The sequence below is a fragment of the Dermacentor variabilis genome, chromosome 6 (genome assembly GCF_050947875.1).
Source record: "Dermacentor variabilis isolate Ectoservices chromosome 6, ASM5094787v1, whole genome shotgun sequence".
In the NCBI taxonomy this organism is placed as follows: domain Eukaryota; kingdom Metazoa; phylum Arthropoda; class Arachnida; order Ixodida; family Ixodidae; genus Dermacentor; species Dermacentor variabilis.
Genome location: NC_134573.1, coordinates 179,656,480 through 179,728,568, shown reverse-complemented (window position 1 = coordinate 179,728,568; position 72,089 = coordinate 179,656,480). Strand labels below are relative to the sequence as shown.

The 72,089-nt window shown below is 45.1% G+C and overlaps 1 protein-coding gene and 1 long non-coding RNA gene across 3 annotated transcripts in view; one reads left to right on the top strand and one right to left on the bottom strand.

The window, feature by feature from the left end:
• LOC142584457 (uncharacterized) overlaps window positions 1-7,784 on the top strand; it is a 178,128-nt gene extending 170,344 nt beyond the window's left edge. For both annotated transcript variants that reach the window (XR_012828794.1, XR_012828795.1), the window contains one exon: window positions 7,506-7,784. This is a non-coding gene — a long non-coding RNA (uncharacterized LOC142584457). The remainder of the gene's footprint in view (window positions 1-7,505) is intronic.
• Window positions 7,785-43,057: 35,273 nt separating this feature from the next.
• LOC142586378 (uncharacterized) lies at window positions 43,058-64,728 on the bottom strand. Its single transcript, XM_075697626.1, has 7 exons — window positions 64,714-64,728; window positions 62,856-63,054; window positions 60,398-60,621; window positions 51,659-51,970; window positions 50,207-50,605; window positions 49,306-49,565; window positions 43,058-43,118 (listed from the first exon to the last, which is right to left on the bottom strand). The coding sequence occupies exons 1-7, from the start codon at window positions 64,726-64,728 to the stop codon at window positions 43,058-43,060; spliced, it is 1,470 nt and encodes a 489-aa protein (XP_075553741.1).
• Between the last annotated feature and the right edge of the window lie 7,361 nt (window positions 64,729-72,089).

Below are 72,089 nucleotides of genomic sequence, written 5' to 3'. Positions count from 1 at the left end.
ACCCGGCATTCTTCAATGTGCATCTAAGTATAAGCATGCAGCACATTGTATTAAATCCCTATCGGAATGCGGCCGCCGCCGTCGGAATCGCCTCCGCCACCTCGAACTGAACAGAACAACGTCGTTGCCACTATAAGCTACCGTGGCGAGTATCGAGAAATTTGTGTTAGTCTTTTCCTCCCCTTTCCTCCTCCTCCAGAGCAGGGTGGCCAACAGGGCTCAGTCCTGGTTAAATGCCTGCCTTCCATTTATCCGTTTTCCTTTCTTCCTTCCTTGCGTTGCACACAATTTCGTAATGGTAATGACAAGCCGCCAGCAACCACGGGTGTCCTCTCTTTCTCTCTTTTTTTAACGACTGTAAAGAGACAGTTATCAGCTTGTTTCAGAATAAGCCGCGATTCTTCGTTCGTTCGATTGTCAGGTTTTGCTGTCGCACTTCGGTATCACACACGCCGACGTAACGTAAGGAAGACCTTTGACATAGTGAAGCCAGTTTCTGCGCTAACTAGCTGATGGCCCGACAGTGATAAAACCATGATAAGAACGTCAACGGCGGTATGATGATGATGAATCGACCACGATGACGATGAATATTGCGGCATTACGGCGACAATGACGCGATAATGACGCCGACGGCACATAACTGTTATCTTGCACATGTCATCAAAGAGTCACTGGAGTCTGGGGATCTTTTTTTGCGAATCAATATCGAGAGTGATCCCTGAGTTTCTTCGTGCGTCAGGCCGGCTGGCATGGTTTAATTTTGACCGAGAAAGTAGTGCCACCGGAAGCAACAACAATAAATGAATACATAAAATTTGTCGATGCGTATAATGTCGGATTATTGCTAAAGCACAAGGAATTCCTAATGAAATAGCGCATGATGTAAAACGCCTTCCTTATTCTTTTTTTATGTTTCAGTTACTCCGTTCTTGAGCCACTGCGTATGTGCCAACGAGTATGTGCCACCGGCATGTGCACATTTTGGGCTGATCCGCTCTAGCTGTTCGTTAGCGCGTGTCATTTTGCTTGCTACTTGTGCACGTTGCTTGTTACTTGTGCAAAGAGAGGCTGATGCCATGCATCACCTTTGTCAGATTTGGCGCATAGCTAGGCACGCACCTCCAGCATCTATCAATGTCCCTCTCTCAGCAGGATCAATTATCGCTCTCTCTCGCTCTCTCTCACCGAATCCCCTAAAATGAGTATGTGCCAATGTTACCCAAGAGAGAGAGAGAAGCTTTAAAATTATTGATATATCTGTTTTCCTGTTTAAGTTCACTCAAAGCACCATTTCCGTCCTCATCATCAACCCTTCTTTTTTCTCTTGTTACTCACATTCACTCTGTTCCAAGGCTGAGTATAAGGTCCAAACTTTGATTCAGGCCAACTTCTCCGCTTTTCTATTACAATAAATGCCTCTCTCTCACTTCTCTGTGCGCACACCTCTAATGACCATTCTTCTCTCGGCGAGCATCACACGCCGCCTTCATCCTCGTTGCATCGCTGCGTCGAAGCCTCAAAGCGTGCATCCGCCTGATTTACCATTTACGTTTCGGCATACAGCTTGTGAACGGCGCAGTACATAAACACAAGTGATGCACGAGATTATAGCTGTGACCAATGTGGTGCACAAACAAAACATTGTATGAACTTGCACTTTGAATAGGATGAAAATACACACAATTATACGCATCGAAATTAGTGGTTGACTCTAAAGCTTCTAATCACATTCCTACGTGTGCGTTGGACCTGTCCTTCTTTTCGTTCTTATATTTATTTCCTCTGGAAGGTAGTAGGAGAGCGAGCTGGATGCACAGTCATATCATTGGGAAAGAATACAGCCGACATGTTATAAACTTCATGTGAGAAACACAAGGGCCGTGTTTCCGCCGTTTTTTTCCAGTGAGTGGTTCGCGCCTTTATTCACGCCTGCGATGTGTATGCTGCAAACGTGTCTATTGAATGGGACAGGCAAATTTGAGCCTATGTCGTATTTTGTTCCCGGTGAAGTTATTTAACGAAATGTGGCAAGTTGGGCTCAGCTACACTCCTATTGCCCTCCGCTCTGTATATGAAATGGGCCTCGCCTGAAGCAATAGTCACGCAATAAATACGTACTCAATCACCTAGAGTAGGAAGAAGAGAACGCATGCTTTTGTAATTGTGGTATTTGTCTAACGCTAGTGGACAACCGAAAATTGTGCTTTCGTATTGCGCGCGACGCAGGGGCATCCGCCAGTCTTCCGCGAAGCTCGTGGCGATCGTGAAAGGCCTTTCGTGAAAAGAATAGAAAACAGGAGCCGAATTCGGAAGTGCCGGAAGTGCTTTGTGTCATTGGCCAGTTGCCTTTGATGATATTATATGCAGTGTCATCACTGGCTGGAATTGTCTTTTACGGACTATTCTAGTGTAAAAGCTCTTTGTAATACTATCCCAAAAGGTTTTCATGTGACGAGCGCCGCAATCTCTACGTTCTTTTTTTTATGTAACAAAATGCACCGCCTGCAAGGATCAATTGCGTGGTAGTGAATTTTCTCACGCATTGTCTAGAACATTCAACGCGCGCATATATATAAAGAAATTAAAAGAAAAACAGCGCGAAAGGAAAGAAGGGAAACCAGATGAAAAAATATAAAAACTATTAAACATCGAACCCTCATGTTGGAAACCATGCGACAAGAAGCATTTGTAAAGTGGCTAATTAAAGAGGCTATACAACTAAGTACGAGGCGTCCAGTTGTGTTTTATTTTATGCTATATATCGTTTAATCCAGCTCATGCCATGTTCATATTTGTGCATCGCGCACGTTACAGCTTTGATGTCAAGCAATGTTTATGTTTATGCACCACATCGTTCAGAAGCTATGGCGAAACGCAAACACCAGTTCACGCGGATGCACGCTATGCATTGTAGTGCTCGAGTAATGCGCGAGTTTGCCGCTGGTTGGAATATTTGCTTAAATGCATTTCCTTAAATCCCGATTCATACGAAAGAAATACCTGTAGTAAATCTGTCTAAGTACGTAGAAAAAACTATGAGCATGAACACAGAAAGCCACTCTCTGGGCATCATGTTTAAAGGAAACAGCGTAAACGTGGTAAACGTAGGCCGTAGCTGCAAGTGAAGAAAACGAGAAGGAGAGAGTCGCATATGGAGTTCAGGCACACTTCTTAACTAGCAGTTCGTCTTCACTGCGGACTTGCGACGCAACCTTTATTCCGATTAACAAGCCGTCTGCAAGATAGTTATGCTCTTCGGGCGTATACACCTGAACCGAAATATGTTTTTGTACATAAAAAATTAGCGAAACGTGGCCTGGCATCACTCTTGAGACTCGCCTGCGTTCGACACAACAGTACAGCATTCGGTCTGTCGTAGCAGAGTGAACCATCTTGTTCGAGGTGTCTTTAAAACAAAATGAGTTTGGAATCAGCATCAGAAGGCCGAGTACAGCACATTCCGAGGCCACAAGCAAGCATAGAGAGAGAAAGGAAATAAAAGAACAACAAATAAAAGAAAGGACAGAAAGGAAACAATGGAATTTTGACCACGTTGATCATATATAGTTTGCCACCCTACACTGAGGTACGGGAACCTGGAAGGAAAGAAGAAGAGAAAGGAATGATGATTCCTGCTAGCAGGTACACAAACAGCGTTCACAGTGAATTGAAAGGCGGTTGCATACAGAAAAACATACTTTGAATGCTGCTTTAAGTGGACTGTACGGCAAAGCTTTTACAGAAGCAAACATATTGGGACCATGCACTCGGACGTCATCCACGCAGGAAGTCGTCAAGGGCCTGGTACGCGTCATAAAGATCATCGAAGGAAAAGTAAAGTACACAAAGGAGTTCAGCTGAAGCCTGAAATATGGCGTTCGTCGAAGCGCGAAAGAGTTTACACCTTCTATCGCTAACACTCGCCAGACAGCAATCGCTTTGTTTGTTTCTGAATCACGGCCCATTTGCAACACATGCTGGCGATGTTCACTCTTACACGCGCGGTTTAGTTTGCGCTGCACGGAATGCAGAGGGCGAGCCACCGTTACAGCGTACGCGAGGCCTCGTACAAAGCGATGCACACGAGCGTGGCGACGTGCCACAGACGCGCCAGCGCTCTTCGGCTGGGCGGGGATAGGAATCAATCTTTCGGACGGTGCGGGAAGAGGCGGCCGCGGGGGGAGGCAGGACGAGGGGGGAGGGGGGGGGGGGGTGCGCGGTGTACCTGTCTCTGCGGCTTCGAAGAAAGCGAACAGCCAAGCGCGCCATTTCCTCTCATTGTGTGCCGCGGTGCGTTCTGTTTTTAGCCGCAGTACCGCTCGCTGAGACGCGAAGCTCTTTCTTCTTCTACGGGCTGGAAGGCGGGGTGCTCGCAGACGCCACATCAGCATGGCCACGATGACGGGCATGCGCCGTGCTCTGCCTTTGCATACGTCGTCTACACTTAAAACCGCGCAGTGTTTGGGAAACCTGGCAAGCTCATTCGAGTTGGCGAAGGTCCGAAAAAGGGAACTTTTGTTTTCGTGAGCAAGCAATATCGCTAATAGACCAGTGGATTTCGTATTTTGAACTATTATGACTGGTCGTCGGTGAGTGAGTCATATACTATCTTTATGTGTAGTAACAACTTTGTGCATTTCGTTTATAGTCAGCGTACGTCAGCGTCGCAGGTACCCGACACTGCACGATTTTCTACAGCTGATTGCTATTATATATACAGCAGAAAAAAAATTGACGCCATTGTTTCAATTAGGGAGCTAACATGCACCGAGGTAAAAAGACTCACGAGCGTTAAAATTGAAGCTATAGCGCTGGTAAATGTTAGGTGTTGTAACGTGCCGCAAGTCTCACAACTTTTGCATTGATCGGTTGTTTCTCTCTCTCTCTCTCTCTTTTTCTTTTTTGGTCATCTTCTGAGGACTCCATTGTTCCCGATTAGCCATTGTGAACGGTATGCCTTTGTTGGGCATGTTCGCGAAGCAGACGGTGAATAAGTGTCGCCAAAACTTGATCGCTTGTAAACGGCGCGAGTGGTCACCGACACCTCTGTTTCCTGCATACCACGAACTCATTCTTTCGAAACTACAACACTATAATTGTAGTGCTTAAAAGTTCCTTTCAATGAGGCAATAAATATAATGTTTAGATACGATCAAAAAAGTTGAGGGCTGCAAGAGCAAAACCAGCCTAACGCAACCGATCATGTTGTTAATTCACTTTGCATAGTGCTGAATAACGCAAAAATATGACGATCTTTAACAGCTTAGACTTCTAAAACACCGGCTTGGTTTCAGGCCCAAATAAAGCTGTCGAAGGTGTCCTGACATCAGCAAAATGAGGGATTTTTATTTATTTATTTATTTATTTATTTATTTATTTATTTATTTATTTATTTATTTATTTATTTGCTATTCCGTGGCTTATGTGTTTATGGACACAGTGGTGTCTATGAACCGCAAGCCCAGACTTCAGACATTATTTGCAGAGATGGTTTTGTTTACACTGCAAGGAGAACAAGTCAAATGTCGTGCTGCGCTGACAGGATTCTGGCACAGTAAAGGTAAATTTGAACAAATTACCCCTAAATACACACCTGTCGAGGCTTCTAGAGAGTAAATACTTTCGTCAAAGTCACAATCAGCATGTTAGCTTTGTGTAACTTTCGCGATGGCATTTCTTAGTGTCGCCATAATTTCCTTGACTCAAGTTTCGTATTCCTCATTCTCTAGTGGGCATCGCTTCTTTCGTACTTTTCGACCCTCCTCCAGTAGTCTCAGCTTTCTTCGTTCGAAAGGGATGAGCCACGCCAGCCGTCTAAATGTGCCGTGCATAAACGTGGGCGCGGCACTTTAGGAGCTCCAGCCGCAGCATTTCTGCATATAATTAACGAGGCGCGTGCCGCACCACATCCTGCTCGCCACCCACCCGATAGGATTGCCCGTTCGTTTTTCTTTCATCCGGCGAACGCACTCGGGACGTGGCGCGCACGCTGACCCCTTAAGACTTGACGAGCGCCGAGGGTCATTAGCATGTTGTCCAACGGGGGCCGAAGAGGCAGGCACCACTGAAAGGAAAAGCGGCGCCGACCTTCGTTCACAACTGTACGCTTGCCGTGGCTATGTGCCGCGGCGGGGCACTTGTTATACCGCGAGTGTAAGCAACGCTGTGTGGTCTGGCGCTCTGCTTCAGCAAACGACAGAGTTCGTCGAAGTGGAAACTGAATAACGCACGGCCGGTGGGCAGCACCATGGCTGAGGACGGCGTAGCAGCATAGGCCACCTACGATGAATGCATTCGCTCGCCCCCGCTCTGCGTGCACTTTTTGTTTGAAAAGTACGCTTGCGTCGCGACGGTGTTCCAAACTGGGTCGGACTGGTTCCTGGTAGCCGTGCCTCAAGCAAGGACGGAGAGACCCGTGTACTCAAGAGCAGATATTTTTGCCACGGTGTGTCGTACAAGTGCCACTTCGCGTACTTGCTCAGCAGATGTGACTCCTTCACGTTAGACGCTTGTTTTTCTTCTCAGTGTACAAATGGAAGCCAACTGCCAGAAAAATACTCCTGTCAGTGCGAGTCGTCATTGCGTGTGGTCTTTTAAAAACAGCCGATGATATCTTGTGTATGAAAAGTACATAAGTACCGTGAAAAACTCCGCGCTCACTTCAACTTTCTGTAGAGTACTGAATTCGGTACATAGATAAGGCAACAAACCTGCCTTAGAATAAATATTCCGAGACTTCGAGTGCATTCTATTCTCCGGTGTCTGAAGAAAGCAAATGGCATTCATTTATACCGATGGACCACCAACGCATTAAATACGCGCTGTTTTCTTTGCATAGTATTTGCATAGCAATGCATGCCTTAGCTGCCACACTGTCACATGATAGTAGGAGAACTAGTTGCAGTTGATCAAATTGAAGTATATCGATATATGTACAATAGCATGTGCGTTTAGAAAAACAAAGCACCTACAGAATGAGGAACTCCCGCTTAATGTGACTTGGAGATGCCTCTGTGGCCATATCAAACTGCTCCGTCCTGGAAGCATAAGTGGCTGCGATAGCACTCGCCATACAACACGGGAATGCTATCAACCAATCCCTTCATATTATCACCGACTCGCAGCGGCTTGTCGGTTCCTCCTAGCAGGAAGAATCCATAAAATACTGCTCCACCTTGTTCAAAGCAGCCCAGGATCAAACACTCACGTTAAACACCAGATCACTTGGACCCCCGCACACTCTGGGTTGGAAGGGAACGAGATAGCTGACGGTCTAGCTCGAGGTAACACTAGCCGAGCGGATAAAAACACAATCTCCCCCGACCACTCACTACTTCAACCAATGTCAACAGTACATAATATTATGCTCCATCATCAACGCCTCATGCGCCAGTTCCTACCACCACCACATAGACAACTTACTGCGCAGGAAGCCCGCGACTGGAGACAACTCCAGACGGACACTTTCCCCAACCTGCATAAATATCACATTCTGTTTCCAGAACGCTTCAGACCTACCTGCCCATGGTGCGACGGTCACCCCACCGCCTTCCATGTTACGTGGGGGTGCACAGGGACAAACTCATACACTTACGAACACTTCAAACGAAGGAGCAGTGGGAGGCCTCTCTGCCCAGCTCGGACCTGACAACCCAGCGCAGCCTGGTACAGCAGGCAAGGGCAGCAGCACAGGCCACAGTGGCTCTGAAATGAGTTCTCCATCCGCCGTCCAAGTCTTCGACAACTACTTCTTTCCCTTCGAAATAAATGTTTCTACTATACTACTACTCTCTGACCAGTCGCAATAAAGCTAAGCTCAGCATGGGCAAATTACAGTGTTCTCAATAAACTTAAACAAAATAGATAGTAACATGTAATTATATAGCTTACATATAGTTAAGTAAAATACAGGAAAACAAGGGCAACATTCAGCCAGGGAGCTGAAACTCTGGTCCAGGGGGCTGTACATAAAGCTTAGCAGCGCTGTGTTGTGGGAACCACTAGTCACATTTTCTCTTTCTTATTGATGAGCGCTTGATGGCCATTTGGCCACCCAAGGAAACCATAACCCTTACTCTTGCTGTGGGAAACCGCTCGATCAGTAGCAAAGAAACTATTATAATAATAGGCTTGTTATTGATCGAATAAGCAACTAATTATTCTATGAAGTGATAACAACGAATTGGCTCAGAAATCGCAGGCTAAACACGGCGTTGTATTCGCCCGATTTCCTTATCACCTTCGAGTGGCTACATTAAGTACCAGGTGTCCCTCAGGGCACAAACTCCAAGCATGCCTCATCTTTCGATATTTTATGTTACCGCTCTCGCATCTCAGTGTACGAGTAACCGCTAATTATCTGCGTATTCTCACGCCGTATCAGTGAGGATCTTGCTATCAGTAACTCTCGCACAGTGAATGAAGTAGGAACGAACTGCTTGTTTTGGTATTACTATCTCCTTCCTCGTCTATAACCCGCAACAATTAGTCACCATGGTCTTTCATTGTTGTTATAAGCTGGTTACAGCAAAGCTATCTCAAGACCGGCCACTTATTTCTGTAACAGTGGAAGTGAGGACGCCAGCCGCATCTAATGGTACAGTATTCACAACGCTTTTTGTTTGTAAGGGATGTTTGCTATTAGTCGGCCTCCTTCGCTAACAATATGTCACCTGCGCCTCATATTCTCTGTTCGTGAGAGTAGATACCAGCCATTCGCGATGTTGGACAAATTGTTATCGAAAGTGTACGGCCAATGGAGAGGAGCACTGAAGAACGAAAAGCTACGTGAATTCCTTCACTTTTTCCTAATTCTTTCGGCACATAGACGTAAAAGAAGCGCAAGCATATGATCGATTTGAAACTGCGAACTTATATCATCATTTCACACGACTGAGTGGCTACTGCCAACCAGTATTAGCAGAGTCGTCGGTTCGATCCAAGTTATCTCTTGAAGGGCGTCGATTGCCGAGGCTTCTTTTCCACGCCATTATATCGTACATACGTGTAGTAAAATAGGGTTATCAGACACAGTCAGACAGCACGAACCAGTTCACAACGCACAGCGCCGGGTTACATCGCCGCCAAAACTAATGAACGTCGCAGATAACAACTGACCGGGCCATTACAGATTTATCGCTCAACTTTGAGACCCACATGGTGATCGGAACCTGCGGAGCGCGTGTTATACTGCCACCCACAGCAGAGCTTACTCGGCGTGTGGAGCGCCTTATCTCAAAGCCACGCTGTGTGGAGTAGAAATGTGGTGTCGAGGTGCGGAGTCGCAGAAACAAAGCGGCGCTCGCGACACTTCCATGCACGTTTACCTGCTGTGCTGTGGGAAAAGAATGGCGCTTCTATTCCTTTGAAACTACGCAACTGCGCTGGAAATTAGAGCAACTGTGGACCAATCATGGCAGCGCTCATCCTGGTGCACGGTGATGGCACAGAATAGGTTCAGGAAATTGCAGGCAGTAAAGAATACAGCTGTAGAAAAGCCATACCCGACGCTGAGCTTAACTTTGTCTTGGAACTTTTTAACCACTGCGCAGAACCGCAGTTACACGGGATGTACCCCCTCTATCGGGTTCACATGAGATAAACGCGGGAGCTCGATGGGATGTACCCGCAAGGTACCAAGGTGGAACTAAGCCTTTGCAGTGTCTGTTCTTCTCTTGTACGTGTATTTCTTGCGTCCTACCCTAACCGTGAACCCGCAATGAAGAATCATGTCTTTTTGCATTCATAAGAGAGACCGGTTTGCTGGACGTGCGGTAACATACACCATCGGCAACGCAAAAGGCGCTCAGCCGAAGCCATTGCCTGCTTCGACCACCAGGCTAAACCCACCTGTTACTATAATCGACCATCAGCACTACCACCCCATCTAGCAATACAAGAGAGAACACCTAAATTAACAGGCCGTAGACCATAGCGACTAGACACATATGCTCCGCATGAAGGTGCTCGTTAAGGTAAAGTATCAACGAGAAAGCTGCTTGTCTAACATGTCAGCTTCGAGATCACACGCCACAAATAATTGTAGGTCGAAAACAGCCCCTGTGTTCCCTCTCAAATTGATCCCACCTTACACTCAGTCTATCTTACGAAGCCAGCCGGCCGTTGTCGGCAACAGACAACTAGTGTTTACTTTTATTTTTTAGCGACAGGTTGTACTTCCGACGAATCTTTTTGTGTCGTCGTGTCGTCGACCAGTGCAGGTGCGTACGTAGCACTGCACAACGACCACGTTGTAGTCTCGGTTGAATTAGGTCACCGTGGGTTATCCTTCAAACGCTCGCATTTCAGCCATGACCACACAGTTGGTACATTGCCCCGGAAAAATAGACGCGCTCATACAGGTCAACATTTGCACCTAAAACACGTCTCAAATGATTTTCATAAATAGGCCACTGCAGTCTTCCCTCGCCGAGTCAGCTCTTTTACGATAGGTGCCTCTTATTCACTGAATATCGCTACTTGAAGATTAAATTGCTTACGTGGCAATGTCGCGACTATTGCCTGCTTCGTTATATGCAAGTTTATCTGTTCGTTATGACTAATCTGCTATTACCAGCAGCCAACCTGTTATCACCAGTAGTAAACGAAACTGCTTCAAATCAGCGTCAGTTAGGTAGCGCGCTGCGAAGTTTATTATCCTGTCGAGATGCCAAAGCGCGCCTAAATTATTTTATAACTGAATCAGTGCCTTCGTAACAATACATTTGTCAGAGTTCGTCACATACTGACGATCTCCCTAAAGTTCACATGTTTTGGCATGCTCACGTGTCCAAACTTCTCAGAAAATGATGTACTGCAGTACCACAGCCGTCGTGTTTGTCGGCAAGTGCGCACCTCTTGATGACGTCACTAGGCCAAACGTAGTCGGGCTGCATCTGGTGGCTTCTAAAAGATTTCGAGGCGGGTAGGATCACAAAAGCTATAATTGAAAAACTACGCATGCTTGACTACATCGTCCTCTGTGAATCGCAGATGACAGCCGACAAAGGAAAATTTGGGACGCGAAATTGAGCTATATTTTGTTGCTGGGTGCTACTTACAGTAACTATCATGCAGCGCAAGTTTAGTATGAGGTTCCACACAAAGGATTTGTTTTTTCCTTACTGAGCACCTGAATGTTTATCGCAGCTTCCACAACGCTTAATGGCTTTAGTGCGAATGCACATAGGAGAAGGGGAAGGGGAAGGAAGGGATGGTGGGTTGGAACTAGAACGTACATAATAGAGAAGGGTCTTCCGCGACGGCCACCATACTTCCAACGACCGACGACTACTTTCCTGTCCATGCACTTTGCCTTCCGCTATCGCGACGTCAATCTACGGCCAGTGCACATCGCCGCGGCGGAGCTTAATAATGAGCACACGTCGTTGCCGTAGCGGCAGTGTGGATTTCGGACCAAGTTCACCCAACCGAAGTGGTAGCGAGCAAGGCAGGCGCATGAAGCGGCCTTGTGGAAATCGCCGCAGTTCCGTAATGGCGTGGGTTTTCGATGAGGATCGCGAAGCGGCCATTATAGCGATCTCCGACTCTCTCCTCGCGCGCCCGATCACTCGAGCGACAGTGTTGTGCTCAGAGGAAGCGCGGTTTCGGGGCCCTAATGCGTTCTCGTAGTATGTACGAGTTCGCGCCGTTAATGATCGGATTATTCCTGTCCCGTTGCTGCGCTGAACTTGCCGAATGTCAGCCTTGTACGATGCACTAACTGCCGCCCTCACTCTCCCTTTCCATCCCTCATGTTTTCTTTCCGTCTTCTTGCATGCGTCACAAATGCATGAGTCATAATGAGAGCCGGTTTATGAATAATGCTGGAACATCTTATTTAAAGAATTGTTAGCGTACCAAGTGTACGTAATTGCGTTACACTTAGGTAATTGCACTCATGTTGGAAGAAGAAGACGACGAACCTGCTGCTAGCCTGTCTGAGTAGCTCTGCCTACATTTATCGTTATTTTCGTTATTTTCTGGTAATATTACTGGTCAGAACGGTTCAAGACGTCTGTCGACTCGAAAAGGTACCTTCCGTATCGGAGACCGACGAGTGCTGCGCCACCCGCCGCCTCACAAGGTGCTAGAAGGAACCAAGCTGGCACTGACGAGCACCCCGCCATGACCTCCCAAGGGCTGACACCGGGTCAGAAACGCCAGCTGGTTTGTACAAGCCAGCCTGACTGCAAGCGACAATACATTGGTGAATCTGAAGATGAGTAAACTATCATCGAGGACGACAACGTGGCGAACCCTTCAGATCTAAACATGGACGAGGGTGGTTTCCGGATTGTGCGCCATCGTAAAGACAGGGCGGTGGGCACTCCAGTGTTAATCACTGCAGCATCCGAAAGAGATGATTTAAGGCAAGTAAACCCTATTGTCCTGTATTCTGAGCTTGAAACGATTCTCGGTGGAGCACCAGTGAAGAGCCACTTCACAGCACAGGGAGCGTTGCTCTTAGATGTAGAGACAGAAGGACAAGCCAACGTCCTTCTAGATACCAAGAATGTCGGCAGCATAGTCATATCTGCCCGTGTCCCACACAGTTATATGACAAACACGTGCATTGTTAGAGGAGTCCCTAAATGCTACTCGGATGAAGAGCTGCTCAACTACCTGAGACCTCAGGGAGTATTCCATGCATGAAGAATCATCCGTCGGGTCCAAACCTCATCATCTGAATGGGAATCAAGGCGCACTAACTCGGTGGTTCTCACATTTGCTCCAAATTCTGAACGCCCGGAGAAGATCAACCTTGATTTCACCAGACACGAGCTTGTCGACTACGTGGAGACACCACCACGCTGTTTTAAGTGTCAGCGCTTCGGACATATCGCTAAGTACTGTCGTGGGGAACAGAGGTGCAAGCGCTGTGGGGGACCTCATGACTTTAAGACGTGTGCAAGTAAAGACAACTTTTTGTGTGCTAATTACGACGGTGACCATCCTGCTAGCTACGGTCGATGTCCTGCGCGGGCAGCTGCTCAGCGAAGAAATAAGTTGTTTGTTGTGGGTCCAAAGAGTGCAAGCGCACCATCGAACACGAAGAAGACGTCCAGAGCGCCACAACTAACTGGTTTGGAAAAAGAGTACGCATCTCATTTCCCGCGTCTCACACCGATAAACGAAGTTATTGAGCCCACGCAAACGGTCACAGCCGCTGAGAAACCTGTTCGAAAAGAGTCCGAAAAAAGCACTTATGCGGCCGCAGTAAACCGACCTCAAGTATCACTTGGAAACAGTCAGCAGGAAAACTGCCAGCATGTGATACGCGCTTTGTTCACGGCACTACGTTCCCACGTCGCGAAGATGCCTGCTAATTCAACGAAGGATATGCTGGAAGCAGTACTGGCTCTTGAGCCAGTAATACTCTGTTCTACTTCCACATACCTTCAGTAGCATAATGGCAATTTCTCGCCCAGTTGGTCCATTCCGTCGTCCAAAAGGGCCCTTAATAATGCAATGGAACTGCGCCGGCATTCTAGAGCGTCTTTCTGAACTCAGCCTTTTCCTTCAAGACATACCTATACCAATTCTAGCCCTCTCGGAGGCCGGTCTCCCAAATGGAAGGACGATCCCAGGGTACATCAGACATGGAAATCCGAGTATACCGTCATTTGCAAATGGAAGTGCGATGATATACATCAGGCGAGAAATACCTCACGTCACCTTACCAGTGCAAGACCTTTGTTCTACCTTCTTGGAAGTCGCCGCTGTGCAAGTGTGCCTAGGAAAACGAAAACTCAGTATGGTATCGGTGTATATAAGTCCGCGCAGGAAGGTCTCCATGGAGGCGCTTATAAAGGACCTTTGCATTCGTTGCCCCTCTCCTACAATAATCTGTGGCGACTTTAACGCACATGATTCGCTTTGGGGAGATAAGACTGCAGATTCCCGAGGCAAGGAACTTGTCGCAGCCGCGGATGCTGCTGACTTATGTATCGCGAACGATGCAAACCGACTTTCTTCAGACCACCAGATTCATGGAGTGCCATAGACCTCGTGATCCATTCTACAGACCTTGTTGTATCGTCAACAACGGTCCCAGACAGGATGGGAAGTGACCACTTTCCGAACTTCACCAACATCACCGGATTTCACACTGCTGGGCGAAAATTCTGTGCTTTGACACGCTGGGACACATACAGAGAAGCGTTGGATGAATCCCCTGGTGAGCTGTTCGCAGATATGCTGGGGAGCAAAAGAGTGGCTACCTCAATGTTGAAGCTGCCAGATCATTTCCCTACTCCTGATTTGAAACTAAAGAACCTCTGCGCAGCGCGTAGGAGAGCGGAGCGAAAACTAATGAAAAAAAACGGGAAATGCATCTGCGAAAACTGAATACAACAGGATAAACGCTGTCATCCATCGTCACACAAAAAGGTTAAGACGAGTTCAATGGGCTGCTTTTTGTGAGAATTTACCGGCGTTTACTCCCATGACAAGGATATGGGGAGTAATGAATAGCCTATCCGGAAAGATTCACCTACATAGACCATTCGAAGCACTTGCTTTAAAGCAAAAAAACGATCCCTTGCAGAAGATTTTGCAGCCATATACACATCTGGCAGATCAGCAGGAGTATCGAACCCTCTGTTGTCTGAAGCATTTCATACCATGGATACGCCGTTCACCTTTCGTGAGTTGGATTTGACGCTTAGCAAATTAAGAAGACGCTGTGCTGTGGGTCCTGATTCGATCAGCAATCAGATGCTGACAAATCTGCCATATGAACGAAAACGAGCCCTTCTGGACATATTTAATCACGTCTGGAGCACAGGAGAGATCCCAGAAGCGTGGAAGACAGCATGGGTGGTGCCAGTGCTCAAGTCCGGAAAGGATCCTGCAAACCTCACCTCATATCGGCCAGTATCGCTAACATCATGCGTATGAAAGTTGATGGAAAGACTAATATGTACGAGGTTAACATGGTATCTTGAGCAAAGAAATAGACTGTCATCATGTATGACCGGATTTCGTCCACCGTCGAGTGCCCAGGACAGTGTCTTGGATCTACTAAGCCATATCGAGCACCATCGCGTAGACGGCCTTTCCACACTCGCCATCTTTATGGACGTTGCCAAGGCATGTGACTGTGTGCTTCATACAGGCATAATCAACAGACTCCGAGCCATGGGCGTCTCGGGAAATGCTCTTCGATTGGTCCATGAATTTCTCAGTGATCGATGCGTCCAAGTTAAGCTCGGAAGTATAATGAGTGACAAGCGACGAATTTCCCTCGGCGTCCCACAAGGAAGTGTCCTATCTCCCTTGCTTTTTAACGTTGCCATGGCCAGCCTTCCAGATGCCCTGAAAGTAGGTCGGATGGCAGTTAAAATCTCCATCTACGCGAATGACATCTGCATTTGGATCTCAGGGTACCAACACAAACGTTTGGCCCGGATAGCCCAGGCGGCAATCTCCACTATCGATCACCACTTATCGACGCTTGGCCTATCTTTATCAGCAGAAAAATCTTCCTTCATGTTTTTGCCGGGAGTGAGATGCAAGTCAACATGTCTGACGCTGAATATCAGAGGGCATTCAATTCTTCGTGCAACTCATGTTCGATTCCTGGGCGTCACCATCGACAACAAGCTACTATGGCGTGGCGCGGTCGAAAGCGTTGTGGCTGCATCAGTGCAAAGAGTCAACGCACTTCGTCGATTGGCAGGTGTACGTTGGGGAAACAATCCTATATTCATGCTTAAACTGAACGCTGCACTGATAAAAAGCCGCATTTTCTATCAGCTCCCTCTGATATCACCGTCAGCGAGTCAATTCGAGTGCTTGGAGGCAGTGCACAGAAAGGGACTTCGCTTGGCGATGGGAGTTCCAACGGCGGCTTCAAACAAGAAAGTCACTAATGAGGCAGAGTCTCTTCCACTCCGCCTCTTGGCATCCCAGGCCTTGCTGACGCAGCTATTAAGGCTGGGCGAGTCACGCGCAGGCACGGCGCTTCTCCGGCGGCTGAGAGCAAGAACTCGCTCACATGTCCATGCGGCGCTGAACACCTTCCGATTTTTAGGATTGGAATGGCCTAAACGAAGTCGCCTTGACCCGCCATGGTCTTTTTCGGACGTTACCTGCAGCCTCAATGTACCCCACCTACCGACGAAAAAACCCGCCGGGGTTGCTCAGTGGCTATGGTGTTGGGCTGCCGAGCACGAGGTCGCGGGATCGAATCCCGGCCACGGCGGCCGCATTTAGATGGGGGCGAAATGCAAAAACACCAGTGTACTTAGATTTAGGTGCACGTTAAAAAACCCCAGGTGGTCGAAATTTCCGGAGTCCTCCGCTACGGCGTGCCTCATAATCAGGAAGTGGTTTTGGCACGTAAAACCCCATAATTTTTTTTTTACCGACGAAACGCGCCATTTCAGCTGCCGAAGCAAAGTTTATTGTGCTAGACCACTTGAGCACTGTGCGATAGATAATGTTTGTCTTTCCGACTGAAATCAATTACAGTCGTGCAAGAAATCTTTGATGCTCTCTTCGCCCCCACAGACGTCGCATGCAGCACTGTCGGTCATTCCAATCAAAGTAGTGTACGCGCTTTCGTGAAAGCCACTCCCAATCACAGCCGGTATAGAAGCGATGCGTCACGTCGGTGTCGTCCGGGTGGAGGTCGGAGTTGGAGTGAAGGTTTCTGTTCTTGCAACCTGGTGCGCCTTATATTTGGAGTGTTCCACTCTGTTAAAGCGAGCTTGCATGCCAGGCGACCAAGCTGCGTTGCAGTGTGTGTCGTGGATAGAGGAATGGGTATGCTCTGTTGTTCTTGATGTGCCTCTCGGATACCTTCGTCTGCTTGATCCTTTCCGCCGATCCCGCAATGGTCAGGTAGCCACTGTAAAATAATTTCGTGGCCTTTCTGTTTGACGTCGTGGTGAAGTTTGACAATTTCGCATGCTAGCTGTTCGTGAGCTCCACGTCGGAGGACTGATTGCATGCTGTGTAAAGCCAGTCTCGAGTCGGAAAACACGGCCCATGTACAAGGACTCTCTGTGTCAATAAATTGAAACGCACTGCACAGAGCCGTGAATTCTGCAGGCGCGGATGTCGTGACATGTGACGTCTTGAATTGCAGTGTTGTTCCTCTTGTCGGTATAACCACAACACCCCCAGAACTGGTCGACGTGGTCGATGCGTAAGTATACATGAGTCCGTGGCTACTGTATTTCTCGTACAACAGTAGTAAGCTCAATTGTTTTAGTGCAAGCGGTGGTAGATCTGACTTTTTCGGAAGTCCTGGAATTTTAAGGTGTCCTTCAAAATGACACAAACACCATGGAGGGGACACCGGCCTGGCCACAGGTGTGTACCCCAATGTAAGCGAGACTCGATATGCACTGACAGTTGTGCTATAAGAAGTGCGGGGTCTTTCCCAGGTGAATGCGGCGAGGTGGTGACAAGAGGTCTGGGAAATGTGCTTGACATGTGCACGCATTGTCTCGACGGCTATGTGCGTCGTGATTGAAAAATCTTGAGCAATGGCAATAGTTCATTGTCATTGACGCACTGCGTGGTGATCCAAGACATATCCTGAGAGCTTGGAAATGAATGCTCTGAATTGTACGCACATTGGTCTTGCAGGTGTTGGATATAACAGGTAGGCTGTACCAAAGGAATCCATCAAACAATACCCTGTAAAGCTGTAACATGGATATTGTGGACCCCCCCCCCATTTCTTTCCAGCAAGAAACCTGAACAGATGACAAATAGCAATCGGTCGCTTTTTTATGTGGTTCACACGAGGAGTCCGGGACAGGTCTCTGTCGATCCACAACCCCCAAGAACCTGTGACTTCTGCTGGACGATATAACTTGTCCGTTGATCAATATGCCGTATGCAGACATCGGCTTCCGGGTAAATATCCCCATTGCGCACTTTTCCCACGTCACCTCCCGAACCTTGTTTACGAAGGTAGCATGATGTCGATGAGGCCGCCTTCTGAAGCCGAGCGTGAAGCTGAAGTAGTGTCACCTCTGAATACAGATGTCGTGGGCGTAGATAGAGACTCGTACGGTGCTTGATAAGCCCTCGTGTATTCCAGTCAGGACTAAATTAAAATCGTAATCGTAAGGCTTAGTACTGCACCCTGAGGGACTCCGTGGTTACTTTAATACCCGGATGTCGGGCCATCCGCGCTGAGCACGTAGAATGATCACATCTGTAGGCAGCTACTAACCCAGAGATATATCTTGCCACCAAGTTTTATTACTTCTAACGCTTTAAGGGTGACTTCATTGGCGACGTTATCGTAAGCCTCTTTAACGTCTAGAACCAAGGCAGCAGACAAGCGTTTACAGGCCTTCTGGAATTCGACGTACGTTAACAAGTCGACAACATTGTCTGTAGATGAACGGCCACGCCTGAATCCTGTCATCGTGTCCGGATAAATTTCACAGTACTCTAGGTACCACTCCTGACTCGTTAGAACCATCCATTTCGTTACTTTGTCTACACAACTAGCAAGTGCGATCGGACGGTATGATGCAATGTCCAAAGGCGACTTGCCAGCTTTGAGAAGCCGAATCAGGCGACTTGGCTTCCATTCTTGGGGAACCATGCCATTCCGCCATGAGTTGTTGTACAGGAGCACGAATGCTGTTGGAGCTCGTTCACCAAGGTTGCACAGAGTGCGGTGTGTAATGCCATCGGGTCCTGGCGCTGAGGAACGCCCGCATAAAACAAGCTCAGCCTTTAGTTCATCCAGAGAAAAAGATCACTTCATACGGCGATCGCGTGAGAATGGTGAGTAGTCGTGATCCGGCATTCCCGTGGAACTTCCTTCACCGACAATCTTCCTACAGAAGAATTCTGCGATTTCGATCTCTTGGCATTGTAGGTAAAGAGCCAGGTAATGAAATGGGTGGCGCAGTCCAAGGTTTGCACGGAGGCCACGAACAGTTCCCCATGTAAGATACAGAGGCTTTCGGGGATCCAGAGACTCGCTGAAAGATATTCATCATTGTGAAGCCAGCTTATTCAAGCGACGCTGTATTTTCTTGTGTGTGTGTCTGGCGAATCACCAATCATGAATCGACTTTGTGCGCCAATATCTTCGTTCTGTGCGCCGACAAATTGCTAAAAATTTATCTAGCTCGATGTTGAATTCGGTGCCTGCTGAGCTTTTCAAAATCGAATGTGTGGCATCCTGAAAGGCACCTCTTAGTGCGTCCCTAGGTTGCGTGGTATGTCATCTCGACAGCATTTTTCTAGGATTTATTTAAATTTCGGCCAGTCGGTGCATTCGACGGCTCTCGAGAACTTGGAGCTAGTCAGCCCCTCAATCGTGAGATAAATTGGGACGGGGTCACTTCTCCGCGTTTCCAAATCTGAGTAAAGAAGTAGTGTGCTTGCGATGTCAATGTATGTTGTGGGTAGCAAGATGTCGCCAGCACTTTACCACATGAAGGGATCATCAGCGAGAAGACTTTTTCAGCACGCTCAATTGCCTAAACATTTTCCAAAACACGTGGCTCTTTATCTGCGGCAGCTTTATTTACAAGAATAGCCAGTGCTCTAGTTTATATTTAATTTCGAATAGTAATAACTGTACAAATATCAGTGCAGCACCGAAATTAATATTCTCTATGAGGGTACTGTCGACAACTGCCGTGAGTAACATACGAAGGCTCATTACGAATGTGCTGTATCTGTCCGAAAGCAGAGCAATGCAAATTTTACTGCATACCGTCAACCAGCGCCGGTAGCCGTCAATAATTACCGAAGTTTGTGAAGCACTCTGACCTTTCCCGAAATTAAAATTATGGGGTCCAAAGGCGTGTTACAAGTACGACCCGCATTGGAGATGGTTTACGTTGACAGTTAAAAAGACAGCTTCGAGCACAAGCAACCGAAACTCATCTGGAAGACATCTGTGCAACTTGATGCCATCTGAAGTCCACCCGATAAGGCTAGGAAAGGCATCTAGTATCGCAATTTCTTTTTTTTTACTTCTTTCGTATGCGAACCTATGAAAAATACAACGCAGCTTACAATAAACGCACAATAAAGCGTGACTATATTTTCTTGTGCGCAGACGACCTTCCCATCGAATTTCTGAGCATTTCACTCACCCACCCTATTGTCTGGTCAGCAAAGTAACCTGCTTCGATCTTGACTTCGATGCTGTCTTCGCGACGCTGTCTTTTATTGCCGGATTCGCCAGAATTTACACCAGGTTTCATGTAGCCGCTGCCCACTTAGCCGCCTGCTTTGCTGTATAAGGCGAGTGTTGGAACACAACCAAAGACTGCTGTCCTGGGCCCATTGTGAAGATCAAGTCGATGAAGTCGCTCAGTGTTTATTTGCGCTGAACAGCACGAGTAGTTGTATTTTATTGGCATCTGTCAGTTCCCACGCTTTGGGTTGTCAACAAATATTTTGTTCTTGGAAAGCGGTACAAGCCATGCCTGGCTTTGTGGCCACCTGTTCTTGGAAGGCATCAGGATTGGGAAGCAATCACTGGTGGTACCGTAAACAAGCAAAGAAAAAAAAGAAGAGAATGAACTGTGGCAGTCTACGAAATTGCATTGTATACCGCGCTGACATGTTGCCACCACCGTCAGTTTCGAGGCTCATCTTTGTATGACTTCTAGCTTCGTCCCAATCCTTAGCTGCGCCATTGCTTTCGAAACTCTGCGCAAGTACATTTCAATCCTTTCTCCATTTACTGTTTTCAAAATTCAGAGCAAAGTCCCGGCGACTGTATGTCATGATTAAGAGTTCAATGCCCGCACTCCTTACGCGGTTCTCCGAAGGCTCACGTCGTTAAACACGTGGAACTATCTTCCCTTAGCCGTCGTTCGAATTAAACCCTGGTAGTTCGTGGTCTCATATTTCTCTTTTCACATCCTCTTACGTTCATGTCTGTCATGTTAGAAGAACTCTTGTCGGGGCATTTACGAAGAGCGCATAGCTGTTATAATATGCAATGAAAAAGTGTTTTCATAAGCAGTCATCCATAAGGTTACCTATCGCTATTCCAGCTGGTGCGCGTACCATCTATACACGTAAATTCAGCATACTTGACCTACCCTGAAATGCGAATAAACTTGGAGAATCAGATTGAATTTATGTTTACTAGGAATGCAGGAAACGACAAACCAACAAAATAAACGAACAGGACGACAGCGCATTTATTTCATGGACGCACAATTAAAATTAAATATAGTTCAAACCATGCCTTTCTGAGGTCATCTGCAACTCAAGACTCTGTGGTCACACGGTTGCGAACTGCAGCCGGCAACATCGCCCACAACTGCCAGCTGTGTTTGAGTCCCATTTCGCGTTTCGCGACACGAGGTCATTTGAACTTAATCTATTGTAATTGGGGCAAGCCGACTTGGAAATTGATCAATTGGATAGTCCCGCACACCCAACGACATGCGCCACTCTTTGACCTCTGTTCTGCAGAAGCGGGTCAAGAAGTGCCGACTGAGAAACCTAGATCTTGTTCCTTTCTTTGTATGCAGCTGTCGACAGCTGTACTCATTCCATGCCCATGTTTCTTGCACTTAGGTCGCGTACACAACGTCATCTACAGACATATCTTCTTTTGAATGGCTTCTAGCTTTTCACTTCCTACGCTTTCACACTCAGAAGAGGGACACAGTTTACAGCGCTTCGGCGCTTGCTTTTCTAACACCTAACTGGTAAATAGGGGCTGGTTGATAGGGGCTGTAAATTATGCACAAGGTCATCGCGTTCTTTGTTGACTGCTCTGGAAAATTACCCTTCTATTTTTCTAAACGATGTCTATGATCAGTTGTAATAATCGGTAGACTCTACTTCAAAACGATTGCTTCTTTCCCTCTTGATTTCCCAAAAAGTGGTCCTCCGTGTTAACACTAATACTACTACTACTACTACTACTACTACTACTACTACTACTACTACTAATACTAATACTACTACTACTAATAATAATAATAATAATAAATCACGTTTATTTACCGTGCGCAGGAACAACCCTATGGTCTGAGTAGTGACGCGAGCATACATTAAAATCCAAAAGAAACACTACGGAAAATATAGCTTTAATAACGCAATGAATAAAAAGAACAATTGCGAAAAGAATAGCGTACATACAGCAAGGTACAGGCTGAATACAAAAGAAAATGGAGGAGAAGGGCAGTTTAACAATGCATGCAACTGTGACACAACAACGCAAAGCTCGGAAAGGAACGATGACAGCGAATTATAAAAAATATCAATATCATCAGAATAAGCGTTATAAAGACATTTTATTCTGCGGATGGTTGTTTGTTGTTGATGACAGGCAGGGACATGGAAAGGTCTATGTTCTCTGGTGATCTTGCTTGGAATACGAAACATGATACAATTGAGGAGGTCGGGACTGCTGGGGATACCGTGAAGGAGTTTGAAGAGAAACAGGTCAGCGTGGTTACGTCGGGAGCGTAGTAAGGGCAATGAAAATAGTCCAAGGAAGAAAGGAGGGAAAGAGATAAGTAGAAGGCAGGGAGGTTAACCAGAATAACGTCCGGTTGGCTACCCTACACCGGGGGAATGGGAAAGGGGAAAACAAAGATAACAGGGAGAGAGAGAGGAGGGAAGGAAAGAAGGATATCGCGGTGACAATAGTCCAACAGTGTTAGAACAAGGTGCAATGTGAGTGTTTGCAAAGCGGTGATGATATATGCTTAGAAACATTTTCTGTACCCGATCTATAATGCTACTGTTAGATCTGGAAAAGCCATTCCATACGACCTACACATATTCAAGTTGAAGAGGATAGTTGTGTATAACTTGGGAAACGGTGTAGGAGAGGAATTCCCTCGATAGTTTGCAAACAGAGCCAGGAGAGCGCATACCGCGCATTGCAACGTGTTTAGTGTGAGCAGAAAAATGTAAGGTGTCAAAAAGTACACCGATATCTTTGATCTCACAGACCTTACACAACGATGCACAATCTATAAATAAGAAAAATAAACGCTTGCTGTTTTGCGCGTGAAAGTCAGAACTTTGGTCTCAGCTACATTCAAGCAGCGGTTATTATTTTTGCACGATTTAGAAAAGGAAAGCAGGTCTGAATGTAGGGGGCAACAGTAAGCAACAGTGTGAATTTTCTTTAAAATGTCGATCTCGTAGCCATGTAGAAGGACAGAAGAGTTCTGAATAACGTAATGAATAATAATAATAATAATAATAATAATAATAATAATAATAATAATAATAATAATAATAATAATAATAATAATAATAATAATAATAATAATAATAATAATAATAATAATAATATACCAAATCTGCAAGTACAAATGAAGAAATCAGGTTCGCCTAAGCCATCGCAGTGGCTTGTCACACGAAACAACCCGGCAGTCAGCAACAAGGCTCAGCCACAATAACAGACTTTATTTAGGAAATAATAAATAAAAATGGTATTGAAACCTAAGGTAAAGAGCAATAAAGCACAAGGCACAAACAAAAAAAAAGGAAAAACAGCCAGAAAGCGAACACGCGTTTCACAATGACACAGGGAAGAAAACATGAGGCCTATAATCATACCGTGTACAAGTCCTTTAGCTTTTGGCGAATATCGCATATAGACTCACAGGAAGTAATTTCAGAGGGAAGAGCATTGAATATGCATGGAACATAAAAGGCTCGAGTATATGTACCAAATCTGGTATGTGTGGGAGGAACTCAAAAAGAGGGTACATGACGCACAGGACGGCAAAGCACAGTAGGGACTTTAAAGGTATCTGCCCAGAAATGTTTCAGTACCACTGTTTGAACAAACAGTGATCGCAGGTTCGGCATTTTTAGCATCTGAAAAAGGTTCACCTTTTGTAGTCTGTATATGTCATAAGTAACGCTTTTAACATGCACTTTAGCAACCTGTTTACACATCCGCCGTGGTTGCTCATGGCTATAGTGTTTGGCTGCTGAGCACGATGTCGCGGGATCGAATCGCGGCCATGGCGGCCGCATTTATATGGGGGCGAAATGCGAAAACACCCGTCTACTTAGATTTAGGTGCGCGTTAAAGAACCCCAGGTGGTCTAAATTTCCAGAGTCCTTCACAACGGCGTGCCTCATAATCAGAGAGTGGTTTTGGCACGTAAAACTCCCCAATTTAATTAATTTTAACCCATTTACACGTTGATGCCAGGTACCAGAACAACGAAGAAATGTTCATTGAGCACAATATATTGAGCACAAGTTCAATATCGGAGCACACTGTAGCCTAACGAGTGAACCAAAAGCTTCCTGACACACAAGGGTAAAAACACTTTGATGCAGCATAGTAAAAAGATGATTTTACGAAGTTTGGCACATATGTAAGATAAGTGGGTAAAATAAAGAAGGCGAATCAAACCATATGGCCAAATACTTTACCGAGTCCGAAAAATTTATTGGAGGGCAGGAACAATTAATACCTCGAGAGCTGTGCAGATAAAGTGAAGAAGAAAGTGAAACACTCTCGAGTGGTCTATGGAAGCAAACCAACTTTGATTTAGAAGGATTGATGTCAGTGACGTTTGTACCAAACTAATTCATTAATTTACCAACGTCATTCTGAGGCATTGGGAATGCGTTTACAAAATTAACATGTGCGGCTAAAAGTGCAGTATCATCTGCATATTGAAATAAGCCCATTAAGCCCATTGCACATGACCTTAATGTATATACATTAAAAAGTAAAAGAGACAGTATGGAACCCTGTGGCAAACCGACCTTCAGCAAAACGCGGGAAAGGCAAATGTTTGAAATGGAAACAATCTCTGAGCGATCTGTAAGGAAATTGTATAATAACCGGGAAGAAGGACCTCGAAAACCTAAATTGTACAGTTTATCTAACAAAATCGAATACCATACCGTGTCAATCGCTTTTGCCACATCTAAAAAAAGTGCACAACAAACAAGATTTTTTTCAAGTAAAGAAAATAAAGGGTCACTCATTTCTTCAAATAAAGCCTGAGTGCCCCTTTTTCAATGAAACCGTATTGACAGTCGGAGAACCTCCTCCCCCCCCCCCGCTTTGTTAATTAAACTGTTCATTACTAAGAATATATGTTTTTCTAGACCTTTTGTTAAACTAGGCAGGATAGCAATGGGGCGATAATTATGCACACACTTAGCATCACCACCTTTTAGAAGTGGTCGAACTACGGCCATTTCTAACCGCGTAGGAATACTTCCGCTTGTAATTATCCCATTTAGGATTTTTAGCAAGAGATTCTTCAGAACGCCCAAATGCCTGTAAAGATCAAACATGCGAATTTTATCGATACCTGGTGACTGATGCCGGCCGAAGCTGTCTAATAACGAGTAAATCTCTTCTTCCGTGATAGAGGGTAGGAAAGGGTATCAATTACCTAAGTAGTAGTGCTACCAGTGTAACATGATTGCTTAGATACCCCAGGAAACTGAGCGAAAAATAGGTTAATATTGTCAGCGACTGTTGATAAATCTGAATCAAGATGATTCTGAATATCTTTAGCCAAATTTGAAGATGATTCTCTCACTTGGTTTACGAGAGACCACGTTTTCTTAGGATTTCTACGAGACTGATAAAAACAGTTTCTGTTGTACGAACGTTTGGCTGCACGAATACGGGCATTTACTTTATTTCGAGCAGTTTTGAACTTTGGACGCAGAACGAAATCACTAGACGAACGTCTGCACCATTGCCAAAGCAGGTCTTTTCTTTGATAGTGGTAATTATCACACTGTTCGAACAGTGCTGGTTCTAGCAGCGTTGGCGAACGTAAAATGTCCTTTCACAGGATATATAAATAATGTCCATCGACCCTGAAAATTCATTGCATAGCTCGAACCTATCGGTATTTTCGAGCAGACCTGACCAGTCGAAGAAGGTGACCAGTTTATAAAAAGTAGCCGTATCAGTAACAGAATGGCAAGTGTTGGTGCTAGAACATGACGACGACATGGAGGGAAAGCGTAAATGACAACCTATAAAGTAATGGTAGGCAACTTTGTCTTGTAGCACTGCACCGTGAACTGAAGCAGACTCCGTGCGGATGTTGAAGGGATCAATACAAGCCTTTACTAAATTATTAGGAAGTAATTCTTCCATAGTTGGAATGTCAATAATACTTTCAAGGCCATGTTTTTTAATGATATCCAAGTAATCACATGCCGAGGGTACAGTGGGATTAAGAATATCTATATTGAAATCGCCTACTAAGAAAATGTTAGGATTTAGCGTCATCCTTTGTAAATGTGCCTCAAGCTCATTAAGAAGCAAGGACAGGTTACTTGAGGGTGGTCTATATATTGCCAAGAGTGAAATATGACAAAGTTGGTTTGAAATGTTCAGTGCCAAAGATTCCACACTAGAAAAGTTAGCCGCTACTTGTTCCACACTCCAGGTATCCTGCACAAAAATTGCTGTCCCCCCGCCTCTTTAAGTGTCTCGAGTGAACCAAAAGGAAACGAATCCTGGAAGAGGGAACAGGTCAGTCTTTGCCGAGGATATATTTATTTCGGTAAGAACAAAAATGTCCACATTGTGCGAAATGCTGTCAACGTAAATGCAAAATGTGTCCCAATGCTTTTGCAAACTGCGGATATTAACATGAACTGCGGTAACCGTTGATGGAAAGGAAAAATCACGACCAAATGCTTGAAAGTCAACCAAACTCTCGCGCAGAGCCATGAGGTTGCTTTGAAAAAGATCTCCGTATGGAATGATAGATCGCTTTGAAACAATTACGTTAAGCGCAACAGATCATTCACATCGTTCACACGGATTAAAGAGGCACCCTCCTCCTTCTTTGCAAACACGTTTCCGTCCTTGGTCCAAACATACTTATACTTCTTTTCCTTTCCCTTTTTCCTGATAAGCCAGAACAGTTCCCGGTTTGCTGCTGTTAGCTTCTCAATGAAAAAAAAAGCTTGTGGTGTTCTGCAGTTCATGGCTACAAGTCATCCAATTTTCCTTCACGGATACAGAGGCAAACTTAACCAGAATGACTGGAATTTTACCTTTATTTTTTTGCTCAGTAAGCGATGAATGGCAATAATTCCAGAGCTGTCGAAGTCTTCGTTGGTCAATTTTTTGGCAAGATTCGCGGCAACAGCGCGCAAGTCCTCATTAGGTGCAGCAGGAAGGCCATGGATTTTGAGGTTTAAACGGCGACTGTACTGCTCCTGTTTATTCATTTCAGTTTTCAAAGCCTGGACCTCGATTTCTTCCTTGCACCTGCACTTTGAGCGTGAGTGACGAAACCTCCGAGTTGGCTTGTTTTATTTCTTTTTTACTTTCTTCTGTTATAACCAGAAAATCGTCGTATTTTGTTGACATGAATGTAACTGAATTTTGAAGCTCATTCACGAAAGACTGGAGCGCATCGACAGTCGACGTCAGCACCGAAAGCTGATTGATTTTAGCAGGAAGTGGTAACAATGAATTGAGATCAGGTCTAAGGGAAGAGAGACCGTCCAGCTTTTGATTTATAGCTCCTATTTGGCTTTGCAGAGCATCAAGTTCATCAGTAACAGATGCATCTGTAGCCGAGGGTGGGTTTTTTCCCTGCCGACAATGACGACATTTCCATGTGTCATGTTTGGACGAACCCATCTAAATGAACGTTAATTCTGCGATTCCTGAACATGATTAGAGCAAATGAAAGGTTTTCTGACACTCTTTGCAACACATGAAACGGCCATCATCAGGAAGAGGATCAGAGCAATCTGCACTGGACGACGTTGGCACGGCGCTGTCACAGGAGGATACACCAACCCTAATGCACAAAATATCAGACCCTCTAGAGCAGTCGGTGGCACGCAGAAACTAAAGAATTCAGTTAGGAGCCTTAGCTCACCTGGGCAGAGACAAACGTCAGTTTGTGGCAAAGAATTGCCGCCGACTGCAGAAGGCTGTGGATCAATCCGTGCTTTTATAGGTGATGGTCAGACGATTCGCAGCCCCCTGATGCCCTGGCTTGTCGACGAGGAGGCGATCTTACTTGCGCAGGCTTGATACCGCGGTAATCGCGCTGCAGTTGGAGGCTGGCGGACGATCGCTGTAGGAACAGGGCTGAGAGTTGACTCGAATAATTTAGATGCTGCGCACAGGAGAGAAATAGGCCTGTAGTTACTCGCAGCAGTTTTTACCCCTGACTAAAAGATAGGAACGACGCGCGCTGCTTTCAAAGCCTTTGGAAATGCGTTCGTCATTAAAGCGGAATTAAAAATACAAGTATAAGCGCTGGAACAAGCAAGGACTCGTACGTCTTAGTCAAAGCAGGCGAATGTCATCAGGACCGCACGAAAAAGACGGTTTTAAGCGTTTCATGCTCTTAAAGACAATTTCCTCTGAGACCAATAAACTTGTATTCAGGGAAGGGTGATTGGAAAGCTCACTAACTCCGTCACTGTACCCTTCACCGTACACAGACCCGAAGTGTAGGGCGAAGGCGCCCGCGACATTTGGAATAGGTTGGCTGTCACCACTAAGCAGAGAGATATCTTGTTTCGTATTGTTGGATGACTGTTCACGAACGTGTCTCCAAAAGGACTTTGAATTTTTAGAACTACTAGCTTCCAGATGTGCTATATAGATGGAATGATCACGCTTGTAAAGACCTCTAGAGAGTGCCCTGTACATATTAAAATCTATATGCCAGTGTTCCTGATTTGTAGGCTGTGCCTTCCTGCGAGCACGGTCTTTTAACTTCAAGGTTGTTTTCATTTCAACAGAAAACCAGTGGGGAAATTTAGAGCGTTTAGTACTCTTTAGTGTCATAAAGTTCTTCATTCCATCGTGAACAAAATCGTGAATACCGTGACTTGGTCATTAACATCTCTTACTGAGTCCGCATTATTAAGATAGTGGTAAAGACCCACGTAAACTCCGCTTGAGAAATTAAAAGACCGAGGTGTTGCTGTATCCTTTAATCTCCTCCTACTAGGTATCGCGAACTGTAACGAAATATGAACCGGGGGATTAATCTAGCTTAAGAAAGAGAAAGTCACCGCAGGATGCATTTAAATCTTCTGCGTTACTAAGGCATAGGTCTAGTACATTGCCACAAGAGTTCAGAATATTGTTAACTTGGCGCCGAGATGCAAATTATGAAAGGTCAAGTAACGAGTTGCACTTGGCAGATAAGTAAAAATAATTCGTTGAAATTTCACCACTTTGCCAGGAAATGACAGGTGTATTAACATTATTAATTATGAGTATTTTTTGGTTAGCATGGGCCCCATATACCATTTTCAATAGTGGCTAGATTAGTCATGTACATCTGTATATTCATATCAGGCGCAATAATAATAATAATAATAATAATAATAATAATAATAATAATAATAATAATATGTTTATTGCCACGAAATATACAAAACAAACAAGCAGGCCGGCCTACGCCTCAGTTGGCTTGTAGGACCGTGCCTATGAATATGATAGACAAGCCAAAAGATATATATATATCTATATATATATATATATATATATATATATATATATATATATATATATATATATATATATATATATATATATATATATATATATATATAGATGAGACATGAAGAAAAAAGCGAATGGCAAGAAAATTGAAAACAAGACAACATTTGGTTATCTACATATAACAAAAGAAGTTGAAGAGGTAAATAATAATAATAATAATAATAGTAATAATAACCTGCCAAAATGACAATTTTACAAAGTAACTGACCTTAGTATTGGGGTCAGAACGAACGTTTAAATCAGATATGCTGCTATACCATATCGTGTATATGAATCACTGTGCGCCTACTTCAAGTAAGCTCCGTTGTGGGCTGGTACTTGCGTTCTTCCTCTACATCACTTCATGAAAAGGAAAGCTTTTGTGCAGCAATACTTTCTCACTGGAGCTTCTTCAAATTCGGTGTACGGGCTCTCAATGAACTTGCTGGATGCGAAGTGTTATTCCTGCTTTATAACGGCTCACCACGATCAGTTTTTCTTCAAGGGCGTGCGCGCTGGAACGAAAACTGACTGCGTTGAGCCGCGATGAAAATTATATGGAAACCAGCACATGAATCATAAGAAAGGAAGGATACTACGTCACCCAGAATGAAAGAATAAATTACAGTAATGTACAGCAGTGACACGCCAAAGTTGGTAGCCCTATCCTCGCTCACCGAGAACTTGCGGTGGGATGGTGGCCACAACCCACCGTAGAGCCAAAGCGAAAATCAGCGGAATCAAATTAGTGACACCCGGATTGCGCCGCTCACACAAACACATACAAAACAAAAATATACGTCTTCTTCCCGCGCGCGCATATAATCGGCGTCATCGCTTCGCTGCGTAACGGTATAGGCTACACGCCTTCGTTGCGATGTAAGCCCTTTTCACAGCTTCGAGGATGGCTCTGCAACGCGATTTCGCGCTTCGGCGCAGCTGCTTTCCGAAAAAAGAAGAACAATTCGAAGAGTGATAGAAGAGAAAAGCAAGGAAAACGCTTCAAACGTTGGAAAATCAAAAATTATGCGGTGCTGCGCTTCTGCCCTGCGATAGGTTGCCCGTTCTTTTCTCAACTGGGGCGCCCACACAGGCACTCGCTGCGGAATCGTCGGCCATTCGGCTTCCCCGGTCTGCTTATTTTAATTTATCGCGCAGGACCCGTATAAGGATGAAAAAGAATGGTGATCCGCTTTCGTAGACTTCATAATGGTTTTCGAGCAGCCCAAGGATGTTCAGCGAAGGGAAAGCAGGCCTTGAATAAATACCTATACAGTAGCTTGTGTCCAGCGCTTTTAGACTATACTGTTTCCTTTAGTTATTGTTGCTCGGTTTCTGTTGCCTACTCTCTCTGTCTTTATGTCTGTCTTCTTTTCCCCCCCTTTTTTTAATACAGCCCGTCTCGCTGGACGCAGCTTTGTGGAAATTTCAGCGCTTCAACAATCTTATTTGATAGCTTGAAGCAACGTAGATAACGGTAAAAATTTCTACCACGTGCACAGACATTCGAAGGAACTTCACAAGTACGTTGGTGAGCATAGAAAGTGTCCGTAGGGTATTATTTCGTGCAATAAGCAATTAAAGACGCTGTAAGTTAGTCCCCAGCTAAGGTTTCTCAGAATCAATCGCAGTGGAGCCGTCTATACTTTCGTGTTAAGTTTTTCCCTAAGGAAGAGAACCATGGTAAAGGTACGGCATCGCGGCTTTTCTGTATATGAAGCATATCTGTTCAGATTTCATTCTGACACTGCAGTTATATTCAAGAAAAGAACTGGAGCTTCATATAGGCCTAAAATGCAAAACTGCACACTCAATATGGACCCGCGTTAGCCCCTGGCGTCGTTTATTTCCCACTAAAATAGCATGCTAAGCCAGCGCGAAATAAATGCGCCGCTTTTTCTAATATGGCGACATCTTTTATAGTCATAGCTGCACACGTTTGCATTCACTCTGTGTTATGCCTGTATACACCTTAACTAGGCTAAAACTCACGGGATATATCATGAAGTGTTATGGGAATACGTATTTTTCAGGCGCCGAATTGCTATGGCTAATATTAAGAGATCTTTAATATGTACATTCTTGTGTATTCTTACGTATATTATACGCGTATGATATGTACCTCAAGTGCAGTTGCATGCTTATAAGGTATTTGCCCTTTTCACTTTCTCTTGGTTCCTCTACTTATTTTTATTGTAAATTTCCTCTTCGCTATCTTCACATTCACTTGAGCCTTTCTCAGGGCTGCGGCACCGTTCGGTGTCCCTCGCCGAGAAGAGGGAGAGAGAAGCGAGACATTTGCCATGCGCAAGGCCCATGACTTCGTGCCTCATTTTGTCTTTTGCAACAAACCACTACTACTGCTACTTTAGGGTACTTACTGCACCTCCGATAACCCACTGACAAAGTCGTTGACGTCTTAATGCTTGTTATAACCGTGAATACATGAGCCGAATCGCCATTGTTATTGTTTACTTGTTTTACGTGTTCTTTTTACGTGTTTTGCGCGTTGTTCTTTTTTTTTACGTGTTGAGTACGCATGTGATAACGTAATTTGTCAAGCATTTTGTCTAGCTAACATCACCATCCCGCACTGTAGGCGCACGGTGATTTGCGTGAAATGCCGTTCCTAGTGCTGCTTGGGCTTTTTTTGTGTGCTTTTACCACCAAGAATGCGCCTCTGCTGCGATGATCCAGCAAGTGTGCCCACCGTTTGTGACCACATGATCAACATATATTGCTGTTGATATCGCGAAAGATGACGAAGGAAATGCAGGCAGGTTAAGCAAGGCCGTCCTCGGATAGCTACCCTACACTCAGGGTGGGAAAAACTAAAGTGCAGCAACTGGGAGAAAAAGTGCGTATTGTACTCGCCAGGCTACGCTTGTGCTTTGCTTCACACTTTCAGCTATTTGTTGATCGATGACACGTCGTGAGAGCACCGATTGACCATTTTCAACCAGAGTTTCGCTACGTGCACAAATACACGTTTCATTTCCTGTGATTTGCGCATGCGTCTTCTGGCGAAACTATCACCATAGGAGCAGGCCGAGCTGTTAAATTTATGGCCCGCCGCGACTTTCAGAAATATATAATCCTTTCTGATTTGTGTGACTGGCAGCCGCGCTGGTAGCCCCACTTGCGATGGCAGCGGTTGCAACGAAGCAGTCTATAGCTTTATTTAAGTTTACCCGCGTCGTGGCGCCGAAAGGTAGGCGATAAACTATAGCCAGTATAGTCCTTCATCAGATACAAGAACTTCTAGAAGCGCTTCTACCAAGACCTTGTCAAGACTACGAATAAGCCGTTCTCGGTCATTTTTGCTATATTTTATTCCTGATTGTCTTTCCTTTATTTTTATACTAGGTTATCCTCTCCAACTGTCCCTTCTTCTCCCTGCGTTATCAGGAGCGAACTGCAAATAATTTCCGATGAACCTCCGTGCCTTCATCTGGCATTTTTTTACCGGTCTCCGTGGTGTTAATAAACTGCATTATGTTAAAACTTCCAAACATCCACCCCCCCCCCTCCTTTTTCCTTTGTATTACTCTAGCTTGCTTTACACTTTCGTGTTGCATGCTCAGAATAGTAAGCGTACATCCATGCACACCTGAGCCGGCGTCTACCTTGACTTTCTTCCCGTGCACGACCGCAGTTGTGAAATAGATCTGACGACACAGTAGGTGTAGGTTTTGAGATGGCCATATATTCAGTTCCTGTGTTAAATCCACGGCAAACCTTAGCCGAGCATTTCGTGTGCGCAGGTTCCTCGTGGTTGTAACGTTACTTCGCCAGTGTCAGCCCAGCTTAGTTGTATTTCAATGAGCAACACACCGGCAATTAATAACCCCATTTCTGGTACCCGGTGCCTGACCGGTTTATAAATAAAAGCGAGAGATTTCATGAGAAGGCATTAATTACGTGAACACGCGAATGCGTGCTCCATCTTGCGACTGTTTTGCGAGACTTGCGGCCGAACTAGGTCACAGAAGGAAAGGGTTGGTCTAAGAGCTGCCGCCTAGATGGCGCGGTGGTTTCGAACAACTTCGTAGACGTGATTCGACTGTAAATGATGGGCCTGCTATGCGCCGAATACATTTTTGTATTTCCCGCCACGCTAAAGCCCATGCATACGACCTGCTTATGGGGGGATAGTAAACTAGCAAGATGGTGATCTTCTCTCACCAGTGGCTTAACTAAGGTAATGAATAACACAGTGTTCCAGAAATTGTGGGTCACAGCCAGAAGCTTAAATTTCTTATCGGAAACATAATTATCCGGAACAGAAACCCTTCGCAAATAAATCCGTAGATGTTAAATGATGAGCTCTGTTACTCGTATGGGATTCGGTGCTTCATGTCAGAGGATTGTCAGAGGATTTAGTCCAACGAGCCGCAACGACGCCCCGGCAGCATGCTTGTGCCGCGTAGTACTGATATTCCTACTTACTGGGTTTAACCACCTGGAATATCTGGTTTTAGTTAAGCCCGATGACTACCTAATACAACGTCATTTATAAGTTTAGCCCGCAAGCTTGTCTCCTTCTTCTCCCTGTGCTCCGTATTTTTGCGTACAGTTAAATATGGCCAGCCTTTAACAACTTGCTCCATGGTTTGTTTTCCAAATATCACTCATTGAGTACACAATGTGAGAATTCAATATCTTTTTCATGAATAGGTCAATATTAAGCTTGTAGATATTGCATAATTTATCTTTTGCAGTTGATCTTACAGGGGTAAGCAGCGTGATCAAGTTGTTCAAAATTATTTCGTTCTTAAGCACGATTTAAAGTTTGCGGAGCATCTACAAGTATTGGACTTATCACTTTTCCCTCTTTCTTCTTCACGCACATTTGCTGTTTTCTCTTCCCTGCAGCAAAGCTAGTAGGCACGTCCTGACAATTCGTCGCTAACTCTACCACAGGAAAGGCTGGTGCTGGTATTGGCGTTGCATTCGAGGCACAATCACTCGACAATGGCTGGCAGTGGAAGTGTGAAACAAATATCTGTCTTTAAATTACACCGTTAGGGTTTCCCAAACATTACGTTATATGGACCAGATTGGAAAATCAGTGTAAAGAAAAAAATGAAAGCTACCATGAGCGTCGTTGACGCTCACACGAACCTGTCCGACTAATGACAGGTTTTCGTCGCGCATTCAGAACGAAACAAATTTTCGCTTCAATTGGCTGCAGTGTGCGAATGGCATGTTGACGCACTCTTCTTGCGTGTTTCCGTACATAACACAAGAAGAACATGCTAGCTGTGTGATCAGAGGTTTGCACGACAACGCAGGAGAATCGTTTCTACACACACGTCTTACATGGCGCAGGACGTCTGTTATGAGAGTCGGCGCTTCACAAATCCTCAAGGAACGAAGTTCCGCGATATGGCTTTGCTAATGGAGCCTGTAAATAACCATGTGCTACAGTTCGAGGAACCTCCTTCATGAGAAGGAACAGTTTCCGTACAAATTAAAAACCAAAGTTCGGAGTAAGAGTGAGAAAATACACAAATAGTGGAACTCCGCCTTGTAGAATAATATAGACAAGTCCCCGATGAGAGATTCTGGACATTCATATCACTTAAGTCAAACTCGTCGTCTCCTAGCTGGCACGTTGGACTTGCAATTAATGCACCTTGATTTTCAGCTGTAAAAATAAAGTGAATTTCTCGCTAAAGCCACTCTGGCCTCGTCGGAGCCACGCAGTTCAGCCACACAAATGTCCCGACAAGATTACGAAGGACCGAAGTGCTTGAAGAGAGCAGGCGCGCCGTCGTGTTCCTACAGATGTTTGTGATGATGGCCCCTGACAAGACGACGCTGGCTTTACACTCTTGCTAGGATGCACATTTTTAATTCCGCGGAAGATAGTATGTCATATGCGCTTGTGTTGCCTGGGGCGCAGTTTGCGGATATTGCGCCAGGGTGTGGCACTCGGTCACGTGGTGCGGTACGTCCTCTTAACAGAAAACGTCACGGGTCAGCCGCCTTTCACTTGCGCCACGAGCAGCCGCAGAGTGCAGCGGTGCGTCAGAGCGGCGAAAGGTGCCACATCGCAGCGTGCGGCGGCGGTTCATGAGGTGCCGCTTTTCAGGGGCGCTCGCGAACCGTCGAGACGGCCCGCACAAACTGCCCGGCGGCAACACAAAGCGGCCACTGTTGCGGGCTTCTGCCGAGGGAGCCGGCACGCCTTGTGTACTCGGGGCGTCCGAATTACGGGTGGTTTGTTGATCGCTTTCCTCACTGTTCGTGGCCTCGGCTTTCCGTCTGCGGCGCTTTTTCTCACTGACCGAGTAACTCGTACGCGTTACTAGTGGTGAGCCGACACATTGCGGAATTTAGAGCATGACTAGTAGCGCATTGAAAAACCCGCTGGTCCCTCCGAAAGGATCGCGTGGTGGCTTGACACGACGCCAACAACGCATATGAACCTTCCGTAACCTACGCGGGTGGCACGCCCGAACGTTGTATATGCATCAATATTAAGGAGCAAAGCTCTTCTTGGGCACTTTCAGAAAATAAATGAAATGAAATGAAATAGAATGCTTATCTATGATAGTGTATATAAACTCGCCGGCTTGCCCAAAACGGCATACAATCAATGTATGTTGTTCGAAGGAAAGGCTCGAATACGGATAAATTATTATTATTATTATTATTATTATTATTATTATTATTATTATTATTATTATTATTATTATTATTATTATTATTATTATTATTATTATTATTATTATTATTATTATTATTATTATTATTATTATTTGCCGAAAGAACGGCTCATAGCTTTAGTGTTTCTCTCAATACCTATCAAAGATGACAAAGGGGACTTAAACGTTTTCTTAAATTTTGAATAGTCCACGAATAGATGTATTGATTTTAGAAGAGTTAACTGCTGGGCTAGTTGGTGATCTTGCATACTGAAAAGATTTTGCGCCATAAAACAACACACACCAGAAAGACGACGACACCACGGGCGCTTTTTTGGCGCAAAATCTTTTCAGGATGTATTGATTACGTAAAGTAATTATTAAGCCGACAATACCCATCGATATAGGGCACTGATCACTACTTGTGGCCACATCAATCACAGCCCAAGACGATAATGATATGCCTGAGCTAGCAAATGTTAAATCTAAGGCAAAACGCGGCTGATATGAAACAAAAGTTGCGACTCTAAAATTTAAACAATAAAATTGTTCAAAGCAGCAGTCCTGTAAACTTCTCTGGGATGCATCCGGACGAAGCAGCACTACACAGGATGTGTTCATGTTTAGTGTGATCAAAAAGAAGTCATCTATTGTTTCCTCGTCATTACAGGAAATAGAGACGGCGCAATGTCTCAAACGAGACCTGTGTAGGTAAAAGTTCAGAGAGGGTATCATCATCATCATCATCATCATCATCCTGGTTACGCCCACTGCAGGGCAAAGGCCTCTCCCATACTTCTCCAACTACCCCGGTCATGTGCTAATTGTGGCCGTGTACCATTGTGGCCCGAGAGGGTTTGCCGCAGTGTAATTTGTTGAGCAATACATCGGGTGGTAACTCTGTTAGACAGGATACCATAAAGCTATCGCAGGAGACGAAAGATCTGATCAAGAAACGCCAATGCATGAAAGCCTCTAACCCTACAGCTAGAATAGAACTGGCAGAACTTTCGAAGTTCATCAACAAGCGTAAGACAGCTGACATAAGGAACTATAATATGGATAGAATTGAACATGCTCTCAGGAACGGAGGAAGCCTAAAAGCAGTGAAGAAGAAACTAGGAATAGGCAAGAATCAGATGTATGCGTTAAGATACAAAGCCGGAAATATCATTACTAATATGTATGAGATAGTTCAAGTGGCTGAGGAGTTCTATAGAGATTTATACAGTACCAGTGGCACCCACGACGATAATGGAAGAGAGAATAGTCTAGAGGAATTCGAAATCCCACAGGTAACGCCGGAAGAAGTAAAGAAAGCCTTGGGAGCTATGCAAAGGGGGAAGGCAGCTGGGGAGGATCAGGTAACGGCAGATTTGTTGAAGGATGGTGGGCAGATTGTTCAAGAGAAACTGTAATGTAATGAGGAGGGAAGATAACCGATGGTCATTAAGGGTTACGGACTGGATTCCAAGGGAAGGGAAGCGTAGCAGGGGGTGGCAGAAAATTAGGTGGGCGGAGGAGATTAAGAAGTTTGAAGGGCGACATGGCCACAATTTGTACATGAGCGGGGTAGTTGGAGAAGTATGAGAGAGGCCTTTGCCCTGCAGTGGGCTTAACTAGGATGATGATGATGATGAAGATGATCATGATGATGATGATGATGATGATGATGATGACATCAGGTCTGCGTGTATCGAATTATTTACTATGTCATGGATATATAGTTGCTGCTGCTGTTCCTCAGTTACCTGGCGCAACCCACTTTGGGGGATCAACCGGGAATAATGCTATGAAGGTACAAAAAAAGAATACTAATTTACAGTAATATAATTTCGATCGTATTTGGTAACTTGAACTTGAGAAAATTAATGTTACCTGATTTATATGTGAAATCCATTGCATTTACATATTATAGCATATAAAAGTGACAATTAGAAAATAAAAGAAACGAAATGGAATGTTTTAACATTTGATTTTTTGTTGTCTCGCACAGCAATTTGCAGAGGGTACCACAAATATTCCTGTAGCTAAAACCTTGTTAGGTAGCAGCAAAGGAAAGGACCAACGGGAAGGTCAACATCAAGCGAAGCTTACGTACGTTCTTCTATCATATCTTAACGTATTCTTCTAGCAATATTTTCCTTTTAACTTTAAAACAGCCAACCCTCTAAAAGGCAATGTTCTCGAGGTTCAATCTCATTACAGGAATGGCGCTAAGGTGAGACCATACCTGTGAGTATGAATGTTGAGTTGGGGTCTCGACACCGTACTCTCGTAATGGACACTTCATCATTTCTAGTGGAGCACCGTTTATTGTTCCATGAAAAATTTATATGCGGAATTCCGAGGCTAGACAATGAAGATTTGTGAAAATTACTCGTAATTCCATATTTTTTTTTTAATCGCGCTGCCGTTACAAATGCAGACGATGGTAAAATAGTAACTACCTCACCATCATGTGATGCTACTGTGTGTTCATCACTAGGCTCATTTAGCTCTAAACCTTGCTGTCCTGGCACCCACACCAAACGAACGAGGCGTAAATGTCTTCGGAAGAATTAAGTCTAATGCGCTTGATAAAAGTAGGTGTGGTTAGCGATGAACAAACAGAGTGGCAATCTGTTAAAATTGGCTGTTAGCAAATAGGAAGGTAATTTACGTAAAGATAAAATAATTGCCACCAATTCAACCTGGAAAATAGGCGCGGAGTGAGGTAGTCGAGTCGAAAAAGACCAATGCACAGATGGCGATACGATGCTCGCATCTGCCTTCTCTTCATGGAGGGAAATGTAGGTATGCAAGCTGCTCTTCTAAATTACCATTTAGGAATCGAAGGGGCCAATATTTAGCATTATTTCGAAAAAAATTAATCTAACTCAATCTAATCGATCGGAGCAGAGCTGCCCAATTAGCAAGTCTATCTCAGAGGGGTGAACTTGCAATGTGTATAACAGACGTTGCACAAAAGACAACTTGAGGCCCCCCTAAACAAACCACTGATATTTAAAAAAATGAGTGATTGATGTCTGATCGATGAAAACGTACTAAGATTGCCTCTGTGGGGATGCATAAATCTTGAGATAGGCTTGAACTGGTACGATATGGAACCGAGTGAGAAAAGGAGACAGGCGCGCTCTTGATGTAAGATATTATTCGCGGCAAATTTAGACAAGCCAACACATAAACGCAATTATTCTCGTTCTAAAATAACTAGAGAACGAGTTTTTAAGCATATCTGCGAGAGAAGAAAACTCAGCCGAACTATAATATCGGGCGAAGAAGCATGCACGAAATCATTAGTAGGATCTCCCAGCGCATTCCGAAGCGATGGTTGCTAAGTCTACGCAGCAATACTACTGTGCGTGCTCCCTTGGATGCAATGTGTTCTATGTTTGGACTTAACGTAAAATTTTCGTTGTACATAACTGCCTTGTAGGATAACCTCTTGTTGGTAGACCACCCAAATGTGTACGGGAACGGTTGGAGGAAATTCTAGGATCGCACTTTTGTTGAGAGTAAGAGAGAGGCTAATGCCATCAAACATATCTTCATGGCTACCCATGAAGTACTGCATCATCTAGTACTGCAGAGTTTGGTATAATGTATGCATGTCCACTGATGGCAGCAAGAAATCCTATGTCATCGGCGTAGACATACACCTAGACATCCTGTTGAGATGGGACAGGGCGTAATAAAACATTAAAGGAGGTGTCGATAATCAACTACCGCGCTTCTATATATTTTCTTTTTCTGTGGCTTCATGGTTTCGCAGGGTTGGTCCCTCTTGAAGCTCCGTGTTTTTAAACGATTCGTTGTTTTGATATCCGTGGATTGGCTCTGATTGGCTCCATTTGCTTTTATTTCTTTCACACCCCACGTGCCCTCTTGTGTGGCACTTCATCGTCGTCGTCTTTTCTCAAGCCCCGCACTTTCGTGCGCGCGCGCAGTCTTTGTTGTCCACTTCGTTTTCTTCTCACCAAACACTGCACTCGGCCTCTTGCATTTCTCTCGTGACAGTGGTCACGGCCATGAAAACAGGGTCGACGGCACAAAAGAGGCGTGCATAACAATGATAGTGATGAGCCCCAAAAATGGCGTGCACCAAGAATGGAGGATGCACCAAGAGTCAGGTGGTTCGTGGAAAATAATGCCAACACCGACTCACCGACGTCGTCACTGCCAACAACGACGTCACAGTGACAACTCCGCGATTTCTGTTACATAGCCGTGCACATGATTCGCACAGAGGCTAAGTGCCGAGTATATGAGCACTCCGTATGTCTAGAAAAAGCCTGTACTTTTTGCGCGAGTCTTGTAGGTGTATATAGATAGGGCTGCATCATTTCACCCTGTACACCCGTTGCAGAATTGTTGTGGTTTCTGAAGGAGACAGTTCCCAGCCGGGAACTTCAAAACGACTCACCAAGAATAAAACCAAGACGCTAGTATCGCAGCAACTCGTGAAAGAATGCGGGCTTAGTGTGCAAGCCAGGCACACTTACTTTCAATGGCTACATAATACTTCTACAAACCCTTCACTCCCCTCCAAAAAAAAAATAATAATAACCGCTGGATTCTCGGTCAGTGCCATTATTTGAGGAACAAGCAAGCAAGCGAACAAGATGGTGGTCTCCACTGTAAAAGCAACGTTACTAGAACTGCCGGTGGTTCTTGTAATGTCGCGTGAGAGAATAGTGCAGTTGCAGAAAAATGACGAAGGAATAGATAAAGTCAGATTTTTTTTTTCACTCCGGTTTCATATTAAGCGCCATCACGATCTAGAATCGAACCAGCGATTTGGTCCCGTAAAAACAGTCGTTCATAGTTACACAGGAATCGTACGAGCGGACGGTTTAGCGCCGAGCTGCAAGTATGGCCTGACAACGAGCATCATTTGTTTATAGTTTTTAGATCCGTTTGGAGAGATAATGCCTAATTTTCTTTTAATAACATTGACTACGTGATGAGCTTAATAATCGATAGGTTCATCCTAATTTCGATAAGTAATTCAACCTCGTGACAAACATGGTAGCATTTCTGTGGGATAAACAAATTTTTTACACGCAATGTTTCACCTTACGTTGTTTTGGTCATCTGCTGTGTTGCTGAATTGTTCTATTCTTATTTGCAATAACGGCTAACCAACTAAAGACCGAAGCACATTAGGAACGTTCGATTGGCTGAAACATAAAGAAAAAATAGTTCCGCCAGGAAATCACTATTTTTGCGCTTTTCCGCCCTCTCGTGCGCCAGCGAATCGACGGAGTCAACGTCCTTCCTCTGCAATTCTTCAGACTAGTGGCGCCATCTCTCTCACAACCGCGTCACTCGCACGGGAACTCTGAGAATTCTACTGCTCGAAATTACTGCAATTTTCGGGAACGAAGACGAACGCGACTGAATTATGGAGTCGTTTCGTATTGTTCTTGTTGTTCCAGAGGGTCTGAGCTTTTATAACAAGGTTAGTGTGGAGGGCAACGCGGGCAGAAGCGCTGTCCACACACAGACACAGTTGAACAAGATGTAATACGCACTCGCCAAGGTTTCGTTTGTATATGAACTTGAGGTGGGCAAATACTTATTTCTCGAATATGAATCAAATACTAATAGTAAGTATCGCATATTGAATGGAAAAATAGAGTAATCAATCCGAGGACGCATATATTTCACTGTAGGAATATTTATTTCGGGCAAAGAATACAGTGATCTATCAGGGACAAGGGATCAGTTTTAAGCACAAGATGGCTAAGTGTGATTAAAAGAGCCGCACAATGGCATTATAGCTTCGTCTAAAACAAGCTTTCCAATAACGCTAAATAAATGGCTGCCGAAAAGAACGCGTAAGTTGTGAAAAAAAGAAAGAAAAGCTGCCGAAAGGTCTGTGTGTTGTAAACACATGTAAAATGGACCATTGCAAGGAAAACAGCCCTAGTTTATAGCGTAAAAGATAAGTCTGCTGCATCATGCATGACTAGCCTGAAGGCAGACTACAAGTAAAGCTCACGGTTCTCATGCAGACTTCAGCAGTGACGCCAAAAAGAAAGCTTGTGTTACCGCCTTTGTATGTACATTGCTTCGAAAACATTTGTCGTTGTGTCATATCTGATAATTTATTTATTTAGTGGACAGAACAAGCCTTTAACAGCATACTTTGTTGCGAAATATTTTGTTAGTTTCCAGTGTTCGAAAATATCGAATAGTTCCGTTTCAAATACGAGTAGGAACAGTTAGTGCGCAATATTCGATTCGTATTCGAAACTTCAAATACTCTCTCACCACTAATCTGAACGTTTCTTCATAACGCAAGTCATTTCCCGATATTTGAAGGTGTTATAACGCTCAGTCTGAGTTGCATCTCAAGAATCCGTTTTTTTTTTCTGTTTCCCTTCTTTCTTCCTTTCTTTGTTTCTTTCTTTCTTTCTTTTCTTTTTATTTTTATTAATTTTTTTGCAGGCGCTTCCCTGCTGCCATATGGTGTCTGTATGGTAGCATGGCAGTGCCTCAACAAAAAAATTCCTGAATACCATTCCCATTACTGGCAGCACCCTGTTTACAAAAAATATAGCAGTTGACATTTTTATTATTGAAACAACTGATGGTTGTATGTCCGAGTTACAACACATATTGAGCGTCATAGCACATTGAAAATGCAATGTATACTCATATAAACATATAAAAAGGTTTTCTGGTGGCGAAGGCTCAACACAAAGCGATATAAGTAATATGCCTTGTGAAGCTTAGCCAATTATATATATATATATATATATATATATATATATATATATATATATATATATATATATATATATATATATATATAGAGAGAGAGAGAGAGAGAGAGAGAGAGAGAGAGAGAGAGACTTTTTAGGCAGTGCTACAAAAAACTATAAAAATTGAGGAATCGCTGAAAAATTCGTCCGGCGGGTGCGATGCGCAGCCAATTTCACTTAACAGCAGCAACAACAACAACGATGCTGACGACGACAACAACGACCACTGTTGTTCTAGGTGTAAAGCATGCATATAGCATAGTCATATTCACATTCTCGAAGGGCCGATGATTCTCAGTATTCGAGGTAGAACTGTGCTGCATATTCAATATTCTGAAAGAAATAAATCTATTTTTTTTTTAAACGAATGATGGGAGACCGTCTGAACGTACGTTATCGCAACGAGTACCACCAGGAAGTGTCCTCAGCCTTACATTGTTTAATGCGGTGATAGCATTATTTCCGCGTCGTCTTCCACCAGATACCCAGTGCTCAAAGTACACAGATGAGATTTGCATTTGCGCCTCGGAATCTTCTATCAAAGCTAATGAAATCATTAGGGGACGTATAAACAGAAGTGAACAATTTTATTCTACAGCGTGGCTGAGCTCCTCCTCTGAAAAGTCCGCGGTGCCGCTTTTTTCTACTAAGCGCTTAAAAAAGATTTCAAATTATACATCGACAACAATGCTTTGGAAATTGTTGTAAAAAAACCGTTGCCGCTTTCTCGGAGTAATACTGGATAGCAGGCGCTTTCTTCTTGCCTTGAGCACACACCGTTTGTGGAATACACACGCATATTATTAACAGTGATCCAGGCATGTACCCAAGAGGGGGCACCGGGGGGGAGGCCGCCTCCCCCCCCCCCTCCCCGCTCCACGCCACCACTTCTCACACACATTCCTCAAGCGCTGCCGAATCAATGTTGATTTCTTGACAGCTATTCGGCGGTCAACATTTTGCTGCCTTTTTCACTCCTTTTGGAAGGCGGTAGTTACCGGCGTCTCCTGGGATGTGAAGGCCAGTTTCCTCATCAATTCAGAGCCCGCGCGATTAGCTCCAAATGTATTCACTTGTCACCGTGTATTCAAATGTCACGCGCATCGTTGTTGCTTCGTTAGTTCAACCATCTTCGTTTAGACTGATCCAGGGACCAGGAAAGGGATTCAGTTCGTGGTCAGCTGGTCTGTATGCACGTAGAACGAGTTGCGCCCAGAGAAAATGTCAATTGCGTTTAACTTTTCTTTTTGTTTTATTATTTCCTCGAGTGACTGCTCACCGCGACGCTGGCAGATCGTCGGAATTATATACCCGTGATATGGGTTAGATAAGGCGGAAAATAAAATAATGCGAGACAGTGTCTATCACCAAGCCCTGCAATAACCCATAAACTCATAGGCAATATAGCTGTCATCCGTTAACTCGTCTAGTTTTTCCCTAATTGTACAGCTCTTTTCGTGCAAAATTGCCAGTTGGAAACAAGAGTCGCAGACGATTTGATAAATGAAGCGGTCTACTAAGGAAGAGAGCCACAACAACAGCCAAACAGGAAGGAAAAGCAAAAATTAAGGAAATTAACAGTTGTTTATGAAAATATTTATGGATCAACATCTTTTTATTTAAATAGGAAGTAGAGAAAACGCCGCCAGAAGTGGAGGGCAATTCTGTGAGTTCTGAATGAAGCTTCTACAGTTATCATTCGAGCCGCCTAACATAGCCACTTCTCTGCTGTGCTTGTGTAGATGTTTTTCTAACCTTCCACGGTGGCCGTAGTAAGTGTAGAATCGCAGCGTCCTGCGCTATACGTGGTTGTACGCGACTGGCGGCCACGCATCGTTTTGTAACTTCCCAAATAACAATACGAGTCGGTTGTGGCACTTAACTTGTTAGAGCAGTAAACAAGGGATCCAGAAGAACTGTGATTGTTCCGCAAATATATATTTCTGTATAATTCTTCCAGGGCTAATTCAAAAAGCGCTGCTATAGCCGGATACAACTTAAGTCTGCAATGAAGCCCCGCCCATGCCTTCATAACCGCCAGCCACTGTTCCTCCGCGAAGCTGCAAATAATTCGTACTTCAAACTTCTTCTGTTACCCAAATAAGGCGGTAACTACAAAAATAAAATTATTAGCGCGTAATTTTATACCTTTTCCCTCTCATATTATAGTGGAATGGCGAATGCCTAATTCTTTATTCAACTGAAATAACATGCTTGCTTCGCTTGTTGTGAAGTTTCACTTCAGTTGGCAGTGAAGTTTCATGAGTAAAACGGGCTCATCCGTGAAATGAACTGCACCGCGGACTTTTGAAGAGCGAAATGCTCAGACTCCATACATTTTGCCCATGTCTGTTGCACACCTCATTTCTTCCGCCGATGAAAAGACTCTTCAAGAACAGCAGTTCGCTCCGGAGGTGTCAAGTATACGACGCCATTTTCAAAAGGCCGCATGACGACGATTTTGTTTGCTTCTGTGATTGGCTGGCGGAGTAACACAACTCCGCGCGGTCCGTGTGCCTTCATTGCCAACTGCTGTTTTTTCAAGTTCTATTCGACTAAAGTAAACCTTATTCTACAATTTGGCTTCTTTACTTGTTCTTGGCAGTGTTCTTCCTGCGCTTCTTTCCTGCTCGAGTCCATTTGACGTGGTTCTTTGTTTGCCAAGTGAAGGAGAGGTGTGTCGCGCGGGCGTACCTGTAAAATACACCTTATTTCATTTCTTATTTGTGAGTTTACGCGTTCTTATGACGAATGGCGAGCGTTATTCACATTTGTACTATTAAAGGTACCCAGATTATTTGCATAGAAAAGTTACCCCCCCCCCCCCCCCGAAAAAGATATCCTGGGTACGTGCCTGCGATGATCTATCTTTAGACGCCAGAAACAGGAGCAGCAGATACAGAGAAACAAACCACTGTTTTTATATCGAAGTGGCTTCTTCAGCGATTCTCCTGTTGCCAATTTCAACTGCTTCAGGAACATGTCCGAATAAACTCGCTCCATACCATTACCTCTCCGACGAATGGCTTCTTTTGCCCCCGCAAAATTGTCATCGTGCATAGGTACCATGACAATTTTTTTCTTACATGCATTTCGTTTTAAATCTTGTGCCTACGAACCGTTCAGCACATCTAAAACACTTTTGTAAAACTGTACTCAAGATTCGTAAAATTGTAGAACCAGCGAAAGTTTACGAAAAGTTGGGGAGACTTGGTACATGTGCAAATAAAGTGGACCTACCTTTGACCGTGCCGTTCTCCATACATTGCTATGAGGGCATGACCTCAGGTACTGTGCAAGATTTTCTTTCATATTTCTTTGCGTGCAACTTTGCTTCTAACACTGACAATACATGAGCGCTCGAACATTATTTATTTATTTATTTATTTATTTATTTATTTATTTATTTATTTGTTTGTTTGTTTGTTTGTTTATTTATTTATTTGATTTGTACTGAGTGTGCATGCATTCGAACTTTGATATTTTTTTTTACTCTGGCTCTTAGCGTGACATCACATCACCCACCACCACTTGATCCTTTTCATTTTGCCATAGTAATCAGTATTTTTTTTTACTAATTAAATCATTCATAGCACCTTAGCCCATATGCATGTAAGTGAAATGGTCTAAAACAAGGTACGTGCTTCCAAACTCCCCAACTGATCCCCCAGCTAAACATATGTATCTCTACAACAGCAACGACGACGACGACAACGGTGGCACGACGGTGACACGATGAAGGCACGACGAAGACAACGACTAGACTGCCTGAAAATATTTTGCATTCTCGGTGTATCTCGGCGTTTCTCGCCGCAGCCCGTGAGGCGGCGAGAAACACCGAGATACAATACAAGCAGCAATGGAAAGGAAACCCTCTCTGTAGAGAGGGCTACAGAGAGGGTTTCCTTTCCATTGCTGCTTTAACAATAATAAAAACGCGAAAGAAAGAGCGAGGCAGTCTATATTAATACTTAAAACACAAACAAAGTAAGTAAATCCTGCGGTCAACATAAAATCGGCTGATGATGAGGAAAAATTAAGAGAACAGTCTGCTATCGCGCGCAGCTTTCTTCCGAAGAGGTTATTCCTCATCGTACACTCACTAGTACCACCGCCGACGAGAACAAATAACAAATGCAGATAAGGAGTATATTTTTTCCTTGCCTCAAGAGCTTAAAAGTATCCAGGCACGTGGCACTGCCATGAAAACGCCATTCGATAGCAAAAAAAAAAAAGAAACAGAAAGCGACGTGCCGTTTTCCACGAGAGACCAAATGATCCGAGACTCGTTGCATTAAAAAGAAAGAGCAAATAATAAAGAAGCTCGATGGAAATGAACTTTGACGGTGACCAAGACCAACACCCAGCCCCACGTGCAGAAAAAAAAAACAAGCCGTGTCCTCGCTGCGTAAAAGCGTCTCCACGAGTTCGACATTTCAACTAAATGTTTAACGTCTGATGTTTTTCATCTTGAAGACAGTTTTGCATTATGAATAACGTGATAACGTAACAGGAATCACCTTAAGTATGATTCAGCTGCGCCGCTCATCACTGGGCAGCACTGTTTAGTGTGGTTTATTTGTAAAATATTGCTTCTTTTCGGTTCTCTTCTTTTTGTTCTCCTATAGGTGTTACAGAAGTGTCTATCACTTATTTTATTTCTTCCTTCGCGTTTATAGTGTAAGATATCGTTAACAGCGTGTGCGAGCGCCTTCCAAGGGCAATGTAACCGCTGCCAAACCAAGAACTATTTTGTCTTTTCTTCTTTTTTTTTTTTTTCAATGAGCAGGCTTGAGGATTTGCTTTGGCAGAATGTGGTGTGAAGCTGAAATCGGGCAAGTACATCGTTCCTTTTCTCGTGCAAGAAAGCAGAACAAATGAAATAATCAAATTGTGACGTTTAAAGGGACACTAAAGAGAAACACCAAATCAGTTTTGACCGATAACGTATTGTTTCAAAACTCCATTTTCCTTAATTGAACGTGTAAGAGACTGTTTACTAGAAGAGAAAATGAAGGCCAAGCTGTGTGTGTATGTATATATATATATATATATATATATATAATTTCGTGCCGGAACCTTAGGACCGGTGGGTTAGCTTGGCGTCATGGACTTCATCCTGCGTATTTTCACGTACAGATGGTGCCTAAAACTTGATAGTCGTGACATGTTTCCGGCTCCGCAGTACTTTCCGCGCACGCTCAGGTGCAAAAGCATAGCCTTCGAGATGCGTGCTTAATATCCACAGGCACCTATTACAGGCACGTAGATTTGGACACCACCTACTTGAGCCTTCGTGGCTCAGTAAAAGTTCTCGAAAAATGCTAAGTTCCGTCTTTGGCTTATTTAAAATACACTGTAGTCCATTTTTACAATAAACATTTAACTCGGTATATAGCAGACGCCGTGAAAATACATGGCGCCATTGTGAGTTGGTGCGGGTGCTTCAAGGTTTCCGCCAGTTTCTCTGTTATTTTTGTTTCTTTTCTTGCAATACCAACCCTCATATCACAGGGAGAGCGGCTTTCTCTATGTTTTATAAGCATAAGTTCCTAAACCCCTCAACCTACTTTTTTTTTTAAGTGTACCTTTAACATTCCGAAACTGCAGAATGGACTATAAGGGGTGCCCCCCGTAGAGGATGGCTCGAAAACTATTCTGACTACCTGTGGTTCTTTCATCATCATCATCATCATCAGCCTGGTTACGCCCACTGCAGGGCAAAGTCCTCTCCCATATTTCTCCAACAACCCCGGTCACGTACTAATTGTGGCCATGCCATCCCTGCAAACTTCTTAATCTCATCCGCCCACCTAACTTTCTGCCGCCCCCTGCTACGCTTCCCTTCCCTTGGGATCCAGTCTGTAACCCTTAATGACCATCGGTTATCTTCCCTCCTCATTACATGTCCTGCCCATGCCCATTTCTTTTTCTTGATTTCAACTAAGATGTCATTAACTCGCGTTTGTTCCCTCACCCAATCTGCTCTTTTCTTATCCCTTAACGTTACACCTATCATTCTTCTTTCCATAGCTCGTTGTGTCGTCCTCAATTTGAGTAGAACCCTTTTCGTAAGCCTCCAGGTTTCTGCCCCGTAGGTGAGTACTGGTAAGACACAGCTATTATATACTTTTCTCTTGAGGGATAACGGCAACCTGCTGTTCATGATTTGGGAATGCCTGCCAAACGCACTCCAGCCCATTCTTATGTGGTTCTTTAACGCACATTTAATCTAAGTACACGAGTTCTTTTTTCTTTTTCTTTTTTTCCATTTCATTACCCCAGAAATACGGCCGCCACGGCCGGCATCAAAGCCACGCCTCCAAGATGAGCAATGCAACTATGCCACTGAGCCAATGTGCAGCGAAGTGAGCAGACGTCGTGTTGTCTTTTTACAATATGTACAATATATTTTATTAACAATGGCGGTGAGGTGAGCGCCGTGAAGTCCCGCGGAAGGCCGCGGGCGCGTGAGGTCAACAATATATTACACAATCCCGGAGAGCGTGGCACCTGTGCCTTTCTGCGTGGTTCATTCGAGTGCGTGAAGACGTTCTTGCGCTGAACCATGGCGGGTGTGCTCTGGATGCAGAGGCCCGCTTGCTTTGCGGCAGGCAGCGTCTCCAAATTCGCCGCGGTAAGCGCAGTGGTCGGCTGAATCACAGTGTGTGTTTGGGAAACCTGCAAGAAGATCAGTGCGCGTTTGTTGTCAGGTTAGAACTCTATTGAATACGAGTAGCCGCAACTCATGCATTTTAACTTGCGAATCTGTTGTGCTTACGGAACATTCAGATAACTCAATATTGATGTGAGACATCTACATTTATGTGTAGTGATCTTTAAACAATCCTTATTCCTGAACTTATCGGTTGCCCTATTCCCATACAAGAATGTATAAGCACATGTGGTTTCTCTTATACTTATTTTTTGTCCTTATAACATTATCGGATGGTACGAGAGAGTTTTGTGAAAGGCGGCTCATGTAAACTGAAGTAGAGCTGGAGATTGCGAGATAATCTGGATTTGCATCGGGGGTTAATGCGCATTCGTATGCATTCGTTAGCTTTAACAGTTCCCGCCCATGCTCCCCAGCTTGCTATATTGTGGCGACCTTATTCCAGTGCGTGTCCCGTTCTGTCTCCAGTGTCTGTCCTGAGCGTCTGTCCTGTGAAATCTTTCTTCACCCCTGCTGTTAAACCACTCACCCGTTTACGATATGTTACTCGAGTGCTTCTTGGCTAGCTGTCATTTTAGGCTACGAAGCAAAACGCCTGCTGCCGCCAAAATAGTGGCCGGCCACCCTCATACAGCGTCTAACTCACCCGCTTATTGCCATCCACCGCCATGTCCGTGGCCTCCTCCGCCACCGCCATAGCCGCCTCCGAATCCGCCGCCGCCGCCGCCTCCTTCGGCGACCTTGACAACCTCGACGCTGTGAACCTGCGCACCTCCGCCGCCGCCGCCGCCGCCACCGTGTCCACCACCGTAGCCTCCGCCTCCGCCGTAGCCGCCACCGCCGACGGGCGCTGCGTGTGTCTTGGTCTCTTCGTGCACGGGGACTTGCTGCAAGTTGGCACCGCCGCCTCCGCCGCCTCCGCCGCCGCCATGGCCTCCGCCGAAACCGCCGCCAAGACCGCCGCCGAGACCGCCGCCGAGACCGCCGCCGAATCCTCCACCATGTCCACCGCCGAAACCACCGCCACCGCCGCCGCCGTAGCCACCTTGACGGCAAGCGCGGGAATTTACATTGGACGTGTCATCATCATGAACATTCAAATGATGTCAACTGCTGGAAAAATTCTTTAATAATGCTTCCTTTATACGCTCCTCCAGCATCATAACGTGCAACTGCGACCTATTCTTGCCTTTCTTACGTATTCTCCGCTTTCTTTTTTCAAGCCGTGCCGAATGTATCACACTAACGGGGCCACCAGTTTCCTGTTTTATGCCTCAGATGGTCAATCTGCATCGACATTTCTCGTCAATTACGGCTAGAATATTGCTGGCATAAGTTTACCGACTATTTATTATTTATCATAATCTTTCTCACACCTTAGTTTCATGCTAAATGTCTTACCATTACACTCTCCTTGGGAATTTCTTTCAAGGCTCCAGAACGCGTCACAACTCGTTTGAGGTAGGCAGTGTCAACTGTAGTTTGTGGCGCAGTCAAGACCCTGACGAAAGTTACCAATTCCAACGTACTCCTCATGATTAACCAGCTAAAGCGACGTGCCGATAGCGATTTCTTCTTGCACCAATTCTACTGGTTAGTTTCCGTATGCGCTTACTGGATGCAACTGCAGAAACCATATCGAACCAGGGCTGTGACCATTGTCGCAAGGAATTACTGCACCGAGTTTTGAGATCCCAAAAGTGCAATGTCACAGCATGTGTTCGTTCTAGAACACGACATGTAAAATTTAAACCTGAACACGAGTAGGCCGTGACCTCTTTCTGGTAGATCAAAAAGAAGGTGCTATTGCACATTTTTTCCCCATGTGGTTTGCTACTTCTTTTTTAACAGGACAAACGTTTGGGTGAGTACGCTTAAGTTCATATTAAGGAACAAAGCACATACAAAAACATGGTCAAGAAAGAAAGAAGCACACAGGACCTGCGCTCGTATCGTTGTCCTGCCTCCCCCCCCCCCCTCCTTTCTAGTTCGTGTTAATGATTGCGCTGTGTTTCTTTAGAAGATGTTATTTCTTTGTCGGCGACATTAAACTAAGGATTCCCTCTGTCACAACTGCTAGTTCCCTTATTTCGCAAACCGCTGGCTGACTCAGGCCTTCCGTCCACTGGTATTCGCTCTTACCTCCGAATCCACCACCGCCACCGCCTCCGCTGGATACAGCCTTGACTTCGTACACCTCATGACCACCATCGCCGCCGCCGCCGCCGCCGCCGCCGAAACCACCTCCAGCACCGCCTCCGAAGCCGCCTCCGAAGCCGCCACCGAAGCCGCCTCCGCCTCCTCCTCCGCCACCGCCGCCCTGAACTTGGGCTTGGCCTTCCATGGCGACCACGTAGCCGACGGGGCCGACGCGGGGCCTGATCGGCTTGCTAGGGAACTTGTTCGGAATCTGTAGGTCAGAAAAAGAAAGATAAATGTATTGAGACTATGATCGGAATTATCACCTTAATCAGCCCTGTTACGTCCACCAAAAACTGAACATCCTACTAAACTCTGTTCAGTTGTGCCTGCCTTCTGCGTAAGCCAAATAATCTTTTGGCTAAGAACGTTCGTGTATCACCCTTCAATTACCCCTTGGCTGTACTTGCTTCGCTTTCCCTATCCGCCGTGTTATTTGCATATATTCCTGCCTCAAACGCTTGAAGGGAGTAGTGCCGTAGTGTCACCACTTTGATCAAATGTGTATTATATCACGCTACTCATTATCACTATTGCTACTTGTGTTAAACAATTATGGGGTTTTACCCGCCAAAACCATTTTCTGATTATGAGGCACGCCGTAGTGGAGGACTCCGGAAATTTCGACCACCTGGGGATCCTTAAAGGAACACTAAAGGTTAATATTAAGTCAACGTGTGCTGTTGAAATACCATCCCAGAATCCTCGAAACGCTTGTTTTGTGCGAAGAAGAGATTTATTTTAAGAGAAAATGCGTTCTGAAGCATCCGCGTACCTCTAGCGCAGTTCAAATCATCACCCGCCCTCCGATCGAGGAGTATTGACGTCATGGTCTCATAGTGACGTTGCGTCGTCTTTGAGTAAACCGGCTCCCGCAGACGGCGCTACGGCTTTTCTGCGCAAAACGCAAACGCGCGGCCTGAAACAGAGCCAAGACAGAGCCAACAGCAGCGCGAAAGCGAACTATGGTGGCTAGCGGAAGGGAAAGCGCTCGACGATAAGCGTGTTCCTTATTTTATGACGCCAACTCCGACGCTCGCTGCAATGTACGACCCTGACAACGACACATTGGCTCGCAATGCTAGGCTCGTTCAGCACAATGCTAGGTTTAGCGATTTAAGCACTGATGAACGTGACCTGCTGCTGAGGGCTCGCGCTGCCGGCGTCGTTGCGTACTACTACGCCGGCGGCCTGCTTTGAAAGGCACTCCACGCGACTTCAGTAAGTCGGCGTTGAACTCGTAATCCTCTGGACGAAAGTGCAGCGAGCAGACTATGTGATTTTTCGGCTCTTTGCCAGCGCGCTGTGGCAGAGGTACGGCACTCAACCACTTCGAACGGAGAGGTTCACTCATTGGCACGCAGTGATAAGTAACGTTGGATTCGCCGCTGCAACTGCCCTTGGCCAAGTTCCGCGGACCGTTCGCACATCCCACGACATCGCATGGACGTGGCATTCTCAATCGTGTCATGCATTTACCTCAATTTCTCGGTTACTAAAGCTCTGTTCGCGATGATATTGACGCCTTGGTCATTCTAGAGCATTGCTTTATCACTTTAACTTGACTTTCTGGTAACCTTCAGTGTCCCTTTAACGTGCACCTAAATCTAAGTTTGTTACCTGTGTTCGTAAGATGGTTCTCGTTCCGTTTGAAATTCATCCTCGCCGTAGCTGGTTCAAGCACTGACGCAGTGTTGTTGTTGTTGTTGTTGTTGTTGTTGTTGTTGTTGCTGTTGTTGTTGTTGTTGTTGTTGTTGTTGTTGTTGTTGTTGTTGTTGTTGTTGTTGTTGTTGTTGTTGTTGTTGTTGTTGTTGTTGTTGTTGTTGTTGTTGTTGTTGTTGTTGTTGTTGTTGTTGTTGTTGTCCGTCTTCTTCTTCTCGGTCTCCAGGGTCACAACACGCCAAGTAAACTGAACTGAACGCATGGCGACTGATTGCTTGGTTGTATTGAAAACTGTGAGAACTATCGAGTAAATGACTTCACAATTGGTCAATATAAGGGCTCTAATCGATGTTTCCAAGATTCAAACAATTCCAGAGAGAGGAGCTCAAGCAGGAGCTGGCTATGCATTACAGTTAGTGAGTCTCTCGAAACGTGGCGTATACAGCGCAGCGAGTTCTCTGGACGAAGTCTGTGAACGGACGTGTTGCCAGCCGCGCACGTGCCGAGCCTGCCGTGGCGGCGAAGCGGTCGGTGTCAACCGTGAGGTCAGTTCACGAAACGAGGGCGCCAGTGCGCGCCGCGAACCGCCATCGCCCTCGCGTGTCCCGCCCGGAGAGGCATCGCCAAGCGCCGCCACCATCGAGGGCGATTATCCCGGTCGTCACGCGGAAGTTATTACGAAGCAGCTGATTTGCTGCTATATTCCCGTGGCCGGATATCGCCCACTTCTATATCGTGCCGGCTATAACAAGGAAGATCCAAACACGCATACACACAACAGAGGCACGCCGGGCACGGTATACACGACGCATCCTCTAGGCGCTGTGGCATTTTCTTTACCGGGCCTTACTAACGGCCAGCGTCCTTATCGAGCAGTTCGCGCACGAAAGGCTGTCTTTATTTTAGACAGTTTTTCTTTCTCCGTGGTTCTTCCGCAAGTTCGCGGCCGCGTTCGCTCTCTCTTCTACTCTTTACGTCCGTCTTAGTTCTCTTTTCTTCAGCAAGGCCGCCGAGCTCCTTCTGTGCGCGGTCGTGAGCCGTGTGTCATGTTTCCGTCCGTGACGGCGAGGAAAAAGGAAAACTTCAGATCATATCTGATTCGGCGCTCACACTCGGTTTGTCAACATAGGAAGTGGAGTCTGGCTGTTCAAATTAGTTTTTGGGGACACAGGTATCATCCAGGTTGTTGTTCCGTACTCAGCACACGCTCTTTCCAGTATTGTAGACGGTAGCGTGTCTCTGCCGAAAATTGATATTGCAACCCAAGTGGAGCCTGATCATGATAATAATCATGGAGTGCTTTCAATGTGGTGCGCTATGGGTTTATGCCAAAATAAAACTCCACGTGATGAACAAAGAACCAGGACCAACAACGCAGCCGGGCTTTGCTTTCATGTGCCGCTGTAAGATTGTGTTGGTCCATTGTTTAAAGCAATGAAGAATATACTGATGCCCTAAAGGGCATCAATATATCATTAGCCACTTTAACTGATAATACACAGGCAGCTGCTATGCCTAAGCTGCAAGGTAAAGGGCGTTATTACTTATATTTTGTTCTCGTGTAAAATTTTCTCTATAATGGAGGAGACATTGTACTTAGTTGCATTTCACAAAAAATATATTTTTGCCATGGAACTGGAAAAAAGTCATATCGATATGTAACCACGGTCGACATCAGAAGCGTGTCAGAGGCTTATGTTCTCAGAGAGTTGTAACACGAAATTAGCATATGATGACCGAAGTGTTATTCACATAGCATTGTTTTGTTATTTTCACATAAATGACTACCAACCTTTTCACGCGTCAGAATTAGAATGTTGTGCGCTGAAATTCGACTATATATTCCGAAGCGGCTTATCACTGAAACAACCTCTGGATGTTGTCCAGCCCCAGCTGCTTGTAGAGTTATTAAATATCCCAAGGCGCCAAGTGTCCTCGTGTTTTCCGTCTGGTCTGCTATGTCTGTCTTAAAGAAATTTAAGGCAGACATATAAGTGCAGCGTTTCGATAGCTGTCGAAAATAGAAGCATGAATGTATACTGGCTGCTCCTTTCCAACAGTGTAATTTTTGAAGCTAGCGCGCGCATTTTAAAGAAAAGGATTTCTCAGCAATTAAATTGAAACTGAAGCGCAGCCCCAGGGTTATTGTGATCTGCTTTTTTTTAACAGTTATCAGTTCACATCTATTTAATGAAAGAAAACTTCACTATAAGGGAAGCAAACGATTGGAAACGTATTGATGTTTGAATTAAGCATTTCAAATCATTTTAACGATCAAATTGAGTTCAAGTTATTTAAGATATTTAATTTCAATCATGAATTGCAAATTACTTTCGCATGTATGCGCAATATTTTCTTCAGAAAGAGAAAAGAGATATCCAACCTCATTAGATTGAGTCTTTTGTTCCTATACAGTGAAATGTACTGTAATGCGAGTTCCATCGATGAATCATTAAGTACTTCTGAATGAACCCTGTCGAAATGATATGATTTTACTAGGACGTAGAGCGGCAAACTTAAACCAGTCTTTCGTTTTGTGTTTTTCTGGCTTACCAAGACTGCGTTCATTGTAACAATGGCACTTTTGGTATCCCGGAAGTGCCATTTACTAAACCACGTATACTAATTATTAATATTAAGTGCTCATTTGAACACGTTTAGGTACACCTAATCAAAATAGGTAGTTGGGAGAGCTTGTCCGAAGTTAATGATCTAAAAACAGCGTAAAGCACCGAAATGCTGAAAGAAAATGGTATTGTGGTCAAACGAGCTACAGAGGCACATGCTTTGACTAATAAAATTCGATTATCAGCCAGCATTTGTGTCTGTAGTTATTTTCTTTACCACATTCCTATTTTTCTTCCTGCACTTCGGTGCTTTGCACTGCTTTTGCATCAAGTGTTCTAGGTGGTTAAAGAACGTTCGAGTCCTGCATAGTATTCTCCCCGAACGCAAGACATCGCCTCCACCAAAACCTCCCGATGCTATTGGGCAGCTTCTAAGATGCACTTCATCGGGTAAGCTATGCACGAGCACCTCCTGTCATATGCCATAACCACTATAGCGCCTTCCCTGCCTTTCCTTCTTCCATGCTCTCTCTCTCTCTCTCTCCTCGTACAAGTACGATTCAGAGAACTCGATAGGAATAATCATGGATGTGTCGGATTCGAACGGAGCAGTATTTAAGCTCGCAAATGCAATTGAGAAGCATATTTAGCGCCAGCGAACAAGGACCGAAGGGAGACGATGCGCTAACTTCAACAACTCAATTTTCAGCCAACACCCACCCATTAAACCTATACACAGGAGCGCCACCTCACCCAAATTTTAACCATGCAAAAAAGCCGTCTCCTTATCTAACAAGTCGACTGAAGGGGCACTAACACACGTATCACTATTCCGACAGATAGCCTGAGCCTTAATAATCTCTCACACATCTGTGCTTCGCAAGAACCCAGCAGGACCGATACGCCGGCGCACAGCCGCATTCCTTAACAGTGAGTTGACAGATGACCGTATTGCGTATTTCTCACGTTTAGATTATGTTCTCGTAACCGGTCATTAAGACACTTTCCTGTCTATCCGATGTATTTTTCCCACAGGACAGCGGAAGCTCGTAAACAACAGCTTCTACGAAGCCCATTGGTGATTTACGATGATTCGTAGAACGTCCGACAGCTGTTTTACAGTACGGGTCCGTTAACCCTAAGACTGCCGTTAACCATAAGACTGTTGAAGTTAGCGCATTGTGGTGTTGTCTCCCTTTTGTCATTTTTCGCTGGCGCTAAATATGCTTTCAAGTTAGTTTACCAACACGCCCAACAAATGGCAATGCTCAAATGCAATGTTTTGTCTAAATCACAGTGGCATTAGCCGTAAGGCTAGGTGTGAACGGAACGTGTTGAGATTTCCCGGTGGAATGCAGTGACACCTACTCAATGACACATAGTGCTTATCTAAGAGCACAAGCAGCTCCTGGTGCTATGAAAGTGTGCGTCTTAAGACATATACAAATACTGGGAGCCTCCTATTGCGCTTCGTCTTTCTTTGAGTTCAGCAACCATAGTTATCATATTACTAAATTGTAGATATCACACTGATAAGTACAAACTTCATATTGCTTTAGCGCAGAATTTACAAAAAGAACAAAGGGACATGAATGGGACAGGCGCCAAGTAAGTAAGCACATATACGATTTCTATACGATATGCATAGGTACATAGACGATAAGTAAATATACGGTCTTGCTCCACGGACGTGTACCCATCGTTACCACCCCGTTTCACTTACACAACGTAGATCGTTCGTTTAAAAAAAATCCTGAGCCCAGCTGCTCCGAACGGTTTTCTGTCTTCAGCTGTATCTTGCCTTTTTTCGTTTGTCAGCTGTATTTATATTTATCCCTGATAATTGCACGCGTATTCCTCTCTATACGTTGATTCTTATTGCTCATTCCGTTAGTCAAAGGAAACGCCTATCTCAATCCCCGTTTCTAAATGTACAGAATGAATCTCTACATTGTGTTCAAGTTAAGTGGAACTGCTAAATGCTGTACATCGACTTCTCGAACATCAAATCATCATGAAACCTGATTTATAAGAATATCCCGTAAAAGGAGAAGAACAATAAGCAGTGTAAAGAGTTGGAGAACACGATGCTCTGAATAGCGAACTTAACATATCGTAAGTTTTCTGCTAGTGCATCTGTACTGTGGTTGTTACGGATCAGAATATACATACATCTACTTTTCTAGGTAAGCCACTGTGCGAGATGTCTTGGAATCATAGATGACATGGCACAACAACAAACGGGTTTAGGAAATGGTTTGGAGGCCAAAGTCACTTGTAATTCTCGCATCAATAAATTGTGTCTGTGCAGGAATGCCGAGTTTTATTTTCCTTTGCCCATTGACTACAAACAGCTTTCTCCTATACCTCTGTCGTCAATAAAATCATTGGCTGCACCACTACACTGCACACGTTATCCTACGTGATGTACTTTGATTCTGCGTTCTGGGCTAATTGTGCGACGTTATCTTTCTTTGCCTTGATCGTATTCCGTGCAGTGACATTGCACTCGAATTACACACGTTTCCACTCTGTGCGCCTTACGAAACCACACTTGTTGGCCTTCTGCCTTTGTTTTTCTTTCTTTTTCCTTTCTTTTTTCTTTTTAGAACGAAGTTCTTAAGGCCCAACGGTTTTCGTGCGGCGCTGTGTGACACTGTGGGCAATATGAAACATAAATGCAGCGCAACGTGATTCAGAGTCCCGAATTCTCTTTAAACGTAATGATCGATGACTTTAAAAATAAAGTTACCTTTCGTATGTCTCATTCAAATAGAAAACAACTCTTATGCGTGTTTTATTGCCCAGTACACCGTAATGTTTGTCTCTGACGTCGCGTTATACCGGCTTCCCGTTGGAGGCTAGCTACGAATTTGTGCGGCCGCAACTGTGTATTCTGACGGCGTGTTGCTGCCTCGCAGCCCGTGTGGAAGTCATCCCTAACCACAGTCAGCCACGCCCTCGCTAAAATGCAGCCTGCCTCGGATCCGTCACTGAGAGTAGTCAGCTACGAGAGCGCAGTAGCAACTGCTGCTGCGGTAAAACGACCGTGGGCCAGCAAACTGACCCCTAGCCCTTTCGAAGGGTGTGAGAACACCCACTCCAAGGTGCGAGAAATCAGTTTGATGTATTAGTGGTAATATTGGCATACATCTGTGAGAGATTTCTTTCTTTTAAGCGGGGCATTCTTTTCAAATGAACCTAAGTTCTTTCTGCCGGGTATCTGACTGTTTTCGTGGGCCGATTTAGAAAGCAGTGCAGCTAACAAAACGCCTGAAATAGCGTCCTAGGACTGTATTGAGACAGCAAAGTTGTTATAGAACACCTTGATAGCCCTCGATATGATCTTCATACCCGGTAGAGCACTGATAAAACAATGTGCAATCAGTTATCGCTTGACACATCCGGTCTCGGATTGCAAACATGGCCACCTGGGTTCTCCCAGAAGTGCGCATTAACGTCAGTGACAACGCACCTTGGGCTTGCTTCACCCTAACCGATTATTCCACCAGTGAAACAACCAGTAATGACACCGGGGAAGACACAGTCGGAACCACAATCAGTGAACCGATACACATTGAATAATTATGTCGTGATGTACAATAGTACATAGCCTAACTACGTAAAACTGTAGTGTTGTCGATAATCATCGTCTCCAACAATACAATGTCATATAAACTTTTCTTCTTCACAACCTGTGATGGATGTTGCGCTTCAAGAAATGAACATGGTTCGTAAGGGCCCTTACACTACGAAACAACAATGCTTCGCATCACGTTGCGCTCAACTGTAGTTGTGGCTGGCATTTTTTTTTAACCGCAGAGTCATGTTAAAAGATGTGGCCGCATTCCAACAGTGCTTCCACTATCTGTTAGGTTCATTTCTTTGCTTTCTTTCTTTCTTTCTTTCTTTCTTTCTTTCTTTCTTTCTTTCTTTCTTTCTTTCTTTCTTTCTCTCCTTTCAGTTTGGTCCCTGCATTACCATCTAGTGCTTCTTTTTCCGTCCCTCTCTCTTTCTTTAGTTTCCTTCTGAGTCTGTATTCTGATCACAAAATAAACCCTTCTGTTAATAGTCAGTGCTTTCTACTGTCCGCCTTCTCGAGTCCCGCCTCTCACGCATTTCCTTCGTCCCGTTGTCATTGTTTTTCCATCTTTCCTGTTCGTGTACTCTTCTTTCCTTCCGCACAACTTTAGGGTTTCCCTTCGCACAAATGTCACACCAACTAGCCCAACGATTTACTATTCCGCTGTCATTTGTTCACGCAAGATACCAAACAACATTACTTCTCGGGTTAGCCTCCCTTTCTTCATTTAGCTATTCTCTCTCTCTCTCTCTCTCTCTCTCTCTCTCTCTCTCTCTCTATTTCTGTTATGGTGTGGTCCACGTCATTCCGTCTGCACCCACTGTACCTGAACATGCTGGAAGTCTATGGGCACCGAGCTGGTGTCGACGTGGGCGGTGAAGCGACGTAGCGTAGTGACTAGCCTGCCGCCGCCTCCACCACCTCCACCGCCACCTCCTCCATTCTTGATGACGATGACGTTGGCGGTGTCTCCACCCCCTCCTCCACCACCGATGGCACCTCCGCCACCGCCACCGCCTCCGCTGACCACGGTTGAAGGAACTTCGATGGCTACAAGGGAATTGGGACACCGCTCTCTGAAGCGTTCAAGCATGTTAGAAAATGTGCGGTAAAAATGTGAGCAGCACAGAATTTTTTGTTTATGTGCATAACCTGCACGTCGCATGGTACATACAGGTTGCAATCATTCTTTTTCCTATAAAATTCTTGTCGTTTCCTTTATCGTATGCTACTGAAACCACCATGGTATCGACTTGCTGTTCTAATTCTGCTTTTACCGTGTAGTGTAGGAATATTTTTAAATTAAGTTTTTAACTTGTCCTGTTAAGAATTCATATCAGCGAAGGTAGAACTTTTGCTCCTGTATTGCTTTTATTATTCGCTTTTTTTCAACCGTCGTATTTCATGTTCTGCTTTGTTCAACGTAAAGTGGGGTTTACTTTATTTTAAACAACAATTTATTGATTGTTGACCCTCGTATGATTCCATAAGTTTCTTCATCTACCCGCTACTTCAATGATCCTCAGTTTCGGAACAGCAAAAAGCCCTTAGCTTCACACTCAGCAGTCAACTACACCACTCATCAACTGTCTCACGAAATTGAAAACAGACGTAGACACCAGGAGGCGCACAGGACACACGGAGCGCTTAATGTGTCCTGTGTCCTTGTGTCCCTGTTTATCCACGCTAAAACGATTTCTCTATTTATTTATTTATTTATTTATTTATTTATTTATTTATTTATTTATTTATTTATTGTTCTCCATAAAGACACATATCTACTTGCCTCCACCGCCAAATATCAAAGGCATCGTTGCCTGAAAGCGTGCTCCTTTGCAATAATACACATGTAAAGGTGAAGCCAGCTTTCTTCCGCACATGCATCAACGTTTCGGGAAATCTCCCATGGGCCTTAAAAATAGTTACACTCTAAGGCTATCATCATTGTCGTGCAGTCTTAAAGTGTACAGCCTTTATAAAAAGTAGGTGGACTACTTCGCCAGCCAGTGAAGTGGTTGCTAGATCTACTTGTAGTGCATAGATTTGACTAGATGACGAATTTAGTTTACTTGGGTTGGCAGAAGTAGCTGGCTTTTAATGTTGAGAGCATAGGGCATCAGGAGCCACACTGTCAAAGTGCTAAATTTCTTCGCGATTGCGATTAATTACGTTAATTTATCCCTGCTACTTGCACCTCACCTTCAACGCCCTATATTTCTGTCCCTTTAGTTGCTGTTCACGTGGTTCAAGCATATAACGCTAAATTGTACTGCTCCTTTCTAAACCTTACTTTTGGTACCGTTCTGCACAGTGTTGTGTTTTCCAAGTTTGGACAGTAGTACGTCAATCATAATTAAAGTAGTAGCCTCATGAATTTTAACAATTTTTAAGGCCTTCCTAATGGAAAAGGAAACATGCTTTGAACCAAATTGTAGGTATACTTATTTACCCGTAAAGTGTTACTCAGCCTTCAGAGCGATTCATGCCAGTCTCGTGATTACATGGACTGATATAAACACCATGAAATGATACTCAATATGCAGGGAACTGTAAACATAAACTAAACGAAAGGTGTAAATAGCATGTGGTAGTCACATTATTTCTCTGTTTGGACCGACTCATGACAATGTTTCTAGCTGCAAGCTCATCAACTAGCTTCAATCTAGCAGAGAAATATGCGTTCTTGTCATTGTCGGCTGAATTTTCTACGTCGAAGAAGACGACAACGACGTATAACGGTGTCTGGTACAAAACAGAAGAAAGCATAAATTAGGGTACCTCGTGATTTAGCCAGCAGTGTTTTAGGTGCTGAGGCCGCATTACAAACGTAGAAGGCCCGTTAGGGCATCTACCGGATCACGCGAACATCCACAGCCACATCTTCACTTTCATAGCGTTCACGTCCCTACGATTGCGACCAGCGAAGCAGGAAATCGGGCCCAGCGTACCTCTGTGAAACGCCAATTGCCTTAGTGCCTACGTTGCATCACTCTTTTCGCCATCCAAACGTCTTTTATTTTCCATCCCAGCATATTTAGCTATATACAGTAATGGCTGCTTCAGATCTTCGTGACCTCGACACATCTAGCATGTGACATGGGACAAAAAAGGATGAAAACATTCCATAGATTAATCTGCACCTCCTTAACTTGTAGTAGTACGTGCCATCCCCGGTGTGCTGGACTCGACTGAACATAATGAGCTCCCATCTAATCTTGGCAAAATTGATGCTGGTGTATTAACGGTGTGGCGAAGAGAGAGCGAATAGTAGCAGAAAATGTCACCTTGGACGCTGACGGCGTGGCCGCCGCCTCCGCCTCCTCCATGGCCACCACCGAATCCACCTCCGCCGTGGCCTCCACCGAACCCGCCGCCAAATCCGCCGCCGTCACCACCACCGTAGCCACCGCCACCGAAGCCTCCGCCGCCGCCGCCAAGTCCTCCGGCCAGGGTCAGACCCCAGCAGAGGGACAGAATCAAGCCCTGTTGGTGTTCGACAGTCCGAAAAGACAACACTTTGTAAATGTCAGCGCTGCGTTGGAGGCATTTAGTCTAAACCATGCCCGTCAAATATTTTGTTATTAACAACGCCACAGGATATAGGGACGGAGAAAGAGGCAGGAACGGCAGATTAGGCACCGTTCAGCGCCTTTTTCCTGTTGTTCTGGCACCTTTCTCCGTCCCTGTTTCTTTTGGTGTTCTTAATGAGCCGACTTGTCCAGTTTGCCATTCTCCTAGTACTCTCGTCAGTTGCCAACGCAAACATCGGTTTAACACCAACTGGCATTTCGAAATACGCGCAGAGTAGTAGCAGTGCGATATGTATGCAGACGATTAAATTTACAAGTGCTGTCTGGGCTCGAAGCAGCTTTAGAGACTGCGACCAAGACACTGTCAGTGCACTGGGAGGCATTTTTAAGACTGCCACAACCCTTAATTCAATCAAAACAATGCAGGAGTGCTCCTTTCGCGCACTCTAAAGTACTGCGACGAAGGCGGTAGCTGCGCTGTTACGTTCAACGTCCTTGATATGTTTTCGACGGTGTTTCTAATGGTTTGACTTAAGAAAATCAGCGGCCTGTGTGTATACAGTAAGTTAATTTCATAGCTTTGAACCCCACAAACGCAACTAAGGCACACCGAATAATTAGCGAAGAGGGACCCATGTTTATTCCGGAAATAATTATCTATGAAAATGTGCCTTAAGAGTCAACGCTAAGAACTTGTCATCCTTGCAGCGGTCCCTGTTATGAAGAAGTTTGTAGCTCCGGAGATTGCTATGTGCTCTTCTGGCTCCAAACACCCATAATAGTTACTACTACATTGTGGGCGGACATATCTGTGTCGCTTTCAGAGAAACGGCAACCAGAGGAAACATTCGAGATATCTGCGTAGGGACGAAGTTGCTTCATTTCTAGGCGCCAATGTAGATAGGGCTAACTTGTACATTACGATGTTTATCTAACACACATGTAGAGACCTCAAGCAAGCACATTACTTGGCGAAAATACAGTCACTAAAGTAGAGCGGCTCCAAGGCACTAGCAAGTGCAACATCAAGGAACCGTTTTCATTTCCACGAATGACATAATTGTAGATTAAATATCTAAAACGACCCCATACACCCTCTGAATTGCAGTTACACTGTATAAAACTCCTTCCTGCAGATGTTTATCCAAAGGGAAACTTAAGACCCAGTATCTTTTTTTAAACTCCTATGTGACACAACCGGTTCTGAAGCCGTTGGAGCCTCTTAGCATCCCAAAAAAAATTACATGTAGAGAAAAACGAAGATGCTGGTACTGTTCAGACCACTGTGTATACTCGCTCTGAGCTGACTTCTCCCGACTCATCCACTGCCCCAACGCCGTGCCATCCCGACCGGCTCTTCCTCGTATTGTCTGCGCGCTCGGCAGCTGTGGGAAAAATAGAGACGCGCCGGCTCGGCCGCGTGTTTTGGCTGCCGCTGGATCGCGTGTCTCTGCGGTGCGCGTGCATCTGTTGCCCGCTTCCTCCTCGTCGCTTCCTTCCTGCCTGCCTTTTCCACGCGTCCGGTTGCCGCCCCGTTCCGTCCGTCGCGCCGCGCCGCGTTTTTCGTCGTCCGACGTCGCCGCCGCCATAGGAAGCGACCACTTCCTCTTACCTTTGTGATCGCCATGTGTCTGAGATCTCTGTGCTGCGCCGTTTCGGCTCGGAGGCCTCGCTCAGCACTGATGCCGTGTCTCGGGTGGCAGGCGGCTTTTTATAAGGACTATACTCCTCTCTCCTGACTCTGCGCTGCCCGAACTGTTCTCGGTCCGGGGCGAGGGTACTCCTCGTTGGTGTCGGATGGTGGGGAGGAAGGAACCAGAGCCTGTCCGCCGTACGAGAAGAAAGCGGTAAGGAGGCGAAGAAGAAGCGAGCGAGGAGTACGCGGCTTGCTTTCACTAGGGAGAAGAAGCCGCCGGACCCACATTTTCACTCTCGTCGTCGTTCCGTCCGGTGCCCCTTCTTGCCACTTCCCAGGTCCGGCCGGCCAGGAGAGGCGCGCGCGAGGGGTCCTCGGCGTCGTCGACCCGTGCGGAGATCAAGCAGAACAGAAGGTGTAACCGGCGTTTGCTGCTTTTTTCTCTTTCTTTTCCTCTCCCGACGGGCCGCCGCTGCTCACTCGGGAGGGCGGAACGAGAGGCGGGCATAAGCGAAAGTCCGCGTTGAGGCGCAAAATGAACGAGAGCGAAAACGGGGGTGCGAGGGGTGCGGTGAACGCCTGGTAAGCGCAGGTTTCCGGATCATCCTCGCGCCATGTGTGACGCTCGTTTCTGTCTATAACTGCGCTGGTTGCGTCGTATACGTAGTGGCGCGCATCGCTGGAGTCTGGTAGCGCGTGCTGGTTCTGTAGATCATAAAGAGGGAGAAAAAAGGAAAGGCCATAAGAAATTCTGGATACGACATGAAGGTAGCTCGCCTACCCCGATATACGCTGTCCAGCCATACTTACGACTTCAGCGTGCTCCACTCATAAGGTGTAATGTCCGCACGCTTTAATATTTGTTCCTTGCGCGGCTAAAACAACTGCTCAAGATTGCCCATTGGGATGCCATCGATCGCTCGTACTTTTTTTTTTTTTTTTGCTAAGGGAAATGTGCACTGCGTCAGCAGTGCACATTGTTTTTCTACGGCGCAGACCCTCTCAGAGACCGCTTTAGGGCGCATCATAGGTTTACAGACGTGAAAGCTCACTTGGGTGTGAAAAGAACAAGTTTGGTTGGTCACTGCTAGGCGTAGGTCTAAATATGAGCGACTACCTTCGGAAAGGCTGTCAACTGTGTTGCTGATCCGGATATGCCTGCTTACAGATGTCGATATTTTTGTGTTCTAAAGCGCTGTAGCCAACGAACATAAGCTGCTGTCGTTATGGCATATCAAATGCCAGAGACGAGATATGAATCTGTTTCTAAAAAAGAACGTGGCTGCTACAAGCATTCTTCTCGCCTTAGTTGCATATTCATGATTCACTTTTGCAAGCTTTTGACCTACAGCCGTACTCGCACTCTATAGTGCCTTGTCGTCGTATTTGACACACCATAGAACATAAATTTTGTTTGTGACATCAGGAGTGCACTATACAATCTTTAGGAGTGCAAAGTGCACTCTTTATGTCACAAACAAAAATTCAGGTTTTCATAGAACAACTCATAAACTTTTTAGAAGAAGGATTCATGATCACCACTCAGCCTCTTGAGTCTGTGAAGAAATACGTCTACCTAGCTCAATTACTCACGGGGGGCCTTGATCATGAGAAGGAACGTTAAACACGAATTAAAATGAGTTGGAGTGCACAAGGCAATCATCCTCAAATCCTGACTGGAAGCTTACCACTGTCCTTGAAAAGAAAAGTGTACAATCATTGCATTCTACCGATGATAACATCTGGGCTGAAACTTGGAGATTGACAAAGAAGCTCGAGAACGAGTTAAGTACCGCACAAACAGCGATGGAATGAAAAATGTTAGGTGTAACATTAGGAGACAGGAAGAGAACAGTGTTAATCAGAGATCATATGAGGATAGCCGATATTCTAGTTGACATTAAGAGAAAAAAATGGAGCTGGGCAGGCCATGTAATCCGTAGGGTAGATAACCGATGGACCATTAGAGTTACAAAATGGGTACCAGATATAGAAGTCCAGTCGAGGAGGGCAGAAGATCAGGTGAGGTCATGAAATGAGGAAATTTGCAACCGCAAGTTGGAATCAGCCAGCGAAAGGCAAGCGCAATTGGAGTTCGCTGGGAGAGAACTTCGTTCTGGGGGCAGGGGACATAAAAATAGGCCGATGACCATGACCATTACGACGAGGGCAATTTTTTTAACTCCTTCAACGCACTTTTGAGAGAGAAAATACCGTGCATAGGAACTGGCACGCTCGCCTTTGTAAAGTTCTTGCTGTACTCTAGCAGGATAAACGTTTCATCAAGGTTCGAGGCTTCCTTGTCGCGTTATAAACACACTGTGAAGCGATTTTTGAAGTTATTACATATTTCAGCGCTCTTAAGAATTGATAGGTAGCAAGACAGAAGTAACGCTGATGTTCAATTGACTTCAACCGAAAAAATTACAGACCACGTGACGACAGAACAAGGTACCATCGGAGCGTATACCCATCGTTAGTCGCGGGTATCATCATCGTCGCAGGCATTCAGCAGACATGGATTGCTAAGCATAGTCCTGCTGTCTCTAGACCAGTTTCTTCGTTATTCCTTTCTCTGATTTGACAGTAGTGAAGAAAAAAATTGTCCTTTAAGTGACTGAAAACTGTGAGCAGGACACGAGATTATTTTTCCAGTGCTAGTAGTGTTGAATAAAATTATCTGATTGCTTCCCCCCTCTTGGAATAAGCTAACCATATATATATATATATATATATATATATATATATATATATATATATATATATATATATATATATATATATATATATATATATATATATATATATATAGTGTTTCTAAAGGAAGAAATTCGCGAGCGATGGGTTTACTAGGGGTCTGAATATTCGATTCCGTCTTCGAATCGCGTACTCACTATTCGCAACTGCGAATATTTTTTGAATACTTTCGAATATTTCAATACGTCAAATGAGTCCAAATAAACAAAACATTGCAGCAAAAGTACGGTCAGTTTTCACCCACGCGGGCATGATATAGACATAAAACATGAGAACTTGCGTAGCGGAGCGGGCAACGTCACACAGGTAGCCATACTTTACAGGCGGTACAGCGATGATTCGCGCTCTCTAAAGAGCCATGTGCATGCGAAGAAACTGCTTGTTTGCTTTTAATGCTTCATTTCAGGTTTTGATAAACAACGCTTCATAAGGTACTATGTAATGACGGAAATTTACTAATTTTAGGAATACTGAGATGTAAACATCATTTTGTATTAATTGTTATAACAGCTTTTCATTATGCGAAAACTATTCTAACATTATTTGATTCACTTGGATTCGCTCCTGGCATTATTCGATTCGTACTCGACTGAGCCTCAAACATCAGTATTCGCACGCACTTGGTGTTTACCCACCAAGAGCTTCACCAAGTGGTCGTTTGTGGCAATTCTCAGCCAGCTGAACTTAAGTATTCATGGTGTCCAATTTACGAACAGCGCTATTTCAGGTGTTGTGTTCCTTGTCACCACTGGATTGAAAACTTGAAAAAGTATAGACCGATTAGCTTACTGTCCGTTGCCTACAAAGTATTTACTAAGGTAATCGCAAACAGAATCAGGAACACCTTAGACTTCTGTCAACTAAAGGACCAGGCAGGATTCCGTAAAGGCTACTCAACAATAGACCATATTCACACTATCAATCAGCTGATAGAGTAATGTACGGAATATAACCAACCTTTATATATATAGCTTTCATTGATTACGAGAAAGCGTTTGATTCAGTTGAAACATCAGCAGTCATGCAGACATTACGGAATCAAGGTGTAGACGAGCCGTATGTAAAAATACTGAACGATATCTATAGCGGCTCCACAGCCACCGTAGTCCTCCATAAAGAAAGAAACAAAATCCCAATAAAGAAAGGCGTCACGCAGCGAGATACGATCTCTCCAATGATATTCACAGCGTGTTTACAGGAGGTATTCAGAGACCTGGAGTGGGAAGAATTGGGGATAAAAGTTGATGGAGAATACCTTAGCAACTTGCGATTCGCTGATGATATTGCCTTGCTTAGTAACTCAGGAGACCAATTGCAATGCATGCTCACTGACCTGGAGAGGCAAAGCAGAAGGGTGGGTCTGAAAATGAATCTGCAGAAAACTAAAGTAATGTTTAACAGTCTCGGAAGAGAACAGCAGTTTACGATAGGTAGCGAGGCACTGGAAGTGGTAAGGGAATACATCTACTTAGGGCAGGTAGTGACCACGGATCCGGATCATGAGACTGAAATAATCAGAAGAATAAGAATGGGCTGGGGTGCGTTTGGCAGGCATTCTCAAATCATGAAGAGCAGGTTGCCACTATCCCTCAAGAGAAAAGTATATAACAGCTGTGTCTTACCAGTACTCACGTGTGGGGCAGAAACCTGGAGGCTTACGAAAAGGGTTCTGCTTAAATTGAGGACGACGCAACGAGCTATGGAAAGTAGAATGATGGGTGTAACGTTAAGGGATAAGAGAATAGCAGATTGGGTGAGGGAACAAACGCGAGTTAATGACATCTTAGTTGAAATCAAGAAAAAGAAATGGGGCATGGGCAGGACATGTAATGAGGAGGGAAGGTAACCGATGGTCATTAAGGGTTACGGACTGGATTCCAAGGGAAGAGAAGCGTAGCAGGGGGCGGCAGAAAGTTAGGTGGGCGGATGACATTAAGAAGTTTGCAGGGACAACATGGCCACAATTAGTACATGACCGGGGTAGTTGGAGAAGTATGGGAGAGGCCTTTGCCCTGCAGTGGGCATAACCAGGCTGCTGCTGCTGCTGCTGCTGCTGCTGCTGCTGATGATGATGATGATGGTGGTGATGATGATGATGATGATGATGATGATGATGATGATGATGATGATGATGATGATGATGATGATGATGATGATGATGATGATGATGATGATTATTATCTGCCTTCATGGAGCACTAAATGTAATGGCTCGCAGTCTTGCACATGGTGTCTACAGCTCCGAGGAGCACATTGACCACTTATTGGGCCACTGTCCTCAGTTTTATTTATAGTTTTAAGCACAAAGACAATCTATGTCAAACGCATTCAGGAAAGTCGATGATCGTCTTCTGAGATAATCGACAATACTAGAACACCGTCCCAATCTCTTCTGATCATCGGCTCAGAGGCAGTGAAGACACTTCTGTGCTGTCTGAGAACATCTAGCTGGCATTCGGAAGCGCTATTGAATCCGTGGTGCTGTCTTTGCACGTCTCTCTCTCTTTTTTCTATTCCCCTTCTCCCTTCCCCCAGCGTAAAAGAACCGCCCGGACTCTTGATTGGTTAATTTCCCCCCCTTCCTTTCTATATATTTTGTCTCTCCCTCTCTCTCTCTCTCTCTCTCAGTTGATGGCTAAACCTAGAGGCACTGACTGACCAAACGTTAACCTATTTTGATAATTCGTGTACTCTGAACGGCTCTTTCACTCCATGGGGACAGATACCTCCATATAAGCTAGTGCGTAACCCTCTCTCGTGTTCGGTTTGCTTATATAAAGGTGTTGTCCGCAACTATCTCTTCCTTTCGTTTCGGCTTTGCATTGTTTCTCCCGTTTATTACGGTACAGGGCCAACCGTACTTCTTTGGCTCACGAGGAAAAGCGGCAACACGAAGCAGTAGCAGAACAGACGAATGAATACTTCCTTCGCATCGGCCTTTTCCCGCAGCAAGCTCAGTTTCTCCTTCACTGAAGCCACTTCGGCGTTTCCTTTTCCCGAACCCGTGGTCTTTTCGTGGCCCCCGCGTTCATTCGCGTGTCGGCGTCCGTGCTAGTTCATGCAGCTTCGGAGTGAAACTTGTCTCTTCCAATATCCAGGAAACGTCGCCAGGGACACCCCTTGCTATGTGAGCAGACCGCGTCGAATCCCAGACAGAATAAAGCAGCTGCGGAGATGGCAGCATGGCCGAGGACAGGTAATTGTGTGCTTTGGTGGGAAGGGAAGGCGGACGACGATTCTTTCCAATTGGCAGTCAACGTCGACAACGAGAAAGCCAGCGGCGTACATGGAATATGCCGAGAAAAAGAAGCATGCATCCTTACCATCGCGCCTTAAGTACACCACGAACCTGCAGCACCGCAGTCGTCTCTGAACCAGAAAGAAAAAATGCAAGGGAACGAGAGGTGGTAGTTCCTGCCGGTGCTTTTTCTTTCTTCCGCGAGGATGGAAGAGTGCTTCCTTCCCGCAGCGTCCTCCGCGATACATCCGCGCACGACCCCGTCGTCGGTTCCAGCACGTGCCCGTCGGCAGCGGCGTGGTTCTTTATTGTCTTCTCCTCGGCTCACGCGCGCAGTTCCTCTCGTCAGGGCGCGCGCAGCTCGCGCGGGCGCTGCCCCGAAACGGTCGCCATTAACTTGACCTCTGCTCGCCGCCACCGCCCGCTAGCACAAAAGAAGTGCGTCCACTTCCCAAGGCTGACCCAGATGGGTCGCCGTCGTCGCCGCGGGGGCCGCTGGCTCTTTCTTGGGACTCCCGCGGCGTTTGACGACACGGAGCACGACCACGCTTGTCTCTTCACCGCGGCGTAGACCGCTCGGCAGTGACGATGCTGTCTTGGAGGCCGTTAGCACCGCCGCCTTAAGGGCTCTCCCGCTCTGCCACCTTTCACTGCTACGCGCGCGCCAGACTCGTCGCCTTGCAGCGCTCGAGAGAAGAAAGCGATCAGAAATCACCGCTGCGATCTCATTGCCTCTCCATCTCGACGAGATAACGTGATTACAACGCGGGGGCTCTATACTTAGGCTCGCGCGGAATAAATCACTGTGTCGAAGAGTGTGTTGCCTGTCGTGCAGTACATCGTCCGATTCTGCACGTCTTGTTACTGACACAGTGTTTGCGTCTTCATAATCTGAGTTCGGGCGAGCTGGCTTTTGGGCACCTGCGCTTTCCTATAACGACCGGCTTTCCACGCAGCCCTCTGAGTAGAAAAGGATGTCTGCACTAATTGAGAATGCGCGTAGCAGATGTTAGCAACGGTGGAAGGAGTTCAACTTTTGGACAATTCAAAGTATTTTTTATGCGAAGTATGCTGCGTACACGGAATGAAAAATACCCGCTTTTGTTTTGTGCATTGGGCTAAATAAATTGTTGGCTTCTTTGCACAACACCCAAAATAAGATGTTTGTTTATTAAAAGATGGTGCAATACATTTCATCGCTTTGATTCGGCGCACTGTTCTGTCCGGCATCTTGTGCCTTGCTGTTCTCATTTCTCTGTTTGTTTACTCCTACAAGGCCGTCTTAAAGGCATAAGAAGCTCGTGTTACCGCTTTCCGTAGTCCCCACGTGCTATGTGTATACTCTGCCATGTGAGACA

Coding starts and splice junctions, on each gene's coding strand:
- LOC142586378 (XM_075697626.1), bottom strand. Junction 50,606..51,658: donor AAGGCCTGAGTCAGCCAGCG/GTTTGCGAAATA, acceptor CTTGCCGTCAAG/GTGGCTACGGCGGCGGCGGT. Junction 49,566..50,206: donor CGGTGGATGGCAATAAGCGG/GTGAGTTAGACG, acceptor ATCTTCTTGCAG/GTTTCCCAAACACACACTGT.